The sequence below is a fragment of the Saccostrea echinata genome, unplaced genomic scaffold, assembly GCF_033153115.1.
Source record: "Saccostrea echinata isolate AGI-Se365-2 ecotype Australia unplaced genomic scaffold, CSIRO_AGI_Sech_v1 ptg000033l, whole genome shotgun sequence".
In the NCBI taxonomy this organism is placed as follows: Eukaryota; Metazoa; Mollusca; class Bivalvia; order Ostreida; family Ostreidae; genus Saccostrea; species Saccostrea echinata.
In genome coordinates, this window is record NW_026889782.1 from 37100026 (window position 1) to 37172114 (window position 72089).

Below are 72089 nucleotides of genomic sequence, written 5' to 3' on the forward strand. Positions count from 1 at the left end.
TGTACCGACTTTGGTTAAATTTGGCTCAGTGGTTTTTGAGAAGAAGATGAAAATATGAAAAGTTTACAGACAGACGGACGGACAGACGACGGACAACTGGTGATCAGAAAAGCTCACTTAAGCTTTCAGCTCAGGTGAGCTAAAAAGATTATGTACACCGCACAAATGACCATAGCATTAGCTCTTTGAGCCTTTGGCTCACAAGAGCTAAAAAGATAAAAAAGAATTATGTATCTATTAGAGTTGTCTATTTGTAATCAAAGTTATCAGACCAATTTCTTGAGATAAAAAATTGCACTGTTGTAGTGCAAAAAAATTAATTATATTTTACATGTCACTACAATATTCAAGAGAAGGCATTTTGCAAAATTTTGAATTAAAGTAGAGAGGTTATGACTGTTTCATCGCTAATTATAGATGATCTATGCAAAAACACAAAGTTGAGAATTGCAATGTCATTGAAAGTCTTGGAGAGCACCGAGCTATTAAAAAAATATTTCTTCAGACAGGAAAATACCCAAAAGAGACTAAAATGTTTTAAAATGCTTCAGGGATTGCTTATACATATCTAGGACAAAAGTGTTCAAATAGTAGTAGCTTTGTTAATGGAAGGATTAACATTTTTGATGACCCAGTCCACGCAATATCCCAGTACACTGCTTGTCACATGGATGTTGCACCTATGGATTTTGCATTGTTTCCATACGTATTGCTTTACTGTGTAGACATAGATTTTAAGATCTCACTAATATTTGATACCCAACAATAAAAAAAAGTAACACGATTTGCTAGAGTTATTCAATTTTAAAGTAGGGAAAAGACATGTAAATGATAAAACTGAAAGGTATTTATAGCTGTGAAAAGCTCAGCAGGTTTGGAATCAGGTTGTCACATCACCTAACATCAAAAAACGTCAAATGCCTGCTCCGTGAATTCTTTGACTGCACAGTAAAAGTCGTATATTTTCAAAATTGTAGTAAATGGACCTGATTTTTTACATACTAATAAACAGATAAACAAAGTATAAGAATTTAATCAGATAAATGTCATTTTTCAAAGTGCACAGTAAATTTTCCGTAAATCAATGTGTCCGCAAACTTTTCTAACAATCCTCTTTATGTATATGCCCTTAGCACTGAAGTCATTTGAAATATGCACATATGTTAACACTTGTTGTTGTATATGCCAAAATAGCAGTTCTCTCTAAATTATTTTGTAAAAATACATATATTACAAGTTCTTAATGTATTAAGGCCTGATGTGTCCATAATCCTAGATGGAAGGACTTTTATCCTTGTGTGACTGTTTAAATTTCACTATGCTGTTTATTCTTTGTCATCTCCAAACAGATGCTCTTCTGGCAAATATGGTCATGCATGGTATCAAATTTCAGTTATCAGATGGCAGTCACACCTATCCAAAAGAAATTGAAATTTCTCATTTAAAATTAAAAAAAAAAAAAACTGTACAACTTATAAATGATAAATAGCGATGTTAATTTTACTCGGACAGCTAAGTCGAACAGTCAGAACCTTTAGTCAAATGAAAGTCGTTAACTTGTTGAAATTTAAATTAATTTTTCATGTCATTTTCCTTTTTGTCTTTAAGAGACTGCTAGCCTGTACAATATTTAAACTACATTATAACCATTATACAACAAATTATTGAATCATTAACATTTATGTAGTAATAAATATATGTATCAAATGTATTTGATTTCAAATATAATATTTACTGCCAGTGTTTTTTTTCAGTACTTTGGGACTGGGGGCTGGGGCCCTCAGAATTGGGAATTTCAGCATCAATTAGGCTAAATTGGGAACCTCCCAGAAACCCCAATCACTTAAAAAGCATTGTCAAAAAGCTTTGTTTTTGTCTTAAATTAACAAACAATTGTTATAACTAATCAAGACTATTCTTGGTATGAATTATCTAATTACTTGCATCAAGAACAATAGTGGTATGAATTATCTAATTATGAAGAAATCCAAGGTGGCAGAGGATAGTTTTTTTTTAATGCCAAACATGTGCCGAGGGGGTACACATATACATGCGATCCATAAAAACATGCACATGGGGACAGTTTTCGAGGGGCTAATTAATTACACTTTATATGCTCATGGCTCACAAATGATGTCATCAAATTACATGTAATCTGCCCATTAGAGTGCACATGTACCAAAAATGCACCTGGGGAGTGGGGACTCCCCAAATTTTGGCTTGTTTTTTCAAGATTTGGGCCTCAGTCGCACCCATACAGACTCACCCCGAGGCCCGAGCGAGCAGGATAAAACACCCAGTAGTCTGTAAATCAATGCATGTCCTAATGAAAATTCACCAATTGATGTGGGGCCATTCACCTTCCCTCTGAGATACACACCTTCTTCTACGGCCTACTGCTTTTCAGCTGAATTTCCTCTTCAACTGACCACGTGTCTTAGTTTCGCATTTACAACTCTGTAAATGATAAGCATCATAGTGACACCTACATGTTGCACATCACTTTTTTCAGCAAGCACTCTGCTACACTGCAAATGTGTCCCATAATTATTCTAATCATTTTTCTACATAAAATATCACATCAAACAGGATACGTTGATAAATGAACTAAGCAGATCCAATTTTTTTTTAACATTGAATTTAAGAGTAGCAAATTTTAAACGAACAACCAATTTAACAAATTTTAGTCGATAGTCAATATGATTGAATGATAGTCGAGTACTCGAATATTCATAGACATCCCTAATGAAACCATCAAACAGAGTTCAAAGATACTGTCACATTTTCCATGTATTATTTGTAAAAAGTACTCTATTAAATAGATGTTTACATGCAGTCAATTGTGAGGATGTAACAAAAAAAATTAATAAATATAGGGATTAATTAGGAGTTTTTTTTTATGATTTCATAAAGGAAATGCACATAACTTGTACATGTAAAAAATTTATTACGGATGGCAATGGTCAACTTGGTAACCATCTAATCAGTCAGAAATATAGTAACCGGTTTAGTATGGGATGACGGGTTATGATTTTCATAACCGGTTAGTCGGTATTTCTTTGTATAATATGTACTTTTTAAATAATATACCAGTATACATTTTTTTTTTAAATTACCACTTAGATCATGTAGATAGCATGTGTAAAACTAGTCTCATTCAAGCAGATGCTCAACTGTCTCCATAAACTCCTGCTCGTTAGAGTTTACGGAGACAGACAAGCATCTGCTTGAACGAGATTAGTTTAAAGCTGAAAAGTTGCATTCGACTAATTAAATTATTCACAATATACAGCCACTGTGAAAACAAATCCCCATTATTTTGTCTTTACAGTAAAACATGCTTATAAGTGCCAGGGACAAATAATTTTGATTCATTATAAATGTTTTCATTTTTCAGTTTAGTTTTCAGTATGTTTTAAAACCACAGGGAATGAAAATCACTTCACTATACGCTTCAATTCTTTATTTAAGTCTGTTCGCAGTAAGCTGTTTTACTGTATAACCCGAATACCACTCTAAGTTTACATGCCCCAATCATGAAAAAATTCTATTTTCTTATTTCAAGAACTATTTTTTTACTAAACAATGTTTTACATGGTAATTAATCTAGTTCATTATCTGTAATGGTAGCCTAGTTGTAGGGCATTCGTTTTGTAATCAGGAGGCCTAGCTGGGCTTGATTCTCATTTGCCGTGTCAAACCTAAAACATAAACATATAGGTAGTGAAGGTTCCTTCACCAAGCGCCAAGCATTAGAATGAAAGTCAAGGGTTTTTCAGATGAGACCTTAAAAACCTCACAGTAGATGTTGGGACAATAAAGAACCCTCACTGCTCAATGGGCCTTAGTGCCAAGTATTAAGGTCTATGTTTGAAGCCCTTCATCAGTATGTGGTAATGTCTCTATACGAGAGAAAAATTTTCATCTCAAATAAGATGTAAAACAACATACAATCAATCAAAGTGTCAGTAAGAAGCTGATCCTTACGTTGCAGGTTCAAATCCCACAGCTGGATGTGGAGATAGGTTCCTCGGATGAAACCGTATAAACCGAGGTTCTGTGTCACAGAAGGTGCTGGCACGAAAAAGAACCCTCACTTACCAAAGGCCATAAGTGTCAAGTACAGGTCTATATTTGCAGGCCTCCACCAGCAAGTGGTGGCATAATAATATGACTAAAAAAAAATTTAAGGGGCAATAAACAAAACACAAACCAATCCTGGAGTCTTATCACAGAAATAATTCAAACTTTTATGTATAAATATATTTCCATATTTCTTTTGCAATTTAACTGAGTGACATTTTTTAGATTTTCCAATAATAATACACATTTACTAACTGGGTTCGAGGGCAACATGTGTTTTGTCGGACCCAAAAACCAAACTGTTTGCCTGAGGCCATTAGGCCGAAGGGAAACAGTTTGGTTCAAGGGGTCAGCAAATTGCATTTTACCCCGAGAACACGGTCAATAAATGTTTTGTTATAACTTTTATTTTCTTTTTTGGTTTGACATACATATATTTTGTAGTGGCTTCCGTGATGTAAATTTCCTTTACCAGCACTGAGGTAAAACTCTGTCAATTCCGTAACTGTCGAACACCAACGAATGCAAATGAGATTTAACTAATCCCGCGCAAACTGTAATATGTAAGAGGTCCAATGATCTCATCGACAGGTTCAATATCTCACTTTGCGGTTCAACATAGATTTTTTTATGACTGCTCATAAAACATTGGAAATGTTAGACATTTTAAGTGTACACTGGTATGGATTTATGTTTATATAGGAACAAATTTTTAAAGGTATAACAAATTATAATATTAGTTAAGGCCCTAGTTATAACAGCTATTCATACTTGTTGAAGAATATATAACAATAATTATCATGTTTATACATGTAGTATGTTAGATAGTGTATTGTTGAATTTTTGCATTTTTTGTTTCAATCCAAAAAAATAAATCTTGGTGAAATTACATGCTCTCATGCATTTAAATAAAAGGTAAAGCAATGGGGATTTGACAATGTCATGTCAGGGCTAACAGATAGAGACTGAACCATGAAACAGATAACAAACATCAGTGTTTGTGCGTACATTTATACATTTGCTGGCATATACATGTAAACATCAGTGCTGTAAGCAGCTGTTAAATTTTAGATAAGAAAAATTCTAACCTTCGTTTCCAAGGTCCACGCCAATCATATATTAAAATGTCACCGTGAACTCTTTCATCACTCGCTACATTTATCACAGAAAACTCCGACACAAGACTGTTCATCGCTGTTAATGTGATCGTCAGAATTTCCTCGTAAACAATTTGCGCAAGAATATATATAGCCCTTTAAAACTAATGCTCCCTGTACGCAACCAAGGATTTTATGTGCTTCGTAGATGTGGATTAAATGTGCATGTCTACATACGGCTCGTACGTTAAGAAAATGTACAACTCAACTGTCAACTTCACATATTTTCTCATTTTCTGTCTGTAATTCCGACTTGCATGGCTACTTCCGGGGACGTACTAAAGACTCGCTATACTAAAGACCTGATATTCGACCTGATGATTTTTCAAAAAATAAAATAATCAGGTTGAGTGTTATACATGATTTATTTTTAAAAATTATTGATTATGAAGCATTATGCTATACTAAACTACACTTTTTTTTAAATATTTGCCAACAAAGCACCAGATCAAATCACGTTTTTCGTATATCGGGTCTTTAGTGTCTTCTTCCCACAATGCCGCTCGTGATTGTTTATGTCCAGGTTACAAACAAGAGGCCCCGATTAAGACTTTTTCTATACGGATGCATTAGTAAATGTTGATTTACCTTTACTTGTGTAAATAACTTGCATTTATAAACGATTTAAATAATAGAAAACAGAGAAATCGAATCAAAACAATTTATTTAAAACACAACAACCATCTAAAACCGTACAAGCATGTGTTACGATGCCCTAAAAAGTGTGGCTGGTTTGTAGACAACTTGTTCCTGTACGATTCTCGAATAACTATTATATAAAATAGAATAAAATATAGCACAGAGCTTGTTTCTCTTTATACCACATGACAAGATTTAATATGTTAGAAATTATGTCATTCAAACTTTTTCATAATATTTTAATATTTTTAGCTATCCAAAAAATACTTTTATGACCTGCTGTCCCCTGAATATAGGGGCCAGCCCCTTTTTCTTGATGTTACCTGAAAGCTCTCGTAATTACACACAACTTTTATTCTATATGTCTTACCAAATTTTTATCAGTTTAAAAGTTATTAAACAAAAAGCAGCAAAATTTCATGGAAAAATAATTCTTAAAACTTGCCGTCACAGAGCTTCCAAACTTAAAAAAAATTAGCCTACAATTTTAATGTTCTGCTCATCTGCAATGTATTAGTTACAAGTTCACCAATTTTCAGGCAAATATCATGTGTCGTTATTGAGATTTCTACTGGACAAGATACCCTCCAAATATCGAATAAAGGGCAATAACTCATGAACGGAGGTATATATCAAAAATTTGAAAAAACCGTTTTTAGGCAATAATACATTGTATCTACCCTGAAAGTTTCATAGCAATCGGACAAAAGGTCTCCGAGAAATCGCCTGCTGAAAATCGGCGGAAAAAAAAAATAAAATAAAAATAAGAAACAGTAGAATAACAGAAGGATCTTCCGAAGGAAACTCGGAAGACCCTAATAATAATAATAAAGGTAAAAAAGAAACCGAAGAATAATAGAAGGGTCTTCCGCTGAAGACGGAAGACCCTAATAAGAAGAAAAGTGAAAAATCAACAATAGAATAATAGAAGGGTCTTCCGCAGAAGACGGAAGACCCTAATAATAATAGTGGAAAAGAAACAACAGAATCAGTAGAAGGTCTTCCGTTCGAAACGGAAGACCTTAACTAGATGAGATCTCGTTGCGAGCAACGAGTGGGTCTTCCGTCCGATTTTTGATAAGATGAGATAAGAATTTGACTGAGATTTTCGTTCAAATATAATGATATAAATAAATTGTTAAGACGAACAATTTTGCTTTAATAATGTTTTACAAAATATTGATCATTAAAGGAATATAGCTTAAAGACTTTCGCCCCTTCTTGGTCCCTAATGTGAGAGGTCAGCCCCTTTTTCTTGATATCATTTTAAAGCTCTCATGATTTTGAACACTTTTTGTTCAACAACTAGTCAGAAATTCTTTTTTGTTTTCGGGATATATGCAAAAGAAATATTAAAGGCCGGTCCTTCAAGTCCTAAATGGAGACGTCTAGCAAAAATTGAAAGAGTGCATATTGTTCAGAATATTATTTTGATCGTCTTTTGTTCAATACTGTTTATCAAAATTTTCTTCCTTTTCGAGATATATTGCGCCAAAGATTATGCAATCTGGCCCCCTAAAGACCCCTTACTGCGTAATATATGATATCAACATCCATGTTATTTAGATAAAGTGTTTGAAAATGTACTATTTCGCTTCAGTTATATATTACAAAATATTGATCATTAAAGAGTTATTGATTGTATACTTTCGGCCCCTCTCAGCCCCTTATTTAATGGGTCAGACCCTTTTCCTTGATATCACCTTAAAGTTCTCATGATTTTGAACACTTTGTTCAAGAATTATTCAAAAATTCTTTTTCGTTTCCGAGATATATCCGAAGGATATATTTAGGGGCCGGCCCTTCAACTCCTTAATGGGGACGTTTAGCAAAAATCAAAAGGTTGCATATTGTTACGAACATTATTTTGAACATCTTTTGTTCAATATTGCTTATCAAAATATTTCCCACTTTTGAGATATAAAGCGTCAAAGATTTAGCATTCTGGCCCCTTATGGCCCCTAATTATGTAACATATGATGTGAATATCATAATATATAGTTGTAATTTGTTGAGATGAACATTTTTGCTTCAGTAATGCTGACAAAATATTGATCGTTAAAGAGTTATTGTTCAAAGACTTTCGGCCCCTCTCAGCCCCTCTTTTAAAGGGCCAACCCCTTTTTCGTCATATCACTTTAAAGCTCTCATGATTTTGAACATTTTTTGTTCAACAACTACTCAGAAATTATTTTTCGTTTCTGAGATATTTGCAAAGGAAGTATTTAGGGGCCGGCCCTTCAACTCCTTAATGGGGACGTTTAGCAGAATATGAAAGGTTGCATATTGTTTCGAACATTATTTTGAACATCTTTTGTTCAATATTGCTTATCAAAATATTTCCCACTTTTGAGATATAAAGCGTCAAAGATTTAGCATTCTGGCCCCTTATGGCCCCTAATTATGTAACATATGATGTGAATATCATAATATATAGTTGTAAATTGTTGAGATGAACATTTTTGCTCCAGTAATGCATTACAAAATATTGATCGTTAAAGAGTTATTGTTCAAAGACTTTCGGCCCCTCTCAGCCCCTATTTTGAAGGGCCAGCCCCTTTTTCTTCATATCCCTTTTAAGCTCTCATAATTTCAAACACTTTTTGTTCAACAACTATTCAGAAATTCTTTTTCGTTTCCGAGCTATATGCAAAAGATATATTTAGGGGCCAGCCCTTAAACTCCTTAATGGAGAAGTTTAGCAAAAATTGAAAGGTTAAATATTGTTTAGAATATTATTTTGAAGATCTTTTATTCAATATTGCTTATCAAAATATTTCCCACTTTCGAAATATAGAGTGCCAAGGATTTGGCATTCTGGCCAATTATGGCCCTTAATTATTTAACATATGATGTAAATATCATAATATATGGTTGTAAATTGTTAAGATAAACATTTTTGCTTCAGTAATGTATACCAAAATATTGATCGTTAAAAAGTTATTGATTTAATGATTTGGCCCCTCTCGGCCCCTAACATGACAAGTCAGCCCTTTTTTCTTGATATCATATTAAAGATATTGTCATTCTGCACAAATGTTGTTCAGTATGTTTTAACAAAATAATTATACTTTAAAAGATATGATACAAAATGTCCTCTGAATTTTGATAAAAGGGCGAAAACTTCCGACCGGAAGTAAATATCCCTAAACGAAATTAACTTCAGATATCAACGCATCTATCACGAAAATCTGAATAAAATCGAACGAGTCATCTCCGAGAAATCGTCTGCACAAATTTTGTAAGAAGAAAAAAGAATAAAAATAATAATAAAGGTAAAAAAGAAACCGAAGAATAATAGAAGGGTTTTCCGCTGAAGACGGAAGACCCTAACTAGATACTTATTGCCTAGGCAATAACAGGTCTTCCGTTTTCTTGACTTCTTTGAAAAAAAACCCCACAATCATCTCAATAAGATTACTCTAAATAATAACAAAAGTGATCTCAAGGCTTCCAAAGATATGTAGATACAGATAAAAACAAACGGAATTACCTTTCTGTTTTCTTTATGTACTTCGTCATGAACGAAAGTGCTCCAAACGAATAAAATGTATAAAAATAATTTGCATGGTCATGGTCTATCTAACATCTGCATTAGCCAAACATTTCCGCAAAAAAAAAAAAAATAAATAAAAATTCACTTTTTTGCATCGCTTCCTGTCACGACCGGAAGTGACGACAACGTACGATTTTTACATGATGTAGATAAACTGGTAACTAACTATAAGTTCTGAAAGTTTTTGACTTCAGTCATGTAGTGTTTTTGAGCATTTAGGTGAACAAAATCTCAACTTGAGGACAGAAAAACACGCGACCGGAAGTGCATTTTCCTAAGATGGTTGACTTCACACTAGACAATTGCAGTCTCAATAACATATGTAAAAATCATTTTAAAAACTCAATAAGTGATATTTTTGGGAATGTTAAAAATCCCAATAACATAATTTCTCTTTTATAATCGGAAAATGTCGTTTTTTGTTTCCAGTGAGACCAACACATATAGAAACTTTGAAAGAGATTCAATTATATGATGCAAGTTTTATTTCAAAAGTGAAAAGTTTAAATTTTCGATTTCTTTGATCACTTCCTGTAACGACCGGAAGTGACAGCTGACGCTATTAACCCAAAAAGTTTTGCCTACTCATTAAGTTCTATTACTTATTTAAGTTTGGTGTCTTAATCTCTTACCGTTTCTGAGATCTCACTTTGACAAGTTCTTATTTTGCGGACAGTAAAACACGCGACCGGAAGTGAATTTTACCAAGATATTTGACGTTACTCTAGACATTTGCAGTCTAAATAACATATCTAAAAATCATTTCAAATACTTCATCTATAAGCGATATTTATGGGAAAGTAAACTACTCAAATTATGTAGTTTTTCTCTTATAACCGGAAGTTGACGTTTCTGTTTCCGGTGGGACCAACATATTTCGAAACTGTAAAACAGATGCAATAATGTGATGCAAGATTTAATTAAAATAAGAAAAGTTGAAATTTTCGATTTCTTTGATCTCCTCCTGTGACGACCGGAAGTGACGGCTGACCGATTTAAACATATTCTGCAAACGTACTTGTCATGATCTATAATCCCTGAAAGTTTGAGGTCTTAATCTTTTACCGTTTCTGAGATATCGTCCGGACATGATCTCTTTTGAAAAAACGGAAATTGGACATATCTGACGACCGGAAGTGAATTTTGCAAAATCCTTCAAAATGCTTTTAGTTTATTTAATTTTTCATAATCCCTGAAAGTTTCAAGAAAATCCATCGAGCCATCTCTGAGAAATCGCTTGGACAAAAAACGGGAAAAAAAATAATAATAATAAACAGTAGAATCAATATAAGGTCTTCCGTCTGAAACGGAAGCCCTTAACTAGTACTAATTGTAACGGGAACCGTTACAGATGTTCCCCAAACGCTCCCCTACTTCCCTTTGGGCCTCATTCCCTACAAGCTCCATTAAATTGGGGAATTAATTGTTTTGTTTAATAAATGTACACTTTATTTTCAAAAGTATTTTATCGAAAAACAACGCCAGTATAGTCCTTTAAGTATTAGCCAATCACATTTCAGTGCACGTACTTGCCCATGTTTTCTAGGTACTTCTCATGTCTTTCTTGTAAAGAAACTCACAATAAATATCTGTGTGTGAAATCTCTGAGATTTTAAATGAAAACTATTAGAGATACAGTAATATAAGTATTAGCCAATCAGAATCCAGCATATATGCACGCATGTTCTTGCATTTAATTTTGATCGTAGCATAATGTTGGAACCCATTATGCCTATAAATGTTCTAAATTTAATCCTTTATTGTTGATAAGTAAGGAAGTTACGGCCATTTAAAGTTTCAGCCAATCAGATTGCAGCAAACCTGCATGCGCGTGTTTTCACGAAATTTTATATATATCATATTGTAGAACCTCCTAATGTATGACTATGTTTGAAATTTCAAAGAATTATATTGAATAGTAAGAGAGATATAGCCTATAAACTATTAGCCAATCAGATTTAAGCACACGCGCATGCATGTCTTTGCATTCAATTTTGATAGAGCCGATATGTACGAACTCATTATACCTATTCATATTCTAAATTTCATCCTGTTTTGTTGAAAACTAAGGAAGTTATAGCCATTTAAAGTTTCAGCCAATCAAATTGCAGCACGCGTGCTTGCGCGTGTTTTCAAGAATTTCCATATAAAACATTTTGTAGAACCTTATAATATATACATATATCTTAAATTTCAAAGTATTTTGTCAAATAACAAAGAAGATATTGAGATTTTTGTTTCAGCCAATCAGAGCAAAGCGCACGTGCATGCGCGTGAGTTCATGCTGATTTGACCATGTCATCTTGTTAAGACTACTAATATGTCTTTATATTATGAGTTTCAAACTATTTCATCAAAAAATATAAAAGTTACAGCTTTATTGAATATATCAGTCATTTCACTCATTGCACGCGCCAGCACGTGCATGCATGTGCGCGCAAAATGACCTTCGACGGGCACATCTACACAACATGCCTATTAACCCTAAAAAGGTTTTAACTCAATTGGATGAGCAGTTTCCAAGAACACTCGCGGAAAAAAAAGTCCCGGAGAAGAAATAAAAAAAAAAGAATAATAATAACTAGTTATAATTGTAACGGGGACCGTTACAGATGTTCCCCAAACGCTCCCCAACTCCCTTTTGGTGTCTTATTCCCTGTAAGCTTCATTGAATAAGGCAATCAAGTATATTGTTTTTTTACGCATTACACGCGCGCGCACGTGCATGCATGTGCAGGATGGTCATGTCATTTCGTCTATACTATAAATGCATCTTAATTCTGAGTATTGAAATATTTCATCAAAAAATATAAAAGTTACGGCTATATCAAGTATATTGTTCATTTAAGCATTGCACGCACGTGCACGTGCATGCATGTGCATGTTGACCAAACTATCTTGTCTACACCATTAATATTATAAGTATTGAAGCATTTCGTCAAAAAGTATAAAAGTCACAGCTATATCAATTTTATAGGTCATTTTAGCATTGCACGAGCCCGCACGTGAATGCATGTGCATGTTGACCATATCATCTTTTCTACACCCTTAGTATCTCTCTATATTATAAGAATCAAAGCATTTCATCAAACAGTTTAGAGTTAACGGCTATATCAAGTATATTGGTCATTTTTCGCATTGCACGTGCGCGCACGCGCATGCATGGTCCTGCATTCAATTTTGATAGTAACATAATGTTGGAATCCATTATACCTATTTATATTCTAAATTTCATCCTGTTTTGTTGAGAACCAAGAAAGTTATAGTCATTTAAAGTTTAAGTCAATCAGATTGCAGCACACGTGCATGCGCGTGTTTTCATGATAATTCTTATATATTATATTGTACAACCTCTAAATGTATGACTATGTTCTATATTTCAAAGTATTTTGTCAAAAAACAAAAAAGATACTGAGACTTTTGTTTCAGCCAATCAGAGCGAAGCGCACGTGCATGCGCGTGAGTTCATGCTGATTTGACCATGTCATCTTGTCCACTCTACTAATATATCCTTAAGTTATAAGTTTCAAAGCATTTCATCAAAAAATGTAAAAGTTACGGCTATATGAAGTATGTCAGTCATTTCACTCATCGCACGCGCCCGCACGTGCATGCATGTGCGCGCAAAATGACCTTCGACGAGCACATCTACACAACATGCCTATTAACCCTAAAAAGGTTTTAACTCAATTGGATGAGCAGTTTCCGAGAACACTCGCGGAACAAAAAGTACCGGAGAAGAAATAAGAATAAAAAAGAATAATAATAATAACTAGATGAGATCTCGTTGCGAGCAACGAGTAGGTCTTCCGTCCGAATTTTCGATAAGATGAGATATGATTTTGTTTATGATCTTTGTTAAAAGATAATAATACATAGACTTCCCTAATTAGATTTCATTCTTTTGATTTATATAACATTATCAAAGAGCTATAGATGAAAGACTTTTGGCCCCTCTCAGCCCCTAATTTGAGGGGTCAGCCCCTTTTTCTTGATATCAAATGAAAGGTCTTGTGATTTTGAAGACTTTTTGTTCAACAATTATTCAGAGATTTCTTTTCGTTGTGGAGATATGCTGAATGGAAATATTAAGGGGCCACCCCTCCAAGTCCTTAATGGGGCCGTTTGACAAAAATTGAAAGGGTGCATCTTGTTTAGAACATTATTCTGACCATCTTTTGTTCAGTATTGCTTATCAAAATATTCTCCCTTTTCGAAATATAAAGCGTCAAAGATTTAGCATTCTGGCCCCTTGTGACCCCTTATTACGTAATATATGATCAGAATCTTATCATATATTGTTGTAAATCGTTAAGATAAGCATCTTTGCTTCAATAATGTATTACAAATTATTGATCGTTAAAGAGTTATAGATGAAAGACTTTTGGCCCCCCTGAGCCCCTAATTTGAGGGGTCAGCCCCTTTTTCTTGATATCAAATGAAAGGTCTTGTGATTTTGAAGACTTTTTGTTCAACAACTATTCAGAGATTTCTTTTCGTTGTGGAGATATGCTGAATGGAAATATTAAGGGGCCACCCCTCCAAGTCCTTAATGGGGCCGTTTGACAAAAATTGAAAGGGTGCATCTTGTTTAGAACATTATTCTGACCATCTTTTGTTCAGTATTGCTTATCAAAATATTCTCCCTTTTCGAGATATAAAGCGTCAAAGATTTAGCATTCTGGCCCCTTGTGACCCCTTATTACGTAACATATGATCAGAATCTTATCATATATTGTTGTAAATCGTTAAGATGAGCATCTTTGCTTCAATAATGTATTACAAATTATTGATCGTTAAAGAGTTATAGATGAAAGACTTTTGGCCCCCCTGAGCCCCTAATTTGAGGGGTCAGCCCCTTTTTCTTGATATCAAATGAAAGGTCTTGTGATTTTGAAGACTTTTTGTTCAACAACTATTCAGAGATTTCTTTTCGTTGTGGAGATATGCTGAATGGAAATATTAAGGGGCCACCCCTCCAAGTCCTTAATGGGGCCGTTTGACAAAAATTGAAAGGGTACATCTTGTTTAGAACATTATTCTGACCATCTTTTGTTCAGTATTGCTTATCAAAATATTCTCCCTTTTCGAGATATAAAGCGTCAAAGATTTAGAATTCTGGCCCCTTGTGACCCCTTATTACGTAACATATGATCAAAATCTTATTATATATTGTTGTAAATCATTAAGATAAACATCTTTGCTTCAGTAATGTATTACAAAATATTGATCGTTAAAGAGTTAAAGATTAAAGACTTTTGGCCCCTCTCAGCCCCTAATTTGAGGGGTCAGCCCCTTTTTCTTGATATCAAATGAAAGGTCGTATCATTCTGCACAACTTTTTTTCTATATGTTTTAACAAATTCTTAACATGTATGAAGATATGAAAGAAAAGGTGTAAAATTTTGTGAGATGTTTCCGAGACATTTTTTGAGCCCAACCGAGCTTCGGCGCCTTTTGCGCTAGAGAGATTCGGACACCTGCCTGCAAATCTACAAACCTTCCCCTACCTTCACTGAAAATCTTGACTCAATATCTTAAGTCGTTTCGGAGGAGTTTCCAGGACAAGCCGACCCTCTAAAAATCAGAAAATCCTAAATATCTCGAGATGGAAAGTGACGTCATCATCGGAAAAAATTTCCAATAAGGTTCAGATCAATACCTATCAGACCTGAAAGTTTCATGAAAATCGGCCAAGACGTTACCGAGATCTTGCGTGCACAAAATCGGTAAGAATAATAATAATAATAATAATAGGGAAAAAGAAACCGAACGAAAACAATAAGGTCTTCCGTTGGAGACGGAAGACCTTAACTAGTGCTAATTGTAACGGGAACCGTTACAGATGTTCCCCAAACGGCTCCCCAATCCCTTATGATGCCCCATTCCCTACAAGCTTCAATAAATCAATAAATACTTTTGTAATATAGATGGACACTTTATTTTTAAGGGTATTTCATTGGAAAACTACTCCGATATAGCCATATGGGTATTAGCCAATCAAATTTCAGCGCATATGCTTGCACATGTTTTCTACATTTTTCACATTAATTTTCTTATAGTGTCTCACAATACATACATTTGTGTTAAATATTAAAGAATCTCATTGAAAAATAAGAGAGATGTAACCCTTTAAGTATTAGCCAATCAGAATTCAGCAAACATGCATGCATGGCCTTGCATTCAATTTTGATAGTATCATAATGTAGGGACCCTATGTGCCTATCCATGTCGTAAATTTCATCCTGTTTTGTTGAAAACCAAGGGAGTTATAGACATTTAAAGTTTCAACCAATCAGATTGCAGCACACCTGCATGCGCGTGTTTTCAAGAAATTCCTATATAACATATTGTAGCACCTTATAATATATACTTATATTCTAAATTTCAAAGTATTTTGTCAAAAAACAAGGAAATTATTGAGATTTCTGTATCAGCCAATTAGAGAAGAGCGCACGTGCATGCGCGTGAGTTCACGCTAATTTGACCATGTAATCTTGTCTAGACTACTAATATATATTTATATTTTGAGTTTCAAAGCAATTCATCAAGAAATATAAAAGTTACGGCTTCATCAAGTATATCAGTCATTTCACTCATTGCACGCGCGCGCACGTGCATGCATGTGCATTTTTGCTTCAGTAATTTATAACAAATTCTTGATCATTGAAGAATTACATGTTGTCTTTTGGCCCATCTAAGCCCCTAATTTGAGGGGTCAGCCCCTTTTTCTTGATATCAAATGAAAAGACTTGTGATTTTAAACATTTTTTGTTCAACAACTATTCAGAAGTTTCTTCTCGTTTTCGGGATATGTAGAATAGAAATATTTAGGGGCCAATCCTTCAAGTCCTTAATTGGTCCGTTTTGCAAAAATTGAAAGGGTACATCTTGTTTAGAACATTATTCTGACCATCTTTTGTTTAATATTTCTTATCAAAATATCTTACCTTGTTGAGATATAAAGTGTCAAAGATTTATCATTCTGGCCTTTTTTGACCCTTACTACTCAACATATGATCTTATTTTTATAATATATTGTTGCAAATTGTTAAGATGAACATTTTTGCTTCAGTAATTGATAACAAGATATTGATAGTTAAAGTTATAGATGAAAGACTTTTGGCCCCTTTGAGTCCCTAATTTGAGGGGTCAGCCCCTTTTTCTTGATATCAAATGAAAAGACTTGTGATTTAAAATATTTTTTGTTCAAAAACTATTCAGAAGTTTCTTCTCGTTTTCGAGATATATAGAATAGAAATATTTATGGGCCAACCCTTCAAGTCCTTTATGGGATCGTTTTGCAAAAATTGAAAGGGTGCATATTGTTCGGAACATTATTCTGAACATATTTTGTACAATATTTCTTACCAAAATATTTCCCCTTTCCGAGATATGAAGCATCAAAGACTTATCATTCTGGCCCCTTTAGGCCCCTTATTATACAATATATGATCAAAATTTCATAATATATAGTTGCAAATTGTTAAGTTGAACATTATTGCTTCAGTATTTTATGACAAAATATTAATCATTAAAGAGTTATAGATAAAAGACTTCTGGCCCCTTTGAGCCCATAATTTGAGGGGTCAGTCCCTTTTTCTTCATATCAAAAGAAAGGCCTTATGATTATGAAGACTTTTTGTTCAACAACTATTCAGAAGTTTCTTTTCGTTTCCGAGATATGTAGAATAGAAATGTTTAGGGGCTAGCCCTTCAAGTCCTTACTGAGATCGTTTTGCAAAAATTGAAAGGGTGCATATTGTTTAGAACATTACTCTGAACATATTTTGTTCAATATTGCTTATCAAAATATTTCCCCTTTCCAAGATATAAAGCATCAAAGATTTATCAGTCTGGCCCCTTATGGCCCCTTATTACGTAATATATGATCAAAATTTTATAAAAGGTAGTTTTAAACTGTTAAGATAAACATTTTTGCTTCAGTAATTTATAACGAAATATTGACCGTTAAAGAGTTATGGATAGAAGATTTTTAGCCACTTTGAGCCCTTAATGGGAGGAAACAGCCCTTATTTCTTGATATCAGATGAAAGCTCTTATCATTCTGCACAACTTTTGTTATATATGTTTTAACAAAATATTTACAGGTATAAAGATATAAAAGAAAACGTGTCAAATTTTGCGAGATGCTTTTGAGCCTATTTTTCGAACCCAGGCGAGCTTCGGCGCCTTTTGCGCCGGGAAGATATAGACGCAAAAAAGCACATCTACATTCTTTCTTCTACCTTCACTGAAAATCTCAGCTCAATATCTTGAGTCGTTTAGAAGTGATTGCCAGGACAAGCCGACCCTCTGAAAATCAGAAAATCATCCATATCTCACGACCGGAAGTGAAGTCATCAACGACGAAAATTTCCGACAAGGTTCAGATGAATATCTATCAGATCTGAAAGTTTGGTGAAAATCGACCGAGCTATTTCCGAGAACTAGCGTGCACAAAATCGGTAAGAAAAATAACAATAACTAGATGAGATCTCGTTGCGAGCAACGAGTAGGTCTTCCGTCCGATTTTTCGATGAGATGAGATGTGATTTTTATTAAGTTTTCGTTAAATGATAATGATATAAAGATTTCCCTCCTTAGATTTCATTCTTTGAATTTATTTAACATAATCTTGAACATCTTTCGTTCAATTTTGCTATTCAAAATGTTTCCCCTTTTCAAGATATGAATCGTAAAAGATTTAGCATTCTGGCCTCTTTTGGCTCCTAAATACACAATAGAGAATCAAAATTTTACAACATATTGTTGCATATTGTTACGTTAAGAATTTGTGCTTCAGTAATTTATAACAAATTCTTGATCATTTGAGAGTTACATATTAGTCTTTTGGCCCCTCTGATCCCCTAATTTGAAGGGTCAGCCCCTTTTTCCTGATATCAATTGAAAAGACTTGTGATTTTAAACATTTTTTGCTCAACAACTATTCAGAAGTTTCTTCTCGTTTTCGAGATATGTAGAATAGAAATATTTAGGAAACAACACTTCAAGTCCTTAATGGGGCCGTTTTGCAAAAATTGATAGGATGCATACTGTTCAGAACATTATTCTGAACATCTTTTGTTCAAGATTGCTTATTAAGAAATCTCCCCTTGTTGAGATATAAAGCGTCAGAGATTTTGCATTCTGGCCCCTTTTGGCCCCTTATTACGCAACATATGATCTTAATTTTATAATATATAGTGGCAAATCTTTAAATTAAACATTATTGCTTCAGTAACTGATAACAAAATACTGATAGTTAAAAAGCTATAGTTGAAAGACTGTTGGCCCCTCTGAGCCCTTAATTTGGGGGGTCAGCCCCCTTTTCTCGATATCAAATGAAAGACTGTGTGATTTTTAAGATTTTTTGTTCAACACCTATTCAGGGATTTCTTTCGGCTGTGGAGATATGCTGAATGGAAATATTTAGGGGCCACCTCCAAGTCCTTCATGGGGCCGTTTTACAAAAATTGAAAGGGTGCATATTGTTTCGAACATTATTCTGAACATCTTTTGTTCAGTATTGCTTATCAAAATGTTCCCCATTTTCGAGATATAAAGCAACAAAGATTTAGCATTCTGGCCCCTTGTGACCCCTTATTACGTAACATATGATCAAAATCTTATCATATATTGTTGTAAATCGTTAAGATAAACATCTTTGCTCCAGTAATACATTACAAATTATTGATTGTTAAAAAGTTATAGATGAAAGACTTTTGGCCCCTTTAACCCCCTAATTTCAGGGGTCAGGCCCTTTTTCTTGATATCAAATGAAAGGTCTTGTGATTTTAAAGCATTTTTGTTCAACAACTATTCAGAGATTTCTTTTCGTTGTAGAGATATGCTGAATGGAAATCGCAAGATGAAACACTTACTTTAAGTTTGGCTTAATGGTAGCTTATAGGTCCTTAATGATGGTTTAATGGTTGTCTTTAAGTCACCATTAAGCACCTTTAACCTACATTTAAGTAATAAATACACCACCATTAAGTAACCATTAAGCCATCTCAAAGTCCTTAATGGATGCTTAAAGGTAGCTTAATTGTGGCTTAATGGTGGCTTATAGGTGCTTAATGGTAGCTTCTAGACAATCATTAAGTCACCATTAAGCCACCATTAAGCCAGACTTATAGGTGCTTAATGTCCAAACTCCATTAAGCTACCATTAAACCACCTTTAAGCCACCATTAAGTCACCATTACGCAGTCGATAAAACTGCTTTTACGGGTTAAATATTATTTTTATAATGATTTCTTCACAAAAATTATAAATGTCGAGTTTATACATTTGTTAATTCAGCGAAAATAATGTAAAAGAAAGAAAATCGAAAAAAAAAAAAATAGATGAACAAAAGCATTCCCAACAGGATTCGATCCCACGACCTTTAGATTGGAGGGCGAACGCTTTAACTACTGAGCTATCGAAGCTGATGAAATTGCAATGAAATATAAAACCTTTATTTTTAACAAAACTTGTTTGGAATGGTTACAGGTACCGTACATGTATTTTTTTCTGATTTTTATATTTATTAATCAATAATACGAATAATTATATTTATATATATGTATATATTTAAAAAAAAGAAATTTTGATAAAGTTTTATATTACGTTGATATTTCTTAACCGTGGACCGGAGTTCGGTGTGATGGTGTGAAACAACTTTTTGATTTTAAGTAACTGAATTCCTCGTTCTGTCATTCGCCGATTTATAAGCATGAAAAGACTGAAATTCCACAGATATAACAAAATTTTGTTATTAAAAAGGAATATATCATCGAAAGAGAACGATTGGGAAAAAACAGATTATAGCTCTTATAAATATGCTGCGGATATTTACGATTTTTGACAATCTTTGCGTAACAATTAAGTTATAAAATATTTTTGTAACATATCTTCAGTTTTAATTCTTTTTATATCATTATGGGTATCAAAATAATTGTCTTTTTGTGTACAATCATAATTTCTAATTTGTTATATGCTTGCGTAAATTTTAAGTTTTGTAAAAAATAGATCATCAAAATCTATCACTGTACGTTCCCGTGTATAGTTTCCTGTTAATTGACTGGGGACTGGTGGGGACACCAAATTAAGGTCTATTGTCTAACTAGTCGATATACTGTACACTGATTATTTTACCCCGCTTCATAATGTGTATAAATCTGGTCGGATACCCTGTTTAATCTGATCGGCTGTTCTTCTGTAAATTGATTTTGAAATAACAATCATTGAAGACCGACTATATTTTGATCTTACTTCTGCATTATTTTAAATAAATTCTTACTTCTGCAGTATTTTAAATAAATTCTTACTTCTGCAGTATTTTAAAAGAAAGGAAAAAATAATGACACTTAACCACGAATTAATTCAAATTATTCATGAATTAATTCAAAGGTTGGCAATATAATCTATACCTATATATTTTTTTTTATATTTTAAACTTTTCTCTACCCAAAGAAAAATTAAGAGACAGAGATATTTCAGAAGAAAATGACTCTAATTACATTTCCTATGAATTCGGCAGTGGAACGTGGCTCTCCAAACACGAAAGAAAAATATGTGATTTTTTTTAAAAATTAATATATATTATGTATTTATGGATAAAAATAATTTTAAAACAAGTATTCAAACAAACTGATTTTAGGGAGCGAAAATTTTAAGGCATTTGATGAAGCTGTTCTCAGTTCCCGAGTTTATACGCATTGACAAAGATGTTAGAAATAGCGAGAAAAAAATTATGAATTGAATAAGTATTTGCGGAAATGATACTGACACAACTTCAAACTTAACAGGTTAGTTTAAAGACTTGACACTGGATGCGTTAAGGTGGTTTAATTAAGTTTGGACATTAAGTCACCATTAAGCTGCAGCTTAAAGGTGGCTTTATGGTAGCTTAATGAAGTTTGGACATTAAGCACCTAGAAGCTGCAGCTTAATGGTGGCTTAATGGTGGCTTAAAGGAATTAACTTCTATAAGCCACCATTAAGCTACCATTAAGCCACCATTAAGCGATTGCTTAAAGATGGTCTTTCATCCTGTGAATATTTAGGGGCCACCCCTCCAAGTCCTTAATGGGGCCGTTTTTGCAAAAATTGAAAGGGTGCATATTGTTAAGAACATTATTCTGAACATCTTTTGTGAAATATTGCTTACCAAAATATTCCTCCTTTTTGAGATATAAAGCGTCAAAGATTTAGCATTCTGGTCCCTTTTGGCCCCTTATGACGTAACATATGATCAAAATTTTAAAACAAATAGTTGTAAATCGTTAAGATAAATATTTCGCTTAAGTACTTTATGACAAAATATTGATCGTTCAAGAGTTATAATTGAAAGACTTTTGGCCCCTCTGAGCCCCTAAATTGAGGGATCAGCCCTTTTTTCTTGATATCATATGAAAGGTCTTATCATTTTGCACATCTTTTGTGATATATGTTTTAACAAAATATTTACAGGTAAAAAGATATAAAAGAAAACGTGGCAAATTTTGCGAGATGCTTGTGAGCCTATTTTTCGAGCCCAGGCGAGCTTCGGCGCCATTTGAGCTGGAGATATATAGATGCCTATTTGCACATCTACAATCTTTCCTTTATCTTCACTGAAAATCTTAACTCAATATCTTAAGTCGTTTAGGAGAAGTTTCCAGGACAAGCCGACCCTCTGAAAATCAGAAAATCGTCCATATCTCACGACCGAAGTGACGTCATCGACGACGAAAATTTCCGACAAGGCTCAGGTAAATATCTATCAGATCTGAAAGTTTGATGAAAATTGATCGAGCCATTTCCGAGAACTCGCGTGCACAAAATCGGTAAGAAAAAAAAAGAATAATAACTAGATGGTTCTCGTTGCGAGCAACGAGTGGGTCTTCCGTCTGATTTGGGATAAGATTAGTCAAGACCTTGACTGAGATATTCGTCTATAAAAAGTGAAAGGATGCATATTGTTTAAAACATTATTCTGAGCATCTTTTGTTCAATATTGTTTATCAAAATATTTCCCCTTGTTCGAGGTGTCAAAAATTTGGCAATCTGGCCCATTTTGGCCCATTATTTTGAACATATGATCCTACAAGTCCTTAATGGGGATGTCTTGCAAAAATTAAAAGGGTGTATATTGTTTAGAACATTATTCTAAACATCTTTTGTTCAATATTGCTTATCAAAATATTTCCCCTTTTCGAGATATAAAGTGTCAAAGATTTAGCATTCTGGCCCCTTATGGCCCCTTAATACGTAGCATATGATCAAAATTTTATAATATATAGTTGCAAAATGTTAAGATGAACATTTTTGCTTCAGTAATTGATAACAAAATATTGATCATTAAAGAGTTATAAATGAAAGACTTTTGGCCCTTCTGAGCCCCTAATTTGAGGGGTCTGCCCCTTTTTCTTGATATCAAATGAAAGGTCTTGTGATTTTGAAGACTTTTTGTTCAACAACTATTCAGAAATTTCCTTTAGTTTAAGAGATATATAGAATAACAATATTTAGGGGCCAGCCCTCCAAGTCCTTAATGGGGATGTCTTGCAAAAATTAAAAGGGTGTATATTGTTTAGAACATTATTCTGAACAACTTTTGTTCAATATTGCTTATCAAAATATTTCCCCTTTTCGAGATATAATGTGTCAAAGATTTAGCATTCTGGCCCCTTATTGCCCCTTATTACGTAACATATGATCAAAATTTTATTATATATAGTTGCAAAATGTTAAGATGAACATTTTTGCTTCAGTAATTGATAACGAAATATTGATCATTAAAGAGTTATAGATGAAAGACTTTTGGCCCTTCTGAGCCCCTAATTTGAGGGGTCAGCCCATTTTTTTTGATATCAAATGAAAGGTCTTGTGATTTTGAAGACTTTTTGTTCAACAACTATTCAGAAATTTCCTTTAGTTTAAGAGATATATAGAATAACAATATTTAGGGGCCAGCCCTCCAAGTCCTAAATGGGGATGTCTTGCAAAAATTAAAAGGGTGTATATTGTTTAGAACATTATTCTAAACATCTTTTGTTCAATATTGCTTATCAAAATATTTCCCCTTTTCGCGATATAATGTGTCAAAGATTTAGCATTCTGGCCCCTAATGGCCCCTTATCACGTAACATATGATCAAAATTTTATTATATATAGTTGCAGATTGTTAAGATAAACGTTTTTGCTTCAGTAATTGATAACAAAATATTGATCATTAAAGAGTTATAGATGAAAGACTTTTGGCCCTTCTGAGCCCCTAATTTGAGGGGTCAGCCCCTTTTTCTTGATATCAAATGAAAGGTCTTGTGATTTTAAAGACTTTTTGTTATATGTTTTAACAAAATACTTTTATTTAAAATGTTATTATAAGAAATGTCTCTAAAATTCACTCATAAATCACGTCCTAAATTTTGACCCCTACCGAGCTTCCATACTTCGCACTTCCGGAACATTTGAAAACCAAGGTGCACAACTAGAACATGTCCTCTATCACCACTGAAAGTTTCAGCACTCTAGCTTTTGTCGTTCTTGAGTTTTTGTGCAGACACAAGGTCTATCAAAAAATCGATCAAAGGGCGATAACTTCCGACCGGAAGTGATTTCTCAAAAAATGAAGCGGCATTATAAACTTCAGATAGCAACGCATTAACCCTGAAAATTTGAAGCAAATCGATCGAGCGATGTCCGAGAAATCTTCTGCACAAAATCGTTAAGGGAAAAAAAAAGAATAATAATAATAACTAGATGAGATCTCGTTGCGAGCAACGAGTAGGTCTTCCGTCCGATTTTTCGAAAAGATGAGATATGATTTTGACTATGATCTTTGTCAAAAGATAATAATTTATAGACTTCCCTAATTTGATTTCATTCTTTTGATTTATATAACATTATCAAAGAGCTATAGATGACATGCTTTTGGCCCCTCTGAGCCCCTAGTTTTAGGGGTCAGCCCCTTTTTCTTGATATCAATTGAAAGGTCTTGTGATTTTAAAAACGTTTTCTTCAAGAAATATTCAGAGATTTCTTTTCGTTGTGGAGATATGCTGAATGGAAATATTTAAGAGCCATCCCTAAAAGTCCTAAATGGGGCCGTTTGACAAAAATTGAAAGGGTGCATATTGTTTAGAACATGATTCTGACCATCTTTTGTTTAATATTGCTTATCAAAATATTCCACCTTTTCGAGATATAAAGCGTCAAAGATGTAGCATTCTGGCCCCTTGTGACCCCTTATACGTAACATATGATCAGAATCTTATCATATATTGTTGTAAATCGTTAAGATAAGCATGTTTGCTTCAGTAATGTATTACAAATTATTGATCGTTAAAGAGTTATAGATGAAAGACTTTTGGCCCCTCTGGGCCCCTAATTTGAGGAGTCACCCCCTTTTTCTTCATATCAAATAAAAGGTCTTGTGATTTTGAAGAATTTTTGTTCAACAATTATTCAGATATTTCTTTTCGTTGTGGAGATATGCTGAATTGAAATATTTAGGGGCTGCCCCTCCAAGTCCTTATTGGGGCCGTTTGACAAAAATTGAAAAGGAGCATATTGTTAAGAACATAATTCTGACTATCTTTGGTCTGTATTGCTTATCAAAATATTCCCCCTTTAAGAGATATAAAGCGTCAAAGATTCAGCATTCTGGCCCCTTTTGACCCCTTGTTACGTAACGTATGATCAGTATCTTATCATAAATTGTTGTAAATCGTTAAGATAAGCATGTTTGCTTCAGTAATGTACTACAAATTATTGATCGTTAAAAAGTTAAAGATGAAAGACTTTTGGCCCCTCTGAGCCCCTAATTTGAGGGGTCAGCCCCTTTTTCTTGATATCAAATGAAAGGTCTTGTGATTTTGAAGACTTTTTGTTCAACAACTATTCAGAAATCTATTTTCGTTTTCGAGATATGCTGAATTATAATATTTAGGGGCCAGCCCTTCAAGTCCTTAATGGGGTCGTTTTGGAAAAATTGAAAGGTTGCATATTGTTTAGAACATTATTCTGAACATCTTTTGTTCAATATTGCTTTTCAAAATATTCCCCCTTTTTGAGATATAAAGCATCAAAGAATTAGCATTCTGGCCCCTTTTGGCCCCTTATTACGTAACATATGATCAATGTTTTAAAACATATAGTTGCAAATCGATAAGATGAACATTTTTGCTTCAGTAATTTATAACAAAATATTGATCGTTCAAGAGTTATACATGAAAGACTTTTGGGCCCCCTGAGCCCCTAATTTAAGGGATCAGCCCTTTTTTCCTGATATCAATTGAAAGGTCTTGTGATTTTGAAGATTTTTTGTTCAACAACTATTCAGAAATCTATTTTCGTTTTCGAGATATACTGAATTGAAATATTTAGGGGCCAGCCCTTCATGTCCTTAATGGGGCCGTTTTGCAAAAATTGAAAGGTTGCATATTGTTAAGAACATTATTCTGAACATCTTTTGTTCAATATTGCTTTTCAAAATATTCCCCCTTTTTGAGATATAAAGCATCAAAGATTTAGCATTCTGGCCCCTTTTGACCCCTTATTACGTAACATATGATCAAAATTTTAAACCATATAGTTGCAAATCGATAAGATGAACATTTTTGCTTCAGTAATTTATAACAAAATATTGATCGTTCAAGAGTTATACATTAAAGACTTTTGGCCCCTCTAAGCCCCTAATTTGAGGGATCAGCCATTTTTGTTTGATATCAATTGAAAGGTCTTATCATTTTACACATCTTTTGTAATACATGTTTTAACAAAATATTTACAGGTAAAAAGATATAAAAGAAAACGTGTCAAATTTTGCGAGATGTTTGTGAGCCTATTTTTCGAGCCCAGGCGAGCTTCAACGCCAATTGAGCTGGAAAGATATAGATGCCCAATTGCACATCTACAATCTTTCCTCTATCTTCACTGAAAATCTTAACTCAATAGCTTTAGTCGTTTAGGAGGAGATTCCAGGACAAGCCGACCCTCTGAAAATCAGAAAATCGTCAATATCTCACGACCGGAAGTGACGTCATCAAAAAACAAAAAAACCTATCAAGATCAATTGAATATCTTTTACATCTGAAAGTTTGGTGTAAATCGGCCCAGCCGTTTCTGAGAAATCGCGTGCACAAAATCGGTTGGAAGAAAAATAATAATAACTAGATGCGATCTCGTTGCGAGCAACGAGTGGGTCTTCCGTCCGATTTTTGATAAGATGAGATACGAATTTGACTGAGATTTTCGTTTATGAATATATAAATAGTGAAAACATACAATTTGCTTCAGTTATGTTTAACAAAATTTTGATCATTATGCCACCAAAAACGCAATATCTGATGAAGATTTTAAAATATTTATAGTAGCAGATCGTGAAGATGAACATTACTGTAAAAAGGTTATAGATGAAAGAATTTTAGCCCTTTTGAGCCCCTAATTCGAGCGGTCTTGATATCACATGAAACGTCTTGTAATTCTGAAGACTTTTTGTTCAACAACTGTTCAGAAGTTTCGTTTCGTTTTCGAGATATGTAGACTTGAAATATTTAGGGGCCGTCCCTTTCAGTCCTTATAGGGGCTGTTTAGGAAAAATTCAAAGGATGCACATTGTTGAGATCATCATTCTAAACAACTTTTGTTCAATATTGCTTTTCAAAATGTTTCCCCTTTTCGAGATATAAAGCGTCAAAGATTAAGCATTCTGGCCCCTTGTGGCCCCTAATTATGTGCCATACGACGTAAAAATTATCATATATAGTTGTAAATTCTTAAGATAAATATTTTTGCTTCAGTAATGTATACCAAAATATTTCTTGTTTAAGAGTTATCGATTTCAGACATTTTGCCCCTATCGGCCCCTAATGTGATGAGTCAGCCCTTTTTTCTTGATATCATGTTACAGATCTTTTTATTCTGCACAAATATTGTTCAATATGTTTTAACAAAATAATTATACTTTAAAAGATATGATACAAAATGTCTCAAAAATTCACTCATGATTCGTGTCCTAAATTTTGACCCCTACCGAGCTTCCATACTAGGCACTTCCGGAAAATATCTAAACCCAGGTGCAATGTGGCAACATGTCCTCTATCATCACTGAAAATTTCAGCGCTCTAGCTTAAGCCGTTTTTGAGTTCCATCGCAGACAAGGAGGTCCTCTGAATTTTAATAAAAGGGCGATAACTTCCGACCGGAAGTGATTTTCAAAAAAAGATATTGCCGGAATTAACTTCAGATGTCAACGCATCTAACATGAAAATTTGAATAAAATCGAACGAGCCATCTCCGAGAAATCTTCTGCACAAATTTTGTAAAGAAAAAAAAGAATAATAATAATAATAATAAAGGTAAAAAAGAAACCGAAGAATAATAGAAGGGTCTTCCGCTGAAGACGGAAGACCCTAATAATAATAATAATAATAGGGAAAAAGAAACCGAACGAAAACAATAAGGTCTTCCGTTGGAGACGGAAGACCTTAACTAGAGCAAAGCTCGTTGCTTGAGCAACAAGCAGGTCTTCCGTCCAATTCAGCGAATAAAATGTAGGACAGAAATACGAATTAGTATGTAAAAAAAAGAACAGTTCTGAAGAGATTTCGACTTATAATGATGTGAGACGTCATCAAGAATTTTTATCATTCAATTACAAGGAGATATTTGTAAATAGAGGTCGCTGGTTTCTACTTCCGGTTAGACCAGAAGTGACGTCGATCGACAAAAAAAAATAAAGTCGGACGTCTCCAATGACTTTAACCATTCAATTTCCTGCCAATACCTACAAAAATAAGCCTTTTCTGACTACTTCCGGTTTGACCGGAAGTTACCTCGATCGACCATAACTGAGTTTGGACGCTTCCGACGCCTCAAAACACACAATTACGCGTCCAAAACTTCAAAAATATGTATTTTCTGACTACTTCCTGTTTTACCGGAAGTGACGTCATTAGACGACTTTTGATGATCCCACCAGCTGCCACTTGTTATTTTGAACACATTTGCTTCAATAATGTATCACAAATTTTCGCTCGTTTTGGATATACTGAGAAAAAACTTTCGGCCCCTCTAGTTCCCTTATTTTAGGGGCCAGCCCCTTTTTGTTGATATTGGATGAAAGATCTTGTAGTTTTGCACAAATTTTTTTCAACATGTTTTAACAAATTTTTTACAGGTAAAAAGCTATTGTAGAAAAAGCATTGAAAATTTTGAAATTTTCGATATGCCTTTTTTCGGACCATAGCGAGCGCCGACGTGCAGCATTTCCGGTAAAAATGAAATGCCTTATGCATATGTGCAAACATAGGTCTATCATACCTGAAAGTTTCATGATTCTATCTATAGCCATTCATGAGAAAATTTTCGGACAACCCGACCCTTCAAAAATCATTAAATCGACAACATCTCCGGACCGGAAGTGACGTCATCAAAACAGAAAAAAAACGCATAAGGTTCAAGTGATGATACATAAGTCCTAAAAGTTTCACGGAAATCCATTGAGCCGTTTTCGAGAAATAGCGTGCACAAAATCGGTAAGAAAAAAAACAATAATAATAATAACTAGAGCAAAGCTCTTTGCAAAGCAACGAGTGGGTCTTCCTTCTTAGCGATTAGCTTGTAAATTGATGAAACAAATGATTTAATTCAATTTCCCTCTAAAGGTCAAATGTTTCTGTTTACATTGTCAACTTTTCTAACATTCTTTTCTCCTTTGAACTTTGACCCAAATATCGACCTCCTTTCTGGAACTCTGAATCTGAAGTGATCCTGAGCCTACATAGTCCAACAGTAGTCTCTGCAACAGTTCTCTGTAAATTGCACACACAACACTAATAATCCCTCATATCTCAATCTTTGGATTCCGATTTTTAATTCCTAGACTTCTTTCTAATTTAATCTAGCATCTTTGAAGCAATTATGTTAGTAAAATGATGAATGACATACTATGGCATCATCAGTGCTTTTCTAAATCAGTGTCATAAAAATTGCTTTAAAAATATTTACTAGATTGTAAGTAATCCAAATGTGTTACTGATGAATGATTTCCAATGTTTGACAACCAGCAAGTGTAGAATACTCCTATAAGGATGATTTCTAGTTTAAGCAAAGGGGGGGGGGGGAAATCAATATCAGTAAAGATTAAAAAGGTGAAGTCGCAAAACCAAAGTATCAGCAAGACACTGTTACCTGTGGATATTTTAACATAACCTCTTTCTTAGTATTTTAAATACAGTTGAACTTCATTATTTCGAATACTGATATCTCAATTCCAGGGATATGTGAAACTGAGTTGGTTGTCCCAATCACTTATCATGTCCTTTTTTACCCTTCCTGTTTATCTTGAATCAACAGATATCTTCAATTAATCTTGGTTCTGTTGAAGTCGAGATAACGGGGTTTGACTGTACATCTTGGGTTCATTTATTAAAATGTTTTACAGGGAAAGAAAAACACACACATATTTAAATTTTGCAACATGTTTAAATAATTTTTACATGCATAATACAAACATATTCAAGTAAATTTGTTATCAAAATTCATTTAAAATATCTGAATCCATTGAAGTTTTTTGCAGTAGATACAGTACAGTATAACATGAAGGAACAAGTGAACCTAAGACTATCTATGGCATATTTTACCTGTCTTGTCCATGTGTTCTGTCTTGTCTTTCTATTGTACAAAACAAGAGGTTCATGGGCCACAACGCTAACCTGAGTAACTTTTGCCCTGCTGTTCTTCACCTGATTTCCTACACTGTAATACCTATTGTGGCCCCGTCCTACCCCCCGGGGTTATGATATGATCAATTTAGAGTCTTCACTACCCTAGGATGCTTCCACATAAGTTTCAGCTATTCTTGCCCAGTGGTTCTTGAGAAGGATCTTTCCTATATATTTCAATGTAAAACTTGGATTCCCTATTGTGGCCTCGCCCTGTCCCCGGGGGTCACAATTTGATCAATTTAGAATCTACACTACCCCAGGATGCTTCCACATAAGTTTCAGCTATTCTGGCCCAGTGGTTCTTGAAAAGAAGATTTTTTAAGATTTTATCTACATATTTCAATGTAAAACTTGGATTCTCTATTGTGGCCCCTCCCCTACCCCCGGGGGTCATGATTTGAACAATTTAGAATCTACACTACCCCAGAATGCTTCCACATAGGTTTCAGCTTTTCTGGCCCAGTGGTTCTTGAGAAGAAGATTTTTAAAGATTGTTACCACATATTTCATTGTAAAAATTGGATTCCCTATTGTGGCCCCGCTCTACCCCTGGGGGTCATGATTTGAACAATTTAGAATCTACACTACGCCAGATTTGAAGATTTTTTAAAGACCCCACCCAATTTTTGTCTCTTCTTGATTATCTCCCCTTTGAAGGGGGCTTGGCCCTTCATTTTAACAATTTTAACTCCCCTTCACCCAAGAATGCTTTGTACCAAGTTTGTTAAAAATTGGCCAATTGGTTCTTGAGAAGAAGTTGAAATTGTGAAAAGTTTACAGACGGACGGACAATGGGTGATCAGAAAAGCTCACTTGAGCATTCAGCTCAGGTGAGCTAAAAAAAGTTCTGACCAAGACTGAAGTTTCTGAAAACTGCATCAAACTTCAAGATCAAGGTCATGAAGTAAAATTTCATAATAGAATCCAAAAGGTAACAAATAATGCACATGTGAAAAAAAAAGCCCTTACTCTTCTGGAGAAAAAATTATAGCCAAAATTAAAATGTTTCTTAAGTAGGTAAAAACTGTTGTTCAAGATCATGAAGTCAAAAAATGATAGTTCCTTGTGAAAGAGTTTTCACATGTAGTTTATGAGAACACCCTAGCTTCTCTCATTCCATATAGTTACCACCAATATTAAAATTTATTTGAAAAGTAGGTCAATCTTCATGGTCATTGGATTAAAAAAGCATAGACATACAGTGTATCTTGATATCAATACCATTAACAAAACCCTGCTGTTCCTAAGAAGATGATTTTTAAACATCTTTCTAATACCTTCCCCTGAAACTTTGATCCCCTTTTGGGGTCCCACCCTACCCCTAGAGGCTATGATTTTAACAAACATTGATTTTAAAATTTGTCAGGAAACTTTCACACAAGTTTCTTCTTTTCTGAGCCAGTAGTTTTTAACAAGATTATGAAATGACCACATTAATTTTACATTATTTCTTTATTATCTCCTCTTGAAAAAAGGAATTGGTCCTTAAATTGAACACACTTAAAAGCCTTTTACCTATGGATGCTTTGTGGCAAGTTTGATTGAATTTGGCACAGTGGCTCTTGAGAAGAAGTTCAACCAGAGGCCCATCAGCAATGTCATCTGGGTCCCTTTGCCCCTGCTATTCTTCATCAGCTTTTTTAAAACCCTCTTTAATTTCATAAAAAAAATTGACACCACATTGTGGACCAATATATATTACCCTAATAGAGCTATGATTCTATCAAAGTTGAATGCACATGACATTGAGATGCTCTAATATCAATATGATCAACATGGCCCTGTTGTTCTGTAGAATTTTTTTTTCCTTTCTGCACCATGTAAAATTTGGATCTCTGATTTTGGCCCAACCTACACCCCAGGACTCATCGAATAAACAAGATGCCCATGGACAATATCGCCCACCTGAGCACTGCGGCTAGGAAAAAAGCAGAGATCAATCAGTATACGTATTGAAAAGTTTAAATACAAAAGTGGTTCCATCCTACCCCTAAGGAGGGGTTGGGCATGATTGAAACAAACTTGAATGTACACTGAGGATGTGTCCACATTTCTGTGACTAATCATGGTTTTTGAAGATTTCTAAAGATTATTTTTGCTATAAGTTTGAAACAGATTTAGTAAGATTTTTCATATGTATTCCTATGTAAAACTTTGATTGTCAATTATGGCCTCAACCTACCCCATTGGTTCTGATTTAAACAAATTTGAATCTACACTATCTGAAGATGCTTCCATATAGATATGACCAATCATTGCTTTCCTGTTCTTGAGAAGAATTTTTTAATGATTTTTCCTATGGATTCCTATATAAAACTTTGATAGTCCATTGTGGCCCCACCCTATCCCCAGGGTCATGATTTGAACAAAATTGAATCTACACTATCTGAGGATGCTTTAACCCTCATCCCCACAATCACGCATTTTAAGGCATATACCATTTCCTATTTCTAACGCAAAATCACACATATTCCGTTTCCCCGCAATCACACATTTTTCACGCACTTTCAAAAGTAAATTTAATCTTCAATTTAATGCCAATTCCCTTCTAATTTATGCTTGCTAAAATCTCATAAAATAAGAAAAGTTACAATCTTATTAAAATATTACGTCATGATTATTTACGCTAAACTTTAGAGAAACTTGTACCTCGCTATAAAGTGCTTGCGGGGAAAAGGTAACGTCATATTTCTATGACGTGAACATTAAGTGTATGTAGAGTCAGAGTTCAGTAAGTTGTAAAGAGGATGCTTTAATATATATATGACCAATTAAGACTTTGCTGTTCTTGAGAAGCAGATTTTTAATATGTATTCCTATGTAAAAATTTCATAGTCCATTGTGGCCCCACGCTACCCCATCGGTCCTAATTTAAAGAAATTTGAATCTACACTATCTGGGTATGTTTTCACGAAAGTTTCATCTTTTCTGACCCAAAGGTTTTTGATTTTAAAATATGCTATTAATTATTTACTAATTTGTAATTTTTTCCCCTTGAAAGAAGGCATGACCCTTCATTTGTAGAGACTTGAATCCCCTTTACCAAAGATGCTATGTGGAAGGTTTGGTTGAAACTGGTCCAATGGTACTTGAGAAGTAGACGAAAATGTGAATAGTTTACAGACAGACTGACGCCAGACAAAATGTGATCAGAAAAGCTCACTTGAACCTTCGGCTCAGGTGAGCTAAAAAATTTAAAAGATTTCTTCTTCTATAATCTCATAAAACTTTGATCCCCTATTGTAGCCTCAACCTATTCCCAAAGACTATGATCTGAGCAAACTTGAATCTAAACTTCCTGAGGATGCTTTCATATCAAAACAACTGTAATAATGACTCACTTATTTCTTAGATGAAGAATTCTTAAGATAATTCCTACATACCAGGTATTGAATGGACTTTTGAGCCTGAATACTGCTCTTTAAATCCATAAACAGTAAAACATGACATTGCTTATAATGAAGTGTCAGGGATAGACGATTTAGCTTCGATATAAGCATATCATATCTGTTAGGTTTACAATACATTGTACATTTCAAAGTCACAGGGAATGAAAATCACTTCACTGTAAGCGTCAATTCATTATAAGCATGTTCGCTACAAGCCTTTCTTACAGTAAAACTTTTATGTTTTATTGTGGCCCTGTTCTACCCCATGAGGTCATGAATCTACACTGACTGAGTATGCTTTTATTCATGGATTTGCTATTTGTGAGAAAAAGATATTTAAAGATTTTTCCTATATATTGCCATGAAAAACTTGATCCGCCATCGTGGCCCAACCCTAACCCTGGGGGTAATGATTTAAACAAACTTGAATCTACACTATGTAATAAAGCTTTCACATGTATAAGTTGTATCTTTTCTGGCCAGTGGTTCTTAATAACATTTTTAAAGGATGCCTTTAGGTTTTCAATAATTCTCAATTATCTCCCCTTGAAAGAGTTGCCCTCCATTAGAACAAATTTGAATCCCCTTCACTCAACAATGCACTGTGCCAAGTTTCATATAAATTGGCCCAGTGGTTCTGAGAAGAAAATGAAATTGTGACATTGTGATTTTTAAAGTTTACGACGATGACAACAATGGGTAAATTTTGTTCAGTTATTGGCTCAGTTTAGCTAAAATTGAAAAGTTTACAAAGACATAAGGCAGTACTGGGCACCCTTCAATCAGAAAAGTTCAAGTGAGCACTTAGCTCAGGTGAGCTAAACAGTATAAAACAGCTCTAATAGTTTTGTAGAATTTAGTGCTTTGTTGTCTTTGAAAATTGATTAAACGTCTCTTCAATCTTATACTTGAAAGCTGCACATTATACATATATATGCCCTGTGTCCTAGAATAATTTGAAACATGCAAGCAAGTTTCCACTTGTAGTACAGCTGTTGAACTTCAGTATCTTGAACACCAATATCTCGAATACGATGGATATATCGAAGCGATTTTGGGGGCCCAACCCCTTATTCTATAAGAATTTTACCCTGGATATCTCGAATCCTCGGATATCTCAAAGTTTATTCTCGTTCTCATTTAATTCAAGAAAATGAGGTTTGACTGTAGTTGTATATGCCAAAATAGCTCTCCCTAAATTAAACTGTAAAATTACACATATTACAAGTTCTTAATGATAGGTAATGATAGATGAACTTTTATCCTTGTGTGACTGTTTAAATTTTACTATGCTGCTTATTCTGCATGTTCTGTTTCCTCTCCCAACAGATGTTCTTCTGGCAAATCATGGCCATGCTTGGTATCAAATTTCACATTCAGTTTTCAGATGACAGTCACACTTATCTAAAATGAATTTGAAATTTCTTATTTAAGTTAAAATAAAAGAAATCGATATTGTGCAACATATAAATAATAAACCATCATTCTGAATATGATATTGTCACATTTTCTGTGCATTATTTGGTAAAGTACTGGTTTTTACATGCAGTCATTTGAGGATGTAATAAAAATAAAATAAAAGGATGAATGTTAATTTTTTTTTCATGATTTCACATAAAGAAATGCACATACATCATGTATAATGTAACTTCACATAAAGAAATGCACATATAATGTAACTTCACATAAAGAAATGCACATATAATGTAATTTGCAGTACATGTGTAAAATTTATTAATGATGGCAATGGTTAATAGACTAATTGGTTTGAAAGATGGTAACTTGTTATGATTTTCATATATATTTTTCAAATATGACTATCAAAACAAGTCCCATTTATTTAGTCATTATAATCCAATTATTAATCAAAAGTTTACAAATTAACCCCCATCATGAAGAATTTGACCTACATTTTCTGTTTCAATTGATGAGTTTAAAACAACAACTAATATTTTCTACTAAGCAATGGTTTACATGGTATTTAATCTATTTCATTGCCTGTCATGGTAGCTTAATTAGTTGTAGGGCATTCAATTCGTGATCTGGAAGTACCGGGTTTGATTCTCGTTCACTGCATCAAACCTAAGAAATAAACATAGATAGTGACTGCATGTTCCTTCATCAAACATCCAGTATTAGAAGTAAAAGTAACAGGTTTTTCAGATGAGGAGAACTGAGGCCCCATATCACAGTAGATGTTGGCACGATAAAGAACCCTCACTGCTCAATGGCCTGAGTGCCAAGTCAGGTCTAAATGTGAAGCAGGGCTCGACATTAACTTTTTTCCCTACTTGTTTATTCGGACAAGTGACCAAGACATTTACTTGTCCGAACTTCAACTTTAATTGTCCGAAAATTTTTCAATAAAGATCTAATACTGTCAACTTGAAAACCAGTGTTTGAAACTCACTGTAAAATTAGACAGACATGCAGGACTGACTGCTAGTAAAAGTTGTCAGCCCTGCCAAAGATCTACTTGCCCGAGAAAAAAATTGTCTTTTATAAATTTGTTTTTTAACGATAATGTGACTGGAACCAGGTCACCATAACTTCAAACCAGAATCTATAGACTGATGAATTCTTCCTATTGGCTTGTTAAACTTTGCTACCAATACTATTACTTGATATGAAAAAGATTTATCAAATATATGAATTTTAATTATCGAAAATTTCAACATGTCCATCCGGGCGTCAATACATGCAAATTTGTTCGCCCACTGCAAAATTTGTGCGTCTCGGGCGGTCGGGCGCACAGTTATTTCAAACACTGTTGAAAACTAAGGCCAAACAAAAAAATATGTGTAGTTCCGGTTACACTTCCAAAAAAATTAGGGTAGGTAGGTAGGGGTTTTTTTGTTTTGTTTTTTTTTTTTTTAAACAAAATGATTTAATTATTTTTTTCTAAATAATACCTATGACTGCTTTGCAAATGATATTTAGATGTGGTGTGATAATATACTAGTCAATATTGGTAGGGGACACCTACATGCTAGCTTGCTTTGGATTTAACACTATTTGTTTTGCAAGGATGCCGTCATTGCTGAAACTAAAACTTAAACTGGAGCCATTGATGGAAATCGGGGAAAATTCTGGAAAAAATATGAAAATTGCCAAAAAAAAGTTTAGGGTCGGGGGTATAAAATAGGGAAGGTCGGGTAACCGGAACCACACATATTTTTTTATTTGGCCTAAAATAAAGTCCATTACACATGACATGTGCTTGATTTATTCGTGATGTTATTGATAAATACAACAAACACATAAAACAAAATTTTATCTAACAACAACAAGTTAACCTGTCAACATCAAACAGAATCCAAACTTTGTTAGATTCGTAAGTTCCATGCCTTTTCAGTAGTGTGCAATTAGTGAACTTCAATCCCGATCAAATGTGAATCGAAATCCGGTTTTTATGTAGGGTTTCCGTCTTGAAACTACCTATTGACTTTCAAGTTGTTCTTTTTATTATTTAGAGACTTCTTTACATTAAAATGCACTTGTCCAATTGGACAAGTGCCCAGCAATATTCACTTGTCCGTAATTTTTTTTCACTGGTACCGGACATGCGGACAAGCGTTAATGTCGAGCCCTTTGAAGCCCTTCATGGTATGTGGTGATGTCTCTACATCAGTGAAAAATTCTCGATGGGATTTAAAACAGCAAACAATCAATTTTTTTCATTATTCCTATCTAGATTGTAACACAAGTTTTGATTGGTTAGCAAGCCAAATGTAAATTTCTGTACACCTGGCTCCAGCTCGGGTAAATATTGTGACATCATAACATATTGTTTCTCTAGCACAAAAAGCAAATAACATGACGTCACAATCATGACAATGCAGAGTAACCCGAAGTAAATTTTATCGATAATTTGAAACACCATTGATAAGACTTGGGTTTATAAAGAATTTATTCGTTACATATGAAATAATTTCTTTTTCAGGTCCAATCAAGGTTGTACAGGGTGTACAGCCTTCGGGTGTATGGTATAAAACCTGGGATGAAATCCACGTACACCCTTGATTGAATGCAGATAATATAGGTGATCCAGGTCCAATCAAGGGTATATGGAGATTTATCCAGGGTTTTATTCCAGACACCCTGAGGCCGAGGCAGGGGTGTATGTAATACAGCCTGGGGTAAATTCCCCTACACCCCTGATTGGACCTGGATACTTCGGACTCAGGTTGTCTAGAATAAAACCCTAGGTAAATCCCCATACACCCTTGATTTGACCTGGATAGAGAACTTATTTCCTATGTACCCGAATAAATTCTTTGTAAACAAGTCCAATCAACTGTGTTTCAAGCTATCGATAAGATATACTACGTCCTACAATGCATCGTGACCTCATGTTATTTGCTTTTTATCATAGAGAAACTATGCATTGTAAAGTCAAATTTTTTACCCCTGGCTTAAGTCGGGTGTACGGAAATTTACACCCAACTTTGTAATTTTACCAATCCAAGCTCGTGTTACTAGCTACATAGGAAATAACTAATAATTAAAGTCTTAATTTATTAGTGAAAGTAAAGAATTCTGAGTATTATCATTGTTTACAAATTGTTTTATACATGTAAGAAAATGAAATGAAAAAAAAATTAAGACAAAATTTCTAACAAGTCCTGTCTGTTTGATTAACCTGTTACTTGGTGAGAAAAATTTCGGACTAACCTGAGTTTCAAAAATTTATCCAACTGCCATCCCTAAAATTTATTTCAAACTTTCATATAAAACATTTCCAATTTTTTGCTGTATATATACACTGATCAAGAAATATACCTGAGAAATTTAATTAAGCTGCATGACTTTTTACATGTGTTACAGAATATCAAATTCTGACATACAGCAATATTTAAAGTATTTTGGCTATTGTATTGTTGAACCTATGCCTTTCTGTTCTCAAGAATAACACGGCAAAGTTGTTAGAGTATTTTCTCATTTTGTTCTAGAGTTGTGAAATAAGGAGCTGATCCTTAATGTGCAAGGTTTGACACTTACATTAGTCCGTTAGTTTCAGGCTAATACATTTTCATTCTGACTAATAAAATCTGTGGCTATAATTACTCCGAATGGACATAACCCTTTGTACTTTCAGTTCATATGGGTTCAAATCCAATGAGTGACAAAGATACAGATCCTATGGATAAAACCATATGAAACGAGGTCTCGTGTTTCAGTATGCGCTTACATAGGTGCTAGGAAGAGTGAAACCGCGACTGAAAATTTCTCAGAAGATTTAAATAAAACAAACAACTAAAAATAAATCTGGACAACTAATGACTGCTTGGCACAGTGGTAAGAGTGCCTGCTCTAGAGTCGTGGAGTAAGGAGTTGATCCTTACGTCACGGGTTTGAATGCCACTGTGGGACGTGGAGACATGTCCTTTGGATGAGACCGTATAAACCGAGGTCCCGTGTTGCAGTAGGTGCTGGCACGAAAAAGATTCTTCACTGCTCAATGGCCCTGAGTGCCAAGCATAGAACAAAACCTGCAGTTCTCCACCGGCAATCGGTAGTGTCTCCATATAAGTGAAAAATTCTTGATTCATGATTATGTCATTCGCTGTTCACTAGCTGGTATAACTGACTTCACACAGAATTTCAAACTATTAAATCTCTGCCAAATAGTTATACAACATCATCGATTATAGCTATATTTAGAGTATTCACTGCCATGACTGTGAAATTTACACAGCCTATGAAAACTATCCATTACCAAACATACAAGTTTTTTGTTGTTTTTTTTTTTTTTTCATTTGGGTCTGCCATGTACTACCCAACATACGGTTGCATTGTGCTCAAAATAAATTTCATAACCACACTCCACAAAGAAAACAAAGTTTGATATACTATTTAACATACACTATTTTATTCTTAATCTTATCGCTGCAGCTGAACTGTACCATCTGCTTTTTACAACTTAAAATGAATTATTTCAAATTCTTTGAGAAATAAAATCTAATAAAGTATTTATAAGCATTACAAACTATTGTAGTAAAAGTTTGATAATGTCATCAAAGTGTTTAATTACAGTTTGAGTCTGTACTATAAAATGGATAACATCAGCTGATCAGTGTATATATCATGTGCGTGCTGGCATTTATCAATCTGTGTAAATTCCAAATAATTTAATTAAGTAAAAAAAATCTTACCTTAATTCTTTTGAATCGTTCATGCTTCACAGGAATGACATAGACACTACCACATCACTGATAACTCTCTTCTTACTCGTTCAAAAATACTCCGCCGTCAGAATTTCCTCGCAATCGCACACAAGATCTTTAGATTAAAACTCAGAATAAATCCTTCTTTACACTAATGCTCCACATACATAATCAGAAATGTTAATATGCACATAAGCCTAGCAGCGGATTGAATAATGCACGTCTACATACGCAATCAATGTCAAACATAGAGTGCGAATATTTGGTTCGTTGACACATACCGCCATGCTGGAGGTAACACGAATCACCGAAATGCCCAGTAATTACCGAAATGCCCCTAAGAAACACCGAAATGCCTATCAAAATCACCGAAATCCCCCTTCATATGTTTTTTCATGTCGTTTTTCATAAAAATAATGCTTACATTTTTCATAAAAGCATAACTGATGGGAAAATTAATTATTTTCATCTCCAAGAGTATAGTAGCTGGTCCCCTACCCATAATGCCGTTGAATGTTTACATCCAGTGAGATCGAACCAAAACATTTTGCGATATTGTAACACTAACATATGAATTAGAATCTAGATAGGTGCTTAAAGTGACAAATATATAGGCTACATATTTCAGTACCAGCATAATAGAAAGCCGTCATATAGTAATAATTGTATACATTTAGGTCTGACAAGGCATGTACGCGTTGATCTATTTTTAGCTTGTAGACAACTTGTTCTTATAATTTATTACATGAAATTCATTTCGAAAAATAGCTTTAAATAAAGCATGATTGTCTTTTCTTTTTATGGCAAATAAAAAGATTTAGTATGCTAGATAGTATAAACTAAAAATTTTGTAGGAAATGTCAACATTTTTAGCTATTTGAAAAAAAGACATTTATGACGTACTGACCCCTAAATATAGGGGCCAGCCCTTTTTTCTTGATCGTATCTGAAAGCTCTTGTAATTACACACAACTTTTGTTCTACATGTCTTACCAAATTATTCTCAGTTTAAAAGTTATTAGACAAAAAGCAGCAAAATTTCATGGAAAAAAAATTCTTAAAATTTGGTGTCACATAGCTTCCGAACCTTAAAAAATTAGCCAATAATTTTAACATTCTGCGCATCTACAATGCATAAACTACAAATTCTCCCACTTTCATGTAAACATTGTATGTCGTTTCTGAGATTTCTGCTGGACACAAGACATCCCAAATATCAATTAAAAGGCAATTACTCATAAACAGAGGCAAATATCAAAAAAATGAAAAAAAAAACATTTTTAGGCTTTAATGCAATGTATCTATCCTGAAAGTTTCATAAGAATCCGACGAAAGGTCTCTGAGAAATCGCCTGTCAAAAATCGGCGGGAAAAAAAATAAAATAATAATAAGAAACAGTAGAATAACAGTAGGGTCTTCCGAAAGGAAGCTTCGGAAGACCCTAATAAAAGTGAAAAAGAAACCTAAGAATAACAAGAAGGTCTTCCGTAGAAGACGGAAGACTTTAATAATAATAAGAAAAGTGAAAAATCAACAATAGAATAATAGAAGGGTCTTCCGCAGAAGACGGAAGACCCTTATAATAATAGGGAAAAAGAAACCGAACGAAAACAATAAGGTCTTCCGTTGGAGACGGAAGACCTTAATAAAGGTAAAAAAGAAACCTAAGAATAATAGAAGGGTCTTCCGCTGAAGACGGAAGAACCTAATAATAAGAAACAGAGTAAAAACAATATGTTCCCAAACTCCATTTGGGGAACATAACCAGGAGCATAGCAAACGCAGACCTTTGAAAAACATCAGAGGTTAGATCAGGTGATGAGGAGTAAGCAGTCCCTGTAGACTTGTCACACCCGCCGTGTGCTCATTGATAAGAACGGGCAGACTCAAATGAAAACTCCTGAATTAAATATGCAAGTTAATTAGATAGCAATCACGTGACCATGTGACGTCAAAGGCAACTTGGGCTAATCAGCTCTTCATGTTAATTTAACTAAAATATACGCGATACACCTGTATTTCTGCGTTATGGACGACCAAATGACTGATTTTGTAGATATGAAATATATTTGAATTATCAGCAAGAAAAAAATCTGGAAAAACATGTGAACATTGTGAGATAGCAGCGACGATAGCGAGGGAGACACTGCGAAGATAAAGATACTCACCATCACAATACAGTTTGATTTATCATTTTATGACCTGTATATACCTATTTAATTCACAAATTTAACATAATATAACTTTATCCTTTTTTAACAAAATATTTTATGCAATTATACCTTCATATGTTTTGTAGAGGATGGCGGTCTTGAAAAATGATCTTCCGATCACGAAACTTTGCCGTAATCAGAGCTACAGATTCTAAATGTGTTATTAAATCGAATGCCGGCTAAAGTTTTTTATACTAATTGTTTGGCAATCATTTAAGCACTGTATTCTGTTTGCCATATCATGACGATAAGCACGCTGCGGGTGACCGGTCTAAATCTTATCTTTAACAGAGTAACCCTTGTCTTAAAATAGATGATTCTCTAGCTCTCTAAAGATGAGAGAGAGAAAATAATCTCTTTTTACGTGACACGGCATTGTTATTCGATTTAAAGATGTCATTAAAAAGATCCGTATTCACACATTTTCCTTTTAGATGTTGTTTAAAAGGAATCTACTAGGGACTCTAAACAAGGTTAAAAGCTTTCGTAAATAATTAAGGTTAAAAGCTTTCGTAAATAATTACTTAATACACAGATGAACACAATATCATTGATTGTCTTCTTGAAATATGGAGAAGAGCAGACCTTTGAAAAAAAATCAGAGGTGGGATCAGGTGCCATGGAGTAAGCATTCTGTCTATCGATCACATCCGCCGCGTCCACATTGACCAGAACAGTCTGACGGAAAAATCCATCGAAAATTCAGAGTTTAAATGACAGTAAAAAAAGTCAGTCAGCTAGAAAATAATCTCTTACAGATTTCAATAAAAGATCTAAAAATAATCCTCGTTAATGTGCCAGACTCTTTTCTGCACAAATAATAAATTCTACCTCTAACCATGGGTATAAATCAGTGTGCATTTCAAATGTACATATTTCGTATGCATTTTGAAAACGCCAAATTTCATTTAAGGATAATTAAGAGACATGTTTTGATATATAAAAATCGGACATTTGAGACTTAAAAAATACAATAAGACATACGAATTTTGCAATAAGGTTCTGACATCTTACATACATTTTGAAATAAGGTATACAATTTATGACACTCTCCCTGTCACAACACCTCAAGTTTGTAGTGCCTCGACGTCATTTTCTATTATGATGTCATACACTGGTAGTTCAGAGAAGTGAAGTCACGGTGTGCACTGTGATATTCTATGGAAAGCCTTAACCTATCTGTGTGGACTTTTGGGCTTGATAATTATTAGTTACATAAATTATTGTTTTTTTAAAGAACAATTCCTTGGTGGATATAATTTATTCAATGAAATTTAAAAAAAAACAGATATATATGCTATATAGATTTGTATTCACAATTTAATTCAATTTTACAACCCTATCAAGACATTGAAATACTCATTGAAAAAATCAACTTTTTACACCCTATTTAATAATGTTCAATGAAGAAAGAATAATATGCATGTATTTTATTTTTACAACAGAGGGAACTTAACAATAGTCAGTATGTCTTTATCAAAGGACTATACATTTACAACAGAAACAACTAACAGTGCTCAACTGGCAAGGCTTATACTTAGTCCATCTACAGATGTTTTGTGTAAAATCTTTAAGAAAAGAAGTATCTCCACCTGATTTGAGAAGTCATAAAAAGCTTTAGATAAATAAAAAAAGAGAAGGATTTTGAGATCCTTTTAATTGAAACATAACTCTATGTTTTGTTCATACAAATATTTAATGAAGTAAACTATATGAACGAAAAGAAAAAAATCCCTCTGGGACAAAGAAAAGAAACAGGACGGGGAATTAGTATGTTAAATTCCTTTGACAGCCTTCAATTTTTAAAGATTTTGTAGCAGTTGTGACATTACTCTCCGATCAACCTTCGTGCACTTATAAAATTACACAGAAACTCAAAGTGTTAAAGTCGAAAACGAAATGGATGAGTAAATGCCAATCTGTTATAAAGTTGAAAATATAGTAAAATATGTGTTTTGGAAAATAAGGATATGGTTTTATTTTTCAAACATTAAAATAATTTTAAGATTATTTTTTGTTATTAAAGGTTGTACGGTAATCCTTTTATGGCGAAGATAGAGCCCTAAAACTTTTACAACGATATGTCTTTATCAAAGTGCTACACCTCTACACCAGAGACAACAAACACTGCTCGACTGGCGAGGCTAATACTGGGTCCATGTACTGATGTGTTACGGGACATTCTAAAGACAGATGTGCAACCATCTGATTTGTCCAGAAAAGTTAAAGAATTTACAGATAATCTTCCACATGGACAAAGAAATCCCCTCAACAAAACACAATCAGAGATTGTTTTCCCGAAATCAACAAAACAATACAGTGGTGATTATTCAGACTTAGACATATCCTTATTGTATTTTCTTCTACGCAATGTAAGTAAAATAGCACCACATTCCAAAGGTTGGGGAGAGATTCCTAATCCCGGAGACAGAAGCGTTACAGCCAACATTGAAAGAATTCGCCTTCTTAGGAACAAATACTACGGACATTCAGCTGATCTCTCTCTATCAGAGTCAGAATTTAGACAGGAATGGCGAAACATCCGGGACATTGTGGTTGAGCTAGAGCGACATCTAGGAACCAAAACGGTTTTCCAGGATGCAGTCAACACGATAAAAACCTGCTCCATGGACCCAGAGCAAGAGAAAAAATACATAGACTTTCTTGGAGATATCCGAGATCTTCATACTACTGTGGATTTTCTATCAAGTAAGTAAGCGGTATTTTCTTGTATAACATAATGAATCCTATTTCATGTTAGATTATGCATATCAAAATATTCATTTGGTAGAGATAAGTAATGTATAATATCTAATGTATCAGATCATCAATCATAAAAAGAGTTAACGATAACGAAGAATAAACAAACTAACCTCATATGTTCTGTTAACAACAATCTTTGTTTATTTTTTGCAGATAATGTGCAGATAACTCAAAGAGAACCAGCGCTCCCTCGTGGTAAATATAACTATGTGTATATTAATTAAAGCCGTTATTGGGCCTTTAAATGAGACAATAAAGACAAAAAATGCAGTATGTAGATCACCGTGTTATTTTTTAATAAATAGTTGTATGTAGTAGAGGATATTGCACATTGTGGCATATTCCGGCAACTTCATTCATCAAGATTTTTCAGGTTTTTGACTTTTCAGTGACAAAATACTAAAGGATTTTATATAATTAGTTGTCTTTGGCTAATTATAACTTCAAGAAACACGACAGGAGATAACCCATTTTGGCGCATAGTTTGGAGTGCATCTCAGAACAACACAGACGTCCAACATTAAACATTTGTTGTCCTTCCTGTTAAAAATTGAGGATTGGTTCTAAGAGAAAGAATACACAGAGGTCACAGGGAGGTCCGAAAATTGGCTAATATCTGAATCTTCTCATTTCTATTCAAATTTTCATCGAATTAACCAATATTTTGTTTCGGAAATCACATAGGACAAGCTTGCCTATCCAACAAATATATATACTTCATGCAAAAGTGTCAGATACATATTACGTAGAAAAAAAATCTTAGGCAAACACAAAATATCTCAAATTGCACAGAATTCCATCAGAATTGAGGAAATTTGATATTTTTTTTTCACTTTGTCACCCTAGCGTGACCTCTGTTAATGATTCGAATCAGAATAAATGCTGGTTTAAAACAAGCCTCATTTAACATGTTTAAGGATCAAATGAGGGACGCAATTCGGTTTTAACTAAGCCTAGTCCTACAAAGGACACATGGTAGCTACAATGACCTTGTCAGCAAATACAATCATCATAAAGTCAAAATTCTGTCGTTTTTCATACAAATTGTTAGGACATTATTTTCACACTGAATTGTCGACAGATTTTTCCGTTTGCTCGATCATGACAATGAACAAACGGCGGGTGTTACCGATCAATAGGGTTTGCTTACTCCTTCATCGCACAAGTATCATGATATTTCATACATCAGAAATGGCAATGTCATTAAACAAAATTTATGCAAACTGAACAGAATGATGCAAATAATGTGAGAAAATGTTAGGTTTGTGCAAAAAATTAAATAAAACCTTTTAAAACTCTTATTAATAAAAGATAAGAACAGTTTTTCTATTCTTAATATGACTTCTTCTGAATTCTGATTAATGACCTCATTGTTTTCTCTTGTAGACCCCAGAGTTGCAAGAATGATCGGTAAGAGAATTTTGAACAATGACAGATATTATATGATTGTTTTGGTATTTAAATTTCAGATATTTCAGGACATTTAACAAAAGAACAAACACATCGATATATTAAACTCTGTGAAATCAATATTCTCCATGGACGTTTTAATTTTAATTTAACTAATTTAAGAAATTCCACTTACATTGTACTTACATTGTACTTGTATTTAGTTGTTAAATGTCTAGGTTTTTTATGATCATTAAACCTTAACTGTTCAAAGAACACATTTAATATTTATCTGCTTTTTCGGTCTATTTACATAATGAAAACTGTCAGGGAATTATTTTTCAAAATCTTTTTATATGATTTTTTCTTCAAATGCTAATTAGTTTGTTTGTTGCTTTGTGGAGAATTTTTCACCACTTGCCGGCTGCAATTTCTAACCTATATTCGGCACTCAAGGCCATTGAGCAGTGAGGGATCTTTTTTCGTGTCAACGCCTGCCGTGACAGGGGACCTGGGTTTATACATAGTCTCATCCGAAGGACCGGTCTCCACGTGCCACTGTGGGATTCAAACCCGCAACGTAAGGATCAACTCCTTACTCCATGACTCTAGAGCAGACTCTCTACAACTGCGCCACGCTGGCGACCAAATAACTAGTAAAAAAAATCATCAGATGGTTATTAACCATTAAGGTTATCTAGTAAAAGGTACATGAAACTATTTATTTAAATTCTGATTAGGAAGTAGTTTTTCGCCAATTATTTTTTATCCACTTGCCACAGTGGGATTCGAACCCGTATTGTAAAAATCAACTCCTTACTCCACGACTCTAGAACAGACGCTCTACCTCTGTGCCACTAAATAATTAGTGAAAAAAAAGTATCACCAGACGGTTATTATCCAATAAAGGGTGCATGAAACTATTTATCAAAATTCTGATTAGGAAGTTGATTTTCACCAATTCTTAATTTTTTCATTACAATATATTTTTCTATTTGTGCATATGTCAGGAGAAAACACAAAGAATTTCTGCAAAAGAATTAATTGTTTAACATATTATTCATAAAACATCCTTTAGGGAAACAAAGAATCTTCCTTCAACCACAAACAAAATAGTAATAAAACGCGCCGGATTTATTTGTTTTAATTCTTAACTCCATATAAGAAATACAATTGTGAAGGCGTACAATAAAACATGAAAAGTAATCAAATCTATATATCATCAACAGCGATTGTGAAGATTTTAGTTTGAATAGAGAATGCTTATAAAAAGATCATTTTTTTACTTACTTTGCAATATAAATTTAGAAATTTGAGAACACAGTGAAAAGTTTAAATACATTTCATAATACTCAGGCATTTGTATAAATTGTTATAATGGAAAATTATATACAAAATATGCATTTTCGTAATCATGGATAAAACGCAACCAAAGTAAGGGAGCAATCAAAAACCCATGGTTCGAGATCTTTCAAACCACTTTTATTAACCTTATATGATAATATAGCAAATTTATAATGAATATTCTTTATACATTTAATTGATCAATTTGTTTGAAACTCTTAAACTGAATGTAAAAATAGCATACTTTGAATTATTAAAACTAGTGTATTGGTTAATCAAGACTATTCTGTTTCACACTCCTTTGTTATATTATATTGTATTTCGTAACAGAATTAATAAATTTGATCAATAAATTCCTTCGTAAACAAATAATTCTTATATAGATAAACAATCAAATCACTAAGTTGCAAAATCAACTTTTAACATGTTGTAAATTATATATAAATTCTACAGGATATTAAATAGATAAATACTTACATACTTTGATAACTTCTGTGACGATCAAATAGAATTTATTTTTAATCTAAAAGACTTCTTCTGAATCTAAACATAGCGTGCTTTGTAATGAATAACCGACAATTCAAACGAAGGAAAAAAATAATATTCTTTAAAAGGAACACCTTTTTTATACTATTCTTATATTGAGATACAGTGTACGTTTATTTTAAATGAAGAACTTTCATCAATCCAAAAATAATTCTACCAATATATAACTTAGATTATATTATATTAATATTACGGCAATTTAAATAATTTTCGATTCAATGATCATATCATAATAAATGAAATATAACTTTTAAATATTAATAAAATCATATTAAATGCATCATGGCTTTTAAATATTAAATGCATTAAAACAATTTCACCATATCAAAGTAACATAACTGATGCAAATTTAATGTCTTTGTAGATCGATAAATAAACGAGTTTTGAAAATTTATATGAACGTAATCACTTCAATGACATTTTTATACCATAAAAGTAGAAAACTCATCTCTTTATTCTTAGAAAGAACAAAAAAAATGATATCAAAGCATACTGAAGCCATGAGCCATCTATTTGTAAAAACTCGTGCGTTTGACAGAGCGAAAAAACTGATGGACAATAATAGGTATGTCGTCATCAAAGGTAACCCTGGAACTGGAAAAACCACAATCGCCAAGATGTTAATTAAAGAATTGATGGATGATGGAAAATTTCCTCTTCAGCTTTACAAGTTGACAGATCTGTATGGAAGCATATCACAGGACAATGGCATTGTGGTATTCATTGACAATTTATTTGGAGAATTTTCATTGTCAAGCCATGATGTTCAAGAATTTAAAGCTATGGCCGAGATGTTAAAAGTGTTGATTGAAAGTGACAATGATAATAAATCAAACAGATTGATATTTGCACTAAGAAATGATGTTTATCAGGAATATCTACAAAACGAGTGCGATGACGATTTTTTCATGTCGTCCCTGGTTGATCTATCAAGCAAGAAAAATGCATTGCTGAAGGAAGAAATCCTACAGCTATCAGAAAAATATGAGCTATCTAAATACATAGAAGACAATGAACTTATCAGTAAGGTGTATGAAATGCCATTAACTATAGGGTTTCCACAATGTTGTAAATTGGCAAGAAGCGATGCAGCTATTAAAGAAAATGTATGTGCCTTTTTACCAAATCCAATGATGTTTTTGAAAAACTACTTCAAAACATTAATGAAAACTCGAACTGGAAAAACCGCTGCTTTAGTGTATCTTCTCCTGAGAGGAGGAACAGTAGACTTCGATTTGATTGATAACCCTCACATGGATTTTCAGATGAAACGCACCTCTTTGGAGTTTGTAGGTCTACAAAACTCATACATGTATATTAACGATTTCCAGGACAATATTAATTGTTTTGAGGGGTTTTTAATTATTCGTGACACAATAGATAACACCTACAAATTTTCTCATAGCTCAGTACAGGAATCTCTTTTCAGTGTCTTGTTTAATTTTGATCCTGAAAAAATGATCCAAATGTGTCATCCGTCGTTACTTCTGACTCTGACTACATTTAAAAAAACCAAACAGCACACAAGTTTTGATAGGACAAAGACTATTTAAAATTGTTGTCCGTCGCATTGCAAATGTCATTACAGAAAGGTCTGTGATTGGGTATTCTTCCATATCAAAACTGGAATTATGGGATGATCCAAACTTCCATGAGCACGTATTACAAACAGAACAATGCACTTCCATATTTCAAACATGTCGTGATATCAAGGGAGATCCAATGATTGTGCATTTTTCAAAGGCGGGGAATAAGCGATGGGTTGAATATTTACTACCAAATTCAGAAAAAAGAGCAAAATACAGATCACTTAACGCCGCTTGCTCAAAAAATCAACCCGATATTGCTTATCTCATTTTGTCATCAAATGTGGAATGTGATCTTCAAACATGTTTTTATGCTGTGCAAAGTGGCAATATAGACTTATTGCTCCGAGTTTGTGAGTTTCTTGATCTTCATCAAATTTCATCTTCCCTACATCCTGTCTGGAGTTGTATAAGACATAGTTTACTCCAGGAAATCTGTTCTATGCAACAAACACAATTAATTGAACAAGTTCTGGCAAAATATCCATTCCTTATAGATATAGAAGACGACCAAGGGGGCAATGCATTACATTCTGCTGCAAGTTCTGGAGACACACATGTATTTAATCTTCTGTTAAAGTTTGGCTTTGATCCATATAAAAAAGATCGAGACAATGGTCACACTGTTCTTACCTGTGCTTGTCAGAATGGAAGGACAGACATGGTGAAATACCTTATTGAGACATACCCTGCATTACTCCAGGAACACACAGATATTCGTGGAAAAAGTCTTTTGTATTGGGCAGCTTTCAGTGGGAAAATAGATATGTTTGAATATATACTAAGCGTCTTTCAGAATGAAAATATATTACATATATCAAGGTACAATAAACCCAAGGTAGATAAAAAAAATAATTCAGGTCAATCTATCTTGCACATTGCATGTAGAAATGGTCATTATGATATGAGTGAATATCTGTTGAGTAGATATCCTCAGTTACTGGATGTTCGTGACAATAATGGGGGAAATGTGCTCCATTATGCAGCTAATGTAGGCAACGTAGATCTTTTCAAGTATCTATCAAGTAAAGGATTAAATGTCAATTATACAACAAATAGTGGACAGACTGTGTTACACCTGTGTTGTGCTATGGGTAGAGAGAAAATGTGTAGGTATCTAGTAAATATGCATCCATGTTTAATATCTGTTAGAGATAATAACGGATTGACAGTGTTACATTCAGCTTGCTCTGGAGGAAATGTAGAAATTGTTTCTTTTCTGATAGAAAAAGGATTTAATTCCAATGCCTTGTCTAATGATGGTAAAAGTATTCTGCATATAGCTTGTCATAGTGGGAAGTATGAAATTTGTGAGTACTTAGTTGATAACTATCCCCAGCTTTTGGATGTCAAGGACAAATCTAGTAACTCAGTGTTGCATGATGCAGCCTGGGGAGGTAATGTTCAAATAGTAAAGCTATTCATTGAGAAAAAGATGGACATCAATACCCTACAGAAAAATGGTGGAACAATTTTACATCAATGTTGTCGTTCTGGTAAAATGGAGATGTGTGAGTATTTGGTCAATCATTTTTCAGATCTACTAGGGATAAGAGACAATGACGGATGGACGGCGTTACATTCAGCTTGCAGTAGAGGAAGTGTAGAAATTGTTTCTTTTTTAATTGGAAATGGATTGGAATTAAATGCCTTGTCAAATGATGGTAAAAGTATTCTGCATATAGCTTGTCATAGTGGGAAGTTTGAAATTTGTGAGTACTTAGTTGAGAATCATCCCCATCTCTTAAATATAAGGGACAAATCTAGTAACTCGGTCTTGCATTATGCAGCCTGGGGAGGTAATGTTCAAATAGTAAAACTATTGATTGAGAAAAAGATGGACATCAAGAACCTACAAGATGAAGGTGAAACAGTTTTACATCAATGCTGTCGTTCTGGTAAAATGGAGATGTGTGAATATTTGGTCAATCATTTTTCAGATTTACTAGAAATAAGAGACAATGACGGATGGACAGCGTTACATTCAGCTTGCAGTGGCGGAAGTGTAGAAATCGTTTCTTTTCTAATAGAAAAAGGATTGGACATTAATGCCTTATCAAATGGTGGTAAAAGTATTCTGCATAGAGCTTGTCTCAATGGGAAGTTTGAAATTTGTGAGTTCTTAGTTGAGAATCACCCCCACCTCCTAGATGTCAAGGACAAATCTAGTAACTCAGTGTTGCATGATGCAGCCTGGGGAGGTAATGTTCAAATAGTAAAGCTATTCATTGAGAAAAAGATGGACATCAATACCTTACAGAAAAATGGTGAAACGGTTTTACATCAATGCTGTCGTTCTGGTAAAATGGAGATGTGTGAGTATTTGGTCAATCATTTTTCAGATCTATTAGGGATAAGAGACAATGACGGATGGACGGCGTTACATTCAGCTTGCAGTAGAGGAAGTGTAGAAATTGTTTCTTTTTTAATTGGAAATGGATTGGAATTAAATGCCTTGTCAAATGATGGTAAAAGTATTCTGCATATAGCTTGTCATAATGGGAAGTTTGAAATTTGTGAGTACTTAGTTGAGAATCATCCCCATCTCTTAAATATAAGGGACAAATCTAGTAACTCGGTCTTGCATTATGCAGCCTGGGGAGGTAATGTTCAAATAGTAAAACTATTGTTTGAGAAAAAGATGGACATCAAGAACCTACAAGATGAAGGTGAAACAGTTTTACATCAATGCTGTCGTTCTGGTAAAATGGAGATGTGTGAGTATTTGGTCAATCATTTTTCAGATTTACTAGAAATAAGAGACAATGACGGATGGACAGTGTTACATTCAGCTTGCAGTGGCGGAAGTGTAGAAATCGTTTCTTTTCTATTAGAAAAAGGATTGGACATCAATACCTTATCAAATGGTGGTAAAAGTATTCTGCATAGAGCTTGTCTCAATGGGAAGTTTGAAATTTGTGAGTTCTTAGTTGAGAATCACCCCCACCTCCTAGAAGTCAAGGACAAATCTAGTAACTCAGTGTTGCATGATGCAGCCTGGGGAGGTAATGTTCAAATAGTAAAGCTATTTATTGAGAAAAAGATGGACATCAAGAACCTACAGGATGTAGGTGAAACGGTTTTACATCAATGCTGTCGTTCTGGTAAAATGGAGATGTGTGAGTATTTGGTCAATCATTTTTCAGATTTATTAGAGATAAGGGACAAAAAGGGATGGACAGTGTTACATTCAGCTTGCAGTGGCGGAAGTGTAGAAATCGTTTCTTTTCTAATAGAAAAAGGATTGGACATTAATGCCTTATCAAATGATGGTGAAAGTATGCTGCATATAGCTTGTTTTAGTGGGAGGTTTAAAATTTGTGAGTACTTAGTTGAGAATCATCCCTATCTATTAAATGTCAGGAACAAAACTCGTGAATCAGTGTTGCATGATGCAGCCTGGGGAGGTAATGTTCAAATAGTAAAACTAATGATTGAGAAGAAAATGGACATACATACACAGCAGGATGAAGGTGAAACAGTTTTACATCGATGCTGTCGCTCGGGTAAAATGGAGATGTGTGAGTATTTGGTCAATCATTTTTCAGATTTATTAGAGATAAGGGACAAAAAGGGATGGACAGTGTTACATTCAGCTTGCAGTGGCGGAAGTGTAGAAATCGTTTCTTTTCTAATAGAAAAAGGATTGGACATTAATGCCTTATCAAATGATGGTAAAAGTATGCTGCATATAGCTTGTTTTAGTGGGAGGTTTAAAATTTGTGAGTACTTAGTTGAGAATCATCCCCATCTATTAAATGTCAGGAACAAAACTCGTGAATCAGTGTTGCATGATGCAGCCTGGGGAGGTAATGTTCAAATAGTAAAACTAATGATTGAGAAAAAAATGGACATACATACACAGCAGGATGAAGGTAAAACAGTTTTACATCGATGCTGTCGCTCGGGTAAAATGGAGATGTGTGAGTATTTGGTCAATCATTTTTCAGATTTACTAGAGATAAGAGACAATGACGGATGGACAGCGTTACATTCAGCTTGCAGTAGAGGAAGTGTAGAAATTGTTTCTTTTCTAATAGAAAATGGATTGGACATAAATGCGTTGTCAAATGTTGGCCAAAGTATTCTGCATATTGCTTGTCTCAATGGGAAGTTTGAAATTTGTGAGTTCTTAGTTGAGAATCACCCCCACCTCCTAGATATCAAGGACAAATCTAGTAACTCAGTGTTGCATGATGCAGCCTGGGGAGGTAATGTTCAATTAGTAAAGCTATTCATTGAGAAAAAGATGGACATCAAGAACCTACAGGATGTAGGTGAAACGGTTTTACATCAATGCTGTCGTTCTGGTAAAATGGAGATGTGTGAGTATTTGGTCAATCATTTTTCAGATTTACTAGAAATAAGAGACAATGACGGATGGACGGCGTTACATTCAGCTTGCAGTGAAGGAAGTGTAGACATTGTTTCTTTTCTAATAGAAAAAGGATTAGACGTCAATGCCCTTTCAAATGATGGTCAGAGTATTTTGCACATAGCTTGTTTGAATGGTAAATATGATGCTTGTAGGTATTTATCAACAAAACACCTACACTTGTTAAATGTCAAAGATAGTCATGGTAAATCAGTTGTAGATATTGCCAATGAACATGGAGACATAGGTATGATTCATTTGTTGAGCGAACGCTTAGGATTATGAACCATCATCAGTTAGTGTTCTTTTTGAAGGAAATACAGAGAGACATTCCTAAAGAACTCATTTCCTTAAAGTTAAATGATAAAAAAAAGTGAACAATGATTACCATTGCATCAGGTGATTCTCTCTATGCATGTATTAGAGAGAAAAAAAAAATCATATTTTGAATGAGATGAAGCTAGCAAACAGTGATAAACCTCATAAATCCAATGTACAAAGCAAATCGAGAATAGGTCAAATACACGGACCCTTGAAATAACCAGATGTCGGATCAGATGTTTAACTAAAGGTTAAGATAAAATAATACAAAGAGTCCTGGCAATTTTTTTATGTAATTTATTTTTAGATCTATCACTATTCATTATCTTCACCTTTTTCATACGACTCCGTTCTACTTATTTCTACATAGAACTTGTACCTTTTTATTGCAAAGATGGAGCTGGAATTTTAAATTGTTTACAGTCTCTTTAAATGATTCATCACCGAGTCTCTCATTACTATTCTGTGGGAAGAAAATACGTTATTTTCAATTAAAAGAGAATTCAAAATCGTAAGACACTTGTAAACTGTTATGAAAATATAGAGCCGTTCTTAAAAAGAAACTAAATGTCCTGTAACCTATGACTGGAATTTAGTTCTATTTCTGAAAATTCAAAATTATGCAACGAGACTTGATCTTATTATGTCGTACAATTTTTGAATGCGTTTAACTAAGATTTTATTTATTTATGTAAACAAGATGTTTAAAATAAACACACTTAAAAGTTATAATTCTGATTAAGCATATATATTGTTGATATCATTTGGAACTACATCATTCGTTATATACTCAAAGATATCCTTCAAAAGATTTAATGTGAAGTGCGTGTATGCCCTTTTATATTTTATCTATTTTATTTCTGTTCTGGTTTGAGATGAAACATGCATGAAAAGGATTTAATTGTTTACTGATGCATTTATTGTATTGTTTTAAGTTTTTATTGATGATTTTGTTTCATATTTTACTTTTTATAGGAATATAGGAAATTTTTATTAGAATAATGGTAATATTATTCTCAATGTAAAAGATTGTCATTTTTGATATAAAAACTGCACTTGTACATATATAATAAATTATTACGGATTGAATTATTTTTATGAAGGAGATATGTTTTATATTTGTTACAAATTAAAACATCTAGCATGATATTTCTTTTCATTCATAGATTTAGATATTATTTTACTGACACGCAAAAGAGACGCAACTTGATATCAAATATTCAAAGTATAAAGTCAGACAGTGGGTTTATTTTGGTAATTTCGCAGCTCAGTTAAGGCTACAATAAGGAGGCGGGGCCTAGTTTATACGTATCAGGGTGATATCCTGAACAAATATTTATCTACAACACCTCCTCACCCTGTGTAAGTTTGGTGATATTCTGCCCAGTGGTTCTTGAAAGGATATGTTTGCATCCACTTTGTTTTTTTTTTCCTAATTATCTCCTTTTGTTATAGGGTTATATCCAAATTTTAGGTACAAAAGAAAGTCCTTTGGCCAAGGATACTCTGTGACAAATTTGACAAATAGGGATTCTACAGATATAGCCACTATTCAAAGAAGTTTAATGTGATGAGCAATTTGGTCCATTTTCAAAGCTTTCTTAAAATAAAATTTCTCTAGGTCCTTCCCTTTATAGTATTCATAAGCATTTTTTTCAAAGAGAGTTATCTAGGAATATAACTTCAAAATAAGATAATTTTTTTCTGAACAATAAGAACTTTATTTTGTATTGTATAATGAGTAATCAAGTCAATATTCACAGCTTTACGAAAAATAACAACATTTTGGTGTCTAGTTCTTCCCCATGCGGTATTTAGAGGCAATTACGGATTGTTTTAGCTTGAACTCCTGATGCTCTTGTCTGTGAATGATCAGCAATGCCGATTGCAAGCAGCATCTTATCCTGGTCGCATGAAATGTCCCCAATTTTTTGTCAGGTTCTTTGGTAAACCCAGCCAAAATCAAACTGCAAAAAATGATTTTAAAAAATTTGAAAAAAGATATATCAAACATTCCGAAAAAATTACTCAATTTAACAACTGTGATTTCCCCCATTAAATGATGTATTAAAATCATATTTCAATGAACATCTTTGATGTATGTACAGTTGATCTGCATGACAAAAACTTATTATCTTGAAAACTGTTGCAGAAGTCATCAAAAAAATGCAATATTTTGCATAAAAATGAGTTCTTAAAAAGTTTACCAACTAAATTTTAAAAACTGCGATTTCTTTTATAAATGATGAAAATCCAAAATCCAAGTTCCATGTTCATCTCCATTGTATAGTGATTTCAATAAAAAAAAAAATAAAAACACATTCCTTTTAATGGAAAACTTTTCGAAGAGAAAAACCGAAGGGGAAATTGCCCTACATGCAATATTACGCATCAAATTGACAACGTTCAACAGCTTGTATTTTTTTAAATGTACAAAACCCCAAATCAAGGTGTAATTGAAATCACCGACGTACACATAATTTTTTGAAAAAAATAAGAAGTTCTCAATTTCATAAAATATGAAAGCTATTTAAACAAATGATGAAACTTACAAGCAATATTTGAATTAGAAATGAATAAGATCAATTGGTACCTTTCAAATAGACAGTCAAAGTCAAACATCATGCTTCTCTCTGATGTATATTTCCTGAATCTGTAATATTAAAAAAAATATCATAAAACTATTGAAGCAGTTATCTAGAACAAGAGGCCCAAGGCCCTTGAAATGCGCTTGTGATAAATTGTACAACCTATCACTTCTATTTGAAGCCTCTAAGTATCCTGTATATTTAGATAAAGCCCTTAAATTCAAAAAGTAGGTCATTTTATATAAAACACTCTGAGAACCCAAGATGATTCTAAGCCAATTAGTACCTGAGATAGGTCGTGGTGACCTATTTATCATTTGTCATTCTCTGAGGACCCAAGATGCAGCAACTATCTAAAATTGATGATTCTAAGCCAAACAGTACCTGAAATATTTATATAAAGCCATAAAATTTCAAAAGTGGGTCAAAATGACCTACTTTTCAGTTGACGTACTCTGAGGACCCAAGATGCAATAACTGACAAAGTTTGATGATTCTAAGCCAATTGATACCTAAAAAATATTTAATTATAACCATAAAATTTCCACAGTACGTAACAGTGACCTACTTTTCAGTTGACATACTTTGAGGACCCAAGATGCATCAACTGACAAAGATTGATGATTCTAAGCCAATTAGTACCTGAAAAAAATATTTAATCAAGTCAAAGTGACCTACTTCTTAGTCGACGTACTCCTAGCATCTAAGATACATTAACCAACAATTTTTGATGACTCTAAGCAAATTAGTACACGAAAATATTCAAATATAGCCTTAAAATTCCAAGAGTAGGCCAGAGTGATCTACATATTCGACATACTCCAAGGACAAAAGATGCACCCACTTACAAAATTTGATGATTCTAAATCAATTAGTACCTGATATATTTAAATAAAGCCATAAAATTTCAAAAATAGGTCACCTTGACCTACTTTTTAGTCGACTAACTCTGTGGACCGATGATGCATCAACTGACAAAGTTTGATGATTCTAAACTAAATAGTACCTGAAATTTAAATAAAGCCATACAATTTCAAAAGTAGATCACGGTGACCTACTTTTCAGTTAACTTACTCCAAAAACCCAAGATCCATCAACTGAAAAAGTTTGATGATTCTAAACCAAATAGTACTCAGAATATTTAAATATAACAAAAAATTTCCAAAGTTGGTCATGGTTACCTACTTTTCAGTTGACGTTTTTCAAGAACCAAAGATGCATCAACTTACAGCTTTATGATCATAGGCCTTGAAAATTTGTCCAAAATATGCCTCTAAAACGCTTTGAAATCGAATGCCTGCAAAGTTCAAAATGTAGGTCACTGTGACCTACTTTTTAATAAATTTGTTTCATGGCGCCAAGGTGCATCTTCTTACAAGATTAAATGATTCTAAAACTCTCAGTATTAGAAGAAATGAAATTCAATGTTTTGAAAAGATTACCCATAAAATTCAAAAAGTAGGTTAAGGTGATCTACTTTTAGTTGACGTACTCCGATGACCCAAGATGCATCAACTGACAAAGTTTAATGATCCTAGACCTTGCAGTAAGCAAAATATTAACATTTTAATAAAATGTAATTTTTGGTCAACTTTGAAGTGACCATGAGACCACGCCTTTGCCCCAGGGTGATTCCCCTTGCAAATTTTAATCTACAGCATATCCTCAACCTAATGTGGAATTTTGGTGATAATCTGCCCAGTGGTTTTTGAGAAGATTTTTGGCAACCAGTACTTTTGGTTTTATTAACTCAATTATCTCTCTTTGTTTAAGGATCACAACCATAGGTTTAATATAAACGGGAGTCCTTGGGTCAAGGATACCCTGTGACAAATTTGACAATAATTGGCAAAGGGGTTCTTGAGTTATGACCCATATTCTAGAAAGTTTACACACACCGCACAAATAGCCATAGCATTAGCTCTTTGAGCCTTTGGCTCAGAAGTACAAATGTAAGCAATATAACACATCAAATGGATATATTTATCAACTGGTATTTTCTTATGAAATCAATGATCAAAAATCAAAATCCAAGTACAATGTTCATATCTAATGTAAGTTCATTTGATTTTAATGTATGTTCATTAGACGTTAACAATAAAAAACATATTATCCCTTTCATAGGATTTTTTTTAGCAGTAAACAGAAGAAGGACAAATCTGCAGAAATGTTGTACCCTAAAAGTAATATTTTGCATCAAATTGACTATGTTCAACAGCTTGTATCTTTTTCACAATGACCAAAAATCAAACCAAGGTGCCATGCACATGTATCATGTAAAAATATTTGGGAAAAAAGTTCTTAGATTAAGAAGTGTAGGGCTGTCAGAACAAAAATATTGAAACCTATATACAAGAGGTGGCATAAAAATCAAGAATACCAACAACTCGTATTTTTGTCATAGAAGATCAAAAACAATATCCAAACACTTCTCTTCCAAATGTACAACTGATTTGCACAATAAAAAATTCCTATTTTCCTCTCCTAAATAATCAAAAATCTAGAATTTAGGTACCATGTTCATTTATGACGGATAGATAATTGATCAACAATTGTAGGAGTACTCTGGAAAATAGAATGTATATGTACAGCAGGATGTACCCAAACAAATGCTGTATTCTCTTTTATTTTGCACAAAAATGACTGAAGTTCAATAACTACTATCTGAACCATAATGATTAGAAGTCTAAATCCAAGTACTAAGCAAATACTAAATGTACGTACAAATTGATCTCCAAACCAAAAACTTCTTATTATGAAAACTATTGGAGAAGTTATCCGAGTAAACAATGAACCCTGTATGCAATATTTTGCATCAAAATAACAGATTTTAAAAACCGGTACCTTTATAGATGATCAAAAATCAAAGTTGAAGCGTCATATTAATATCTGATGTATGTTTTTGTTTTTTGTTTTTTTTTTTTTTTTTTTTTTTTTTTTTTTGATCTGCAAAATTAAAAAAAAATGATATCTTTAAAACTGTTGAAGGAGTTATTTAGAAAAATCATGCACACTTGTATTAAAAAAAAAATTAAATGGCCTAATTTATCAACTGGTAGTTTCTTGTCAATGACCAAAATCAAAATCAAAGTACCATATTTATCTCTATTGTATGTTCATTAGACTTGAACAATTAAAAACCTATATTCCCTTTCATGGGATTTCTTTTAGCAGAAAACTGAAGGAGAAATTATCTGCAGAATTGTTGTACCCTAAAAATAATATTTTGCATCAAATTGACATGTTTGTGTCTTTTACATATGTGACCTAAAACCAAACCAAGGTGCCATGGGGGGATATGCATATCACTGATATAAAAACATTCAGGAAAAATTTCTTAGGTTAAGGTTTAGCTTCTGAAAAAAGGTCTGCATTTTGTAAATTTGAATGTTTGTCACATTTTACCAAAATTGGATGAATTAATTTTATATTTACAAGATCAACAAAATGTTGACATTTTTTCTCTATGTGAAACTTTTCTTAATGAAAATATTAGTGATTGTATTATAAATGTAAATGGATATACTTTTGAAAGAAAAGATAGAAAAGGAAAGGCAGGTGGTGGACTTGTTACATATATTGCAAATGATTTAAAATATAAACGACGAATCGATTTAGAAATTAGTAATATATAAACAATGTGGCTTGAAATTAATCTTAAAAATTCTAAACCTATACTTTATTGTTCAGTCTACCGTCCACCATCTGCCCCCTCCTGCTGGGTGGACGATTTTGTCAGAGAACTGCAGTGTGCTACCTGCTGTGACGACCAGGAAGTGATTATTGCAGGTGATTTCAATATTGATATGTTCAAAGACACCCCCCCCCCCCCCAGAGTTGGTCATCTGCAATTGTAGATTTGGGATTAACACAATTAATTAACACCCCAACAAGAATTACAAATAGCTCTAAAACTCTCATTGACCATTTCTACACTACGCACCCTGCTAACATTTGTGAAATATTAGTACCCCCTGTAGCAATGTCTGATCATTATCCAATATGTGCCACCCGAAGATCTAACAGCATGCAACGCAAAGGCAAACATATTGAAATACAATATCGCGACTTTAAAAACTTTAATGAAACTGATTTTTTGCATGATTTAAAGAATGCAAATTTTGATGAATTAAATCTACTGCATGATCCTAATGACATCTTAAACTGTTTTTATGAAATTTTCAATTCTAAACTTAATAAGCATGCAAAAGTTAAAACAAAGCGTGTGAAAACAGAATTTCGCACTAAATGGTTGACTTCAGAAATAAATGATGCTAGGAATTTACGAGATCAATTCCATAAGCAGGGTGACATGGACAATTTTAGATTATGGAGGAACAAAGTCACCTCTTTAATTAATGATGCAAAATGTACATATTATAAAACAGTAATTGAAAAAAGTTCTACATCAAAGGAAATGTGGGGTCACTTAAATCAGCTGGCCTCAAAATCAGATAAAAATTCATCTCCTCCCAATATAACATATAATGGGCTAGATCTTGATAATTTACAGGATATTGCAAATGCTTTTAATGAACATTTTGCACAAATTCCCAAAAAATTATTAAATAATCTTTCGTTAAATAGTTTTGAATCAGAAAAATTGAAAAGATACACTGAGACAAAACTTGGAGATCATGATTTTTTTGAAATTCCTTTGATTAATGAAGCAAAAGTACATGATATGTTGAAGAGGCTTGATGTAAACAAATCTGCCGGCATAGACTTTCTTGGACCTAGATTGCTTAAACTTTCAGCTAGTATAATATCCAAACCTCTAACACATCTAATAAATTCTAGCATAATCAAGGGATCCTTTCCTTCACAGTTAAAAGTCGCAAAAGTAACTCCTCTATTTAAAAAAGGTGATAAATCTGACCCAGGAAATTATCGCCCAATCTCAATTTTACCTACTATATCGAAAATTATAGAGAAGCATGTAGCAGAAAATATACGCATCTTTACTTCTCATTTTGACTTATTAATGAAAGCACAATCTGGATTTAGAGAATTTCACTCGTGCAAGACAGCTCTCACAAAACTAACTGAGAATTGGCTGCATGCAATAGATCAAGAAAACTTCGTTGGCATTACTTATTTGGATTTTAGCAAAGCATTTGATCTCGTAAATCATGATATACTAATTAGAAAACTTAAATGCTATCACTTTGATCCAATATCAATGAATTGGTTACAATCATATTTATATGATCGAACTCAAAGTGTTAAAATTGGTGCATACACATCTGAATCACTGCCAGTCACAGCAGGTGTGCCACAGGGCTCTATTTTAGGTCCTTTATTATTTCTGATATACATCAATGATTTACCATTATCTGTTGAACATTGTAATATTGATATGTTTGCTGATGACACTACAATGCATTTTCATGGTAACAATATTTCACGTACTGAAACAACTCTTAATTATGACCTCTATCAAATACAAAACTGGTGTCAACAAAATCAGATGATTTTGAATACTGATAAAACAAAGTGTATGTTAATGGGAACACAACAAAAGAAATCAAAATTAGAAAATGCTAATCTTCATTTAGAACTTTCCGGTCATCCCCTTGAAAACGTAAGAACAGAGAAATTATTAGGTGTTCACATTGATCATACTCTTCAATATACTTGTCATGTAGATGCAGTTTGCAAAACTCTTACATATAAATTATTTACTTTACGAAAAATTAAAAAGTTCCTTCCACTGCATACTAGAAAGCTATTTTATAATGCATTTATTTTACCATCAATTTTATATTGTCTATCCATTTGGGGTAACTCTCCTCAAACTCACATCGATAGAATATACAGACTTCAAAAAAGAGCAGCTAGGATTATTTTAAATGAAAAATATGATGCACCTTCAATGCCCTTATTTAATAGTTTAGGCTGGTTAACGGTTTATGAACTTCTATATTTACAGAAAAGCATCCTAATGTTCAAAACATTTCATGGTATGTCTCCTGACTATATGCATGACTTTTTTGAATTTCAAAGTTCTGGATCATACACGTTACGCTCAGAGACAAATTCAGAACTTCGTTTACCAAAATATAAAACAAATTTATTTAAAAATTCTTTACAATATTCAGGGGTTATTATCTGGAATGAGTTGCCCATTAGTATCAGGAATTCCCAATCCCTTGCAATATTTAAAAGTAAGGTTGAAAATTTTTTAGTTACGAAACGTACTGATTCTACATAAATTTAAATATGTTACTCCCCCCCCCCCCGTACTCTACCCTTTCCACCTTTTAATGAAATTTTGATGTTTTATTTATTCTATTGTAACATAGTGTTTATATTTTATTGTCTCATAATTGTGATTTGTGCTTATTGTATATATACATTGTATATGTGTTATAAAGAAGGCCCTGAGGAAGACTAGTGCTTGCACTAATCAGGTTACCTTCTATAAATAAAGTATTATTATTATTATTATTATTATATGTAGGAGCTATCTAGACAAATAAAAAGAATCCTGTATGCAAGAATTGGCATAAAAAATCAAAAATACCAACAACTAGTATTTTTGTCATAAATGATTCAAAACGAAGTCCAAACACTTACTGACTCTCTTCCAAATGTACAACTGATTTGCAGAATACAAAATCCTATCTCAAAAACTGTAGGAAGCAATATCTATAGGCAATATTTTGCACAAACATCTGGTATTTTCCCAGTCACTAATCAAAAATCAAAATCAATGTACTAAACATATCTCTTATATAAATATGTACAATTTCTCTGCACAACAAACTCCTTACTTTGAAAACTGTTGATGGGATTATCCAGACATATGATATGCCAAAATAAGCAATATTTGGCACCGAAACTGATGAAGTTCAACAACCGTTCATTTCCCAAAAATGATCTATATTCAAAATCAGAGCACCATGCACATCTTTAATGAAAGTTTATAACCTCATCTGCGAAACAAATGAGACCCTTTGATTTTGAAAACTGTTAGAATGGTTATGCTGAAAAGCAATGTAAAAGTTACATTTTATATAAAAATGACTAAGTTCAACAACTCCTATTTTCCCTATAAATGACCTTATATCAAAGCTGAACTATCTTGTACATCATTGGTGTATGTACAATTGATCTGCAAAAGAAACATAGGTAATCAAAGATTACGAAGCTCAGCTCGACGAATGTTATCAATATAATAAATGCAAATCTCACATCATATTTTCTTTATAGTTAGTGTGCATCCTGAATACAATATTCATTCAAGTTCTGCAGACATGTTGTACCCTTAAAGTAATATTTTACATCAAATTGACATGTTCAACAGTTTGTATCTTTTTCATAAATGACCAAAAACCAAACCAAGGTGCCCTGAATATCAATGATGTAAAAACATTCAGGAAAAAACTCCTTAGGTTTAGAGATGTAGGAGTTTCTGGACAAATAAAATGAACTCTTTATGCAAGAGCTGACATAAAAATCAAGAATACAAACAACTAGTATATTTGTCATAAATAATCCAAAGCAAAGTCCAAACACTTATCAACTCTCTACCATATGTACAACTGATTTGCACCATAAAACATCCTATCCCAAAAACTGAAGGATGCAATACCCTATAAGAAATATTTTGCACAAACATCTAGTATTTTCCCAGTCACTAATCAAAAATCAAAATCAATGTACTAAACATATCTCTTATATAAATATGTACAATTTCTCTGCACAACAAACTCCTTACTTTGAAAACTGTTGATGGGATTATCCAGACATATGATATGCCAAAATAAGCAATATTTGGCACCGAAACTGATGAAGTTCAACAACCGTTCATTTCCCAAAAATGATCTATATTCAAAATCAGAGCACCATGCACATCTTTAATGAAAGTTTATAACCTCATCTGCGAAACAAACAACATCTTCTGATTTTGAAAACTGTTAGAGTGCTTATCCTGAAAAGCCATGTAAAAGCTACATTATACATACAAATGACTAAGTTCAACAACTGCTATTTTCCCTATAAATGACCTGATATCAAAACTCAACTATCTTGTACACCATTGGTGTATGTACAATCGATCTGCAAAAAAACTAGAAATATGTCCATAGGACATGAATGCCCTGCTGAGGGTATATTAGTAATGCAACTTGAAAATTTGTATTAGTGTATGAAATCTGATCAGAATATCTTGAAGTTTCTTTAAAATTGAAATCTTCTAAAAGTTGGATATAGATAATAAATTATCACCAAATTATGTATAAGTCATAAGCGTACATAAATATATTTAAATGGTTTCTTTAAAATTAAGCAAAATGCAAATTTAAGAAAAGTGAGGTCAAGGTCAAAAAATTTTGATGCAGTTGAATAGCTCTCATCAGTATGTATCATCATATGAAGTTTGATAATACTATCCTGAATGGTTTCTTTAAAACTGAGCTAAACACTAATTTGAGAATTAAGTATCATTAAGTATCAAGTTCTTTATATTGGTATATTTCTTATCATTCCTTCTGAATGCAAGTCACATTTTTTTTTCTAAAAGGAGGGAGGGGGGGGTATACCCACAAGAAATAACTTCTAATTTATAATTACTTATTTATTTTATTTTTTATTTTAAAAAATTCAAAAAATAAATAATTATGAAATGCCTATTTCGTATGAGTTGTGTTTAATAGGATTGGAGCGGGATAGCAGAATATTGTCTCTATACATGTATACATGCTGCATGCCTTCGTTGACATTATTGTTCATGAAAGAAATGGTTCGTGTTTTGTTTTATTATTTTTTGGGGGGTGGGGTGGGGGGTGGGGGTGGGGGAGGGGTTCAATATTCGACTACCTCACTACCTAATAAGTAATGAAACTTAAAATCCTACGAGTCCCCTTAAATTGCCCTCAGCCGGATCCGCCTTTGAAATACATATAGCAATATTTATCCTGTTGAATTGGTGAAATTGCATTCCCTCATAAAATAATTAGTAAGACATTCTCAATACACTCTATTTAATCAGCTCTTTTATTAACATTCAGTTTGTTTGCAATTAATTGAATTGTAAAAGAAAGAAAATGTGGCGCATATTTTATATCATAATTCAATTTAGTAAAGCGATTAAGCCTGTGTTTTTCTTAATAATTTTATAATACTCCAGTAAACAAAGATGTCATAATTTTTGCATTTTAAATTAATTGAACCTAGTTAAAATTAGATGTTAGATCCGCTCACATACTCGCTACACTACCTTTGTAAATTTTAATCAGATTGAAATAACCCCCTCCCCTTTATGTAATCTTAAATATTATGTAAATTCTCTTTGGCAAATTTATTGGAAATTTTGCTATAGCTTTATGCTATAGAAGTTAAAAAAAATCGTCTAACTTCGGCCTGAAGCCTCAGGCTGAAGTGATTATAAGCCATTCAAAAATAACGCATGGATTGCATACTTATTAAATCGAGAATTTCAGCGAATGTATACATATTGTGACTAGCTTCACGCTAACAATAAATCATATAGAATCTTAGAACTTGCTGATTTTTGCATATTCAAAGTCGACCGACTTTTTATAATTAATTATGTACAAACGATGCATGAAATTTTCACAAATATTATAGTTAATACAATTTTAGATTATCTACATTAAACTGATTTTTACAGTAAAAGAATCTGGAGGGATAAGACGAGCCATGTGCTAATGCCCATTTTTCGGCTATGCAAAAACATTTATTGGGAAAAATCTCTCAATTGTTCGAATTTACTTCAGCATTTTAATGTTAACAGTATTTTTCAAAATGATATTCATATTCTTTACAAACTAAACAGTTGACTTTCATTTACTGTCACAAGTGTCTAACATGGGTAGGGACTTTTATTATTTAATCTGCATATTGAGTGTTAACACTTATTGTGGAGATATTATAAAAATGTTAACATTGTATATAATGATAGTGGTGATCTAGAAGCGCTTGTAGTTAAAAAAAAAGTAAAAACGGGAATAAAATTACTTAAATATCTTTCATAATTTTTATTCGGCATTTTAAATAATTTACTGTAAATGAGTTCATTACTACATACATATATTTTATTTCCTGTAAAAAATATGTTATTACAGTAACTATAGACATTTTTTATAAAGTAAAACAAAATTAAAACCAAAAAAATAAATAAATTTAAAAATCCAAGCTTGATTCGAACACTTTCCTCAATAAACGTCCCTTTAGCACTTCGCTAACCACTAGACCACGGAGTCACACATACATGCCCATTTAAATAGCATACGGTTCTCTATATTTAGCAAGCGTATTTGGACTTTTTTAAGACCAGGCTGAAAATTTAAGTAAGTTAACTTAATTTTCTATGTAGAGTAAGTCTTCATACCACATTTTTACAAGTGTATTAAGCAACATCTTTCCATTGCCTTTCATTAATCGTTCTCAAAAAATGGTTCGATAACCCACTCTATTTAAAAAATGTAGGAATATCATCCAATTAATGTGTCAGTTTTTGTGAAAATTGAGCGTGATGCCATTTTGCTGTGTTAATCAGAATCATTTTCGCTGTTACAGTATTCAGGTTTTGTCAAATTTGTATGCAAATGATTAAAAGCATTAATTTGATCAAAAAGTGAAATTTTTGTAAAATGAATTTATTGATTTTTTATCGATCGTTATATAGGCATGTGGCTCGGTTTATCCCCCCAGTTTCTTTAGAAGTACATCATGCAAGTAATTTTGTTAATGAACACAGAGAGAAATCTATATCATTACTGTTTATATATTTTTCAAATCAAAGTCAATCGGATGCGACGATAACTGGTGCCCATGTCAAGGATTAAAACCTCCTGGCAAGCAAAGGGTCGTCTCTCTGGATTTCGAAAAAAAGAGTAGGCTCACTGGGGGCAGGGAAAAAACGGTCATATAAACTTAATTTTCTGCCAAAATATGGCTAAAATATTTCCGACTCGGCATTAAGCAATGATCAATCAATCATCCATATACTGTTTACCACGATATTAAATTAATTTATTTAGTCTACATTATGTACACTAGAACTGTGATGAAAAGGCGAATGATTTTTTTTTTTTGGGGGGGGGGGGTGAAGATAATAATATAAGGTACAGAGTGGATAATATTTTGCCAAGCTATCTGTCCAATTACGAACAATAGAGGGTATCCATGAATTCGCTATTTGAAGGTGAATGTGAATGTAGAAAATGAGCTTACTTTGAGGCTACATGCTTTATCGAAAGTGAAAACGACATATATTTTGTTACATTTGGAAAATAACATCATCATCCCAAGACTTCATGGATTCAAAATTCACTTTAAGAAGTGAAAGCAGGGTTATCTATTTTGTGACTTTAATTCAGTAAAAATCAATCTAACCAGATTGCCACTGCTCTGCGAATACGCGATGAAATTCATATTTGCTCCTACTGTGCAAGGAGAGTAAAGTCGCAGTTCCTACAAAAAGAAGAGGCTAGTCTGGCCAAGTAGTCCGTACGTCAAGTTTACTGCATTTAAAAAATCCTGGAATATATGTATTCCTTTATACAGTAGAGACTTGTGTAAGACATGCCCTAACCTCCGCCAAGATATAGCGAGAAGACAATAAATTAAAACTAACACAGCGTCTGACAAGCCATGTTCACCAACCCAAACAAGAACGTGAATTTTACAAAGAATCTCCGACCAGAATAAAAGAGAAGATTTTCAAAATAAATGATATTCCATGGAAATATCTGTAGTTTTGATGTGAACTCTAAATAGCGAGATTGTATGGTATACATTATAGTTTTTCGCAGTATGAAATCATCCCAATTCTATACAGCAAGTCGGACAGATGTTTTTCATACAACTCCGGAAGATCCATATGTTCGGAATTTATGATAAAAACTTCTCTGTAAAAGCCAGAGTTTTATAATTTAGAAAATGTTCTATTTTATGACGTCACAATTAAACTGGGAAAAACTACCGATGTGGTAAGGGTTTATTTTGAAAACATATCAATTTCGAAATGAGATATCTTTGTGATAAACAAAGATATTTTGGTTCCTATTTCAATTTTTATCGAAATTTTTCATAAACCATTGAAATGCATGAAAATCTCAAATTCGATAAATTTTGTCATAAGGTCGATTTCTATCCGACAAGGCTCATATATATATATATATAATCTTATTTCCCTCATTAAAGAAAACAATAGATACGTATTTAGAATATTATATGGTCTTATCGTTGAATTGCGAAATTAGTAGGTCGATATTTTTTTTTAATAAGCATATTGATGAGGAAGAAAATTATCATTGATATGAATTACAAAGGATCCTCTTTACACTGCACAGTAATGTGATTTAGGATACATATCATTACATTTAAGTTTGCATTTGTGCAGTTAGATACAAATCTACTATTTGATATGGAATAATATAAATTCGAATCTGTATTGTATATATAATTTTTAATTAATTCAAATATTCAAAGCCTTAGACAAAGATAAATAATGGAAAAACTTAATTCTTATGTATTTCTCCTAATAGGAAACAGTGGCGTATATTCCTTTCTGCTTATGTGTAGGCTAACGTGAAGTCAAAGATTTCACCTAAAGGGCATCATTGCTGAATTGCGGATAGGCAAGGAGGGAGTCGCCCCTCACAATAGAGTGGGAGGGGGCCACTTTCTGCGATCTTGGAGACATCTATCATTGTCATTTTCCCAGTGAAAATAATTATAAATCATTTAAACATATTTTTATGATACGGAAATTAAAATCTTTATGACCACTCTTAATAGAATTGATAAATTATAAATTCTTACACAGTGCTTGGAAATTATGGAAACTTCTTCACTCAATAATCTAAATATAATTTTTAAAATGTTTTATGCTTGACTTCCTACTAACCCAAACATATTTCCTAATTTCTATTACCTGCCCTAATCGTAGACTCCTGTTGCTGTCATTTTTTAATAGTCTGGTATCGACTTCAAGGTAACATTTCAATTTCAGATTTAAATCAAAAGTTTTGTATACTGTAAAAATTGGATAGGAATAAAAGTATGGATTGCTAAAAAATACTTTTATTGCATTTGATGAAAAAGTAGTCTAATAACTGGTAAATAAATAAATAAGATTTATGTTCAACTTTCCCCATTTTTCAACCAAATACATGTATAAATAATTTTTGCTTACATCAAGAAAATGAGGTGTAGGCAACATATGGAATATATACGCCATTGGGAAACCGGACGCGATTTATCTTTCTCACTAGTACGATGTCTTTCAAGATTTCCTGGGTACACTAAAAAAGGCATACATGAATTTTAATACGTACTCCTTTAGGCTATACGTTTTTTTTTCAAAGTCCTAAAGGTGTATAGAGGGTCCATTGTTTTGTTTTTAAAATAATTATTTTTTTATCATTATTAAATACTTTTATATTTTTTTTCTCTATAGCCATTAAATCGTGCACTGGAACCTGTGTATTGATTGGTTATATGTATCTTGCGAGGAGACCCAAGCGGTTTCCTTATAAATAATTATCGAATATTTAATTTTTCTGCCCATACATCGCAAGATTGACACTGAATGTTGATAACTGAACATTTTTCCACCGGTGTAGTAAAATAAACAACATAACAATAGGACCCTGGGCACGTGTCCCCCCCTCCCCCATTCCTCTTATACGTTTTACCGATAAACCCATTGAACCCTTTGAAACCCGTATTACTAATTATTATTAATCGCTAGTCACTTGTTTTATTGCACACTTAACTCTGAAAACCCGTATTAGTCACTGGTCACTTTCTAATACATTGTCACAAACTATACCCACTTTGAACCCGTATTACTAAATTAATTATTATTAATCGCTATTCACTTGTTTTATTGCACACTTATAATTCTCCTCTACTACAATACCCCCCCCCCCCCCTCCCATTAGCTCTTTGAATCCGATTAACGATATTCATTATTATGACATCAAGCCTGTAAACAAAGTAGATAATACTATACAGATATTCTTGATATAAATCTATTATAATATTTTGCAGACCAAAAACCCAATATTTTTTTCTAATCTCGTTCTGATATATATAACACTCTTTCTTGCATTGTAATATAATCAAATGACCTCTTCGGTTTGAATATATTCAACGATTTCTTGAAGGTCACAACTTAGCAAAGGGGAGTAATTGAATCTTAGACCACCTTTTGATTGGTTAGTTTGGATCTTGAATCTCGAATCTTGTATTTTGAAACTCGAATCTCGAATGAGCCTTCTGGGCTTTCGTAGTATCAAAGAATAAATCATTTGACATTGTAAGTCTAAAATCAATTTCGTACATTAGATAATACAAGAAATGAATAGACACAACACATGTCAACAGCAATTCAAACTGTGATTAAAAGCAGAACACTCGCTTGAATAAAGAAACACGTAGCAAATAAATAAAGCTTAATGAATGTGGATTTTCACAGAAATAAACGATAACCATCTGTATCTGTGTTTAGATTATCTTTTGTTCAATCCATGATCATTGCTGATATATAAGAACCGTGTTAGGGGTTCAAAGTTTCACATAGGTATTTCTAGAAAATAATATCAATATGGGAAGATATATCTCGTACGAGGTGAAAATATATAAATGTCTTCATCCATCTAAGAAATGTTTTGATAATATAATGTGTATGATTGGGTTCTTAAAAGGGATATATATGTTTTCCTCTTACTTCATCTGAGGAAATGATTGGAATAATTTATAAGACCGCTCTGTCTATGGGTTTATGCATTAAAACGCTCGCTCAATGTTGGGAAGATCGTGTGTTCAAATCACGGCCGCGACTGACTTACGTCGATAAAAATAGGTAGCGGTCGGCACATTGAAGTCAAAGTTGCGGGTCCTTCGGATTAGACTTTAAAAATATAGGCCCTGTGTCATGGTAGGAGTTTGCACGATAAAGAACCCTCAATGGCCCTGAGTGTCAAGTAAAGTTCTAAATTTGAATCCCTTCACCGGTATATTGCGACGTATCTATATGAGTGAAAAATTCTCGAATGGGACGAAAAACAACATACATCATCAGCGAATCTAGCGAATCTATGGATTTATGAAACAGTACTATTTTTTTCTCTCATCTAGAGACGGGGTCGGAGTTAGGCACTACTAGTACCGTGTCTCCTTCCTAGGTTCCTATTGATAGAGAAGAACTGGGTTTTCAATCTTCTTTTGATTTACTACACCCAACACTTAACATAAACTCTCTAGGATTATTCGCCAATGGTGCTTATAA

The 72089-nt window shown here is 33.3% G+C and overlaps 2 protein-coding genes and 1 long non-coding RNA gene across 3 annotated transcripts; 2 read left to right on the forward strand and 1 right to left on the reverse strand.

The window, feature by feature from the left end:
* The first annotated feature begins 43990 nt into the window (after positions 1 to 43990).
* LOC133198513 (uncharacterized) lies at positions 43991 to 49392 on the forward strand. Its single transcript, XM_061334596.1, has 5 exons — positions 43991 to 44618; positions 44826 to 44867; positions 46059 to 46082; positions 48414 to 49240; positions 49381 to 49392. The coding sequence occupies exons 1-5, from the start codon at positions 43991 to 43993 to the stop codon at positions 49390 to 49392; spliced, it is 1533 nt and encodes a 510-aa protein (XP_061190580.1).
* Positions 49393 to 49491: 99 nt separating this feature from the next.
* On the forward strand, positions 49492 to 54197 carry LOC133198515 (serine/threonine-protein phosphatase 6 regulatory ankyrin repeat subunit B-like). The gene has a single exon (XM_061334597.1). The coding sequence runs from the start codon at positions 50442 to 50444 to the stop codon at positions 54195 to 54197; it is 3756 nt and encodes a 1251-aa protein (XP_061190581.1). The 5' UTR covers positions 49492 to 50441.
* Positions 54198 to 55927: 1730 nt separating this feature from the next.
* LOC133199276 (uncharacterized) lies at positions 55928 to 56891 on the reverse strand. Its single transcript, XR_009722782.1, has 2 exons — positions 56827 to 56891; positions 55928 to 56200 (listed from the first exon to the last, which is right to left on the reverse strand). It is a non-coding gene; the product is annotated as an uncharacterized LOC133199276 (long non-coding RNA).
* Between the last annotated feature and the right edge of the window lie 15198 nt (positions 56892 to 72089).

Excerpts from the sequence above, each read along its gene's own strand:
- LOC133198513 (XM_061334596.1), top strand. The coding sequence starts at position 43,991 with ATGTCTTTATCAAAGTGCTACACCTCTACACCAGAGACAACAAACACT. Across the intron at positions 44,619-44,825 it reads TACTGTGGATTTTCTATCAA|ATAATGTGCAGATAACTCAA; the intron begins GTAAGTAAGCGG and ends TATTTTTTGCAG. Across the intron at positions 44,868-46,058 it reads AGAACCAGCGCTCCCTCGTG|ACCCCAGAGTTGCAAGAATG; the intron begins GTAAATATAACT and ends TTTCTCTTGTAG.
- LOC133198515 (XM_061334597.1), top strand. The coding sequence starts at position 50,442 with ATGAGTGAATATCTGTTGAGTAGATATCCTCAGTTACTGGATGTTCGT.